Below are 72089 nucleotides of genomic sequence, written 5' to 3'. Positions count from 1 at the left end.
TGGCTTCGTGACTAATATCAGGCAATCAGTGACATGCAGGTTCTCATGGAAATTCAAGATATCCCAAGAGAGTGCTTAATCAGCTTTGCCTCAGGTGGAATGCTCAAAAGTAGTCTCTCTAAATAATCTTCCATCAAAGCAGTTTTCCTGGGGCAGGACTCTGTATTTCAGTGTCAGGAAGACACTTGCTGATAAATAGTGAACAACAGTAGTATAAAGATCTTCTCCTTGGGCATATATTTCTCTATCTAATTCAACTACTCTTAAGGCTTTTAATAAATTAAAATTATTCTTCCTGAGAGAAGTGTCTAAATACATTCACATGATTAAGGACCACATGAGAAACAATAATTACTAAAATAAAAAATTTTCCAATGTTCAGAATGTCTATGCATCACACTGAAGTGATGGAAAATCCAGACAAAGATCCACTTGAGACTAATATGTCTGCATTTTCATGAACTTAAGAATATATTTTTATTGTTATTGCTAATATTATTTTAGATGAACATGTGAATGCACTTCTTTGTGTAAATCACAGGTAATTTACCAGATAGCTTCCTTTTCATTTCAGCCTGTTCCCATCTGCTGGTTGAGAATAATTTCTGCTGTCCACTTCTTTTGTAGAACTCAGTTTTGTGTGCTGAAAATTTTCAGGACTTAGGACATCTTTCTGGCTGTCCTGAGCAGCCAAGACCCCTGCCAGGGGTCTCAGAGACCCTGGCACAGAGCCCAAAATGCCTGTGGTTTTGATTGTGACCTGTGGAGCAGGTTACCAACCTTAGATGAAGATCTGCAAGCCATGACAAATCAAGTAGAATGACAGTGAATTTATCACAAGCTGAAAAAGTAGATTTTGGAGTCTTTAGAATGGGGATTCAGGGTGGCAAGATGGAGGGATCTGGACGTGTCCTTCCTTTCTCCTTCTTCTTCTTAGCTTCCATCTTCTGCTGTGATGTTAGCACTTTTAGATTGGTTTAGAGTATAAGCTCACTGTCTAACATAGGTGATAGGTATTGGAAAGTAATTTTAAACATGCTGTACGTAGTTTTTAGTATATAAAGATAACACCGCCCTGGGGGCAGGCAGAGTGCCTCTGACTGTCTTGCTGAGTGGACCTCAGCAGACAGGAGAAAGAATTTTATACATAGGATACAATAAACAACCTTGAGACCGAGAAATGAAGAGCTCTGACCCCTTCTTCAAGCACCTGGCTGGGAAAAGAGACTTTCCAACTTTTCTCAGGGTCACTCTGACCAGTTAGAGACCCCAACAGATAATCTCTTCTTGAGATGTGGTTGTCTGATCTGCCAGACAACATCTTTCAGTTTAAAACCAATCACAAAATATTGGTAAATAGTTAGACAAGTGATTATTGATCACACATATGTAAAAAGTTAAAAATCAGCCTATCCTAAATTTGGGGAGTGAGTAAAAATATGCCAATTACTTTGAATACACAACATGTAACTGTTCCTATAATATGACAGCTTCTTCTTATAAATTCTTCCTCAGAAGCAGAAGGAAGGATGAGAGAAAAGGAAGACACATGTAGAATTAGGTGAAGGAAGGGTTTCAGTTACTATGGTGATAATGAGCATATCCAGGCAAAATGTCACTGAAGGAGGTGCTGCCAAATGACTGGTTATTGTGCAATTCAGCAAGTATAAATGTCTTTGCATTTTTGCAAAAAAATTTAAAAACCTGCAGAACAGAAAGCATAGTTAAAAAGACCAGCATGCAGATAAAAGGTACTGAAGAAATTTTGAGAGCTTTTTTCTTATTTTAAAGCTTAGCTGAGCCCCATTCACTAATATCTGAGTACTCATGATGTCAAAATGCTGTGACAGCACCATCATTTTGTCTGACCTCTCTTGCTTTTGCTCCCTCTCCTGAATTCTGTACATCTTTCTGTTTAGGCACAGCAAGAGTAAACTTAGAGAAGAGAAAGAAATGTGTATGTCTTAATTTATAACAGATTGGAATGAAGATTAGAGGACAGGGAAATAGAATCATAGAATCATAAAATCCCAGAATACTTTGGGTTGGATGGGATATTTAAAGGTCACATGGTCTAACTCCACTGCAATGAGCAGGACATCTTCAACTACATGAAGCTGCTCAGATTGCTGTCCAATCTGGCCATGAATGCTTCTAGTGATGGGGTATTTACTACTTCTCTGAGCAAGCAGTTTTATCATGATAATGATAAAAAAAAATATTTTAATCAGAATTATTTATTGCACAGTATGAGTGCTATAAAAGCTATTATAATATAGTGCATTACAAAGAAATATTGAAACAATTATATTAAAGCAATGGTATCAAGCCTGGTAAAGCCATTTATTAAGCAGAGATTGATGTTATTCACCCATACCGAAGACCTTGGACATATCTCTTGAGGAATAACCTTGAGGGTTATTATTCCTCCCACTCAAGGGAGGAATCTCTACACATGCAATATAAAAAAGGATACATTAGGAGACTAAAGCACAGGAAGTTCCACCTCAGCATAAGGGAGAGATACTTTACACTGGATATGGCAGGGCACTGAATGTAGCAAAGGAAGAGGCTGCCCAGGGAGGTCATGCAACCCGCATCTCTGGAGACACTCAAAACCCACCTGGACACATTCCTCTATCACCTGCTCTAGGAGATGTTGCCTTGACAGGGGGTTGGACTAAATGAACTCCAGAAGTAGCTTCCATAAAGATGAGAAAATTTAATGCTATCTGGTGCCAGCAGACCTGGTGCCATGAAGACAGCCCTAGCATTGAAAAACCCCTAATTGTGGTGGTAACACCATTCATGGAGTTTTATATTAATACACACGGCCTATCCAAGAATATAAGTTCAAAACTAAAAGGTACAAAAAATCATGCCATAAAGAAAGTAAGAAGAGGACTAAGTTATAGAATTTTAAGACATAGAGTGAAAATGACACAGTAAAATGTACCAAGTAATACCAAGAAGTGATTAGGCAAGAAATGCTGAATCAGGAAAATTTTGTTGAAATAATAAAGAAAAGGTTTAAGCAACAGAAGTCTGACAAAGAGGATAAAAAGATTAACTTTGGAAAATGCTGGAGAGATTTAGAAAATAGTGGGTTGATCCAAAGGGCAGAGAAAACAGATTAAGTTAGTTCTCTTATTTCTTTGCTTATTTCTTGGCAGGGAGAGAAGAAAGATGGTGAGAGGTCAAAGAGGTGTGGGGGCCAAAGCAGATAAAAATGGGGACCACCAAAAGGCAGCAATGCTGTCAGCAGATTTAATGGAAAGGCTGAGATATTGTAAAGAGACAAGTGGCAGGAATTTGTATCAGTGTAGATACTGGTGAAGGAAGAGTGGAAGGAAATAAAAGTTGAAAGTCTGTCAGGTAAACCACAGCTACTGACAGTGGTGAAACCACAGCTACTGCCAGTGGTGAATACGTAACTGAGCAGACAGATTTGAAGCAAAAGTTGGAAAGCTATTTTTTGAAGTTTTCAGTTTATCAGTCCCTTTTTCCTTGTATAAACACAAAATTTCTTGCTTTCTAGGTTTTTCTGGAAGTAGTTGATCTATCTGGCATTATAAGGTAATGTTCACCATTTAGGTAGAAGCAGTTATTTAATTTTAAGTGTCTGGGTTATTAGTATATTCACTAGGAACACACTTATGTTAGGAGTTTTTTGGTTATTTATCTACTTGCCTCAAATTCCTGTAATGTATTATGTTATGTATGTTTAATATTATTAAAGTATAAATGTTCTAATGTATGCCCATAAATAATTACTTTGGGTAAGAAAAAATTATTACAATCTACCTGTTAGATTAATCAATTCCTTCTATTCAAGTTTAGAGGCACTCCTATCATTTTAACAGAATACTAAGGTTGAATAACAAGTCTCCCTTTAATTGGCTCATGAATCATAATTAGTACTATGAACAGCTCATACGTGCTACTTTCTAGTCCTTGTCCAGTGCATGTCATAAGAGTATACTAGACTCTACTATGAAATACTTATAAAACAGCTCAATATCACTTCAATTCTTGCACAGATCTAGCTTTCTCAACAGGCTAGATATTCCAAATCGTATTTCTTTTCAGACAGAACTGAGGGGCAAAAAAATATAAAACAATGCAAAACTAGACTAAATAAGGAATAGGAAACATGAAAGTAAATAAGCCCTTAAAATATTACTTTATTGCTGTGGATGTAAAAAAGGAATATTTATTTATACCAAAATTGAAATTAAATGAAACAAAATATTTTTTCAATTTTAATATAAAACAATCTACCTGCCCATAGTCATCCTGCAATTATAATATACTTAAGGGCCATACATATACTTTCATATGCTTGACCAGTAACTCAACTGATATATTACATTATTGTCAGATTTTTGTTATGTAATTTTTCAATTCTGTGGTCAGAGAGACCCTATTCTGACTTTGGAGGTCTCATTCTTAAAACAAGGAAAGTGAACATAACCTTCAAAACACATTAACAGTCAATGCTCTACTTCAATGCTTAGATATCAAAATCAAAACAAATCAAAATCCATAATAAAAAAAAATAGGCAATCATTTTTTTAGGTTAAAAATAAACTTGCATTTACCAAATAGAAGCAATGAGGAACTGATGAAAAAGATACTGAAGCTTTTATTATTTTGAAAGATTTGTATTTTAAAATAATTTTTTTATCTTATTAATTTTTAATAAGTAGATCATGCTAATAAAAGTTCATCTTGTGTCATTTTTTCTGGCATCTGGGGCTCAATTGAGTGGTGTGCAGGTAAGGACAAACACCAGCTCTCGCGGGCAGGTGAATGAAGCCTAAAGCATGCAATATTTTTAATGTAGCTTATGTAGATATTAACCAGACAGTACTAGACTAGGGATGATGTTTTTCACCTTGTATATAGTCAATTGGAACATCATTCATGCTATGTATGGTCTAAAGTGCTGAACAATGTTCCAAAAATATTTGTACCCTCCTCATTCCTTCTATAAAGAAGTACAGGTAATGATGTTGCAAAGGTATTGCAGTTTAAGAAAAAATAACAGTGCAGAGAGTAGAGGGACTCAGACCAAAAACATTTCAATCACATGTAGATATGAAATTAGATTAATTACATTAATTTTCTATTTTTTTGGAAGAATGGCACAGACCAAGAAAGAAAACTTGTTGAAAGGGTTCCAAACACAAGTTCCTCATCCATCGGGAAGGTTGTTCAGTCCAGGATAAGTCTTGCTTTTACTGCTGATATGCCTGATACAGCAAAAATTACCTGGATCTGCATCTGGCACAGTCCATGAAGATCATAAAGAGCTTCTATAGATAAATCAGCAGCAAAAGGAAGACCTAGAAAATGTGAGTTTGTTAAGTGTTGCAGAGTACATGGCAACAAAGGACATGAAAAAGGCTGAGCTATTCAAAATCTTCTTTATCATGGTCTTTATTGTTAAGACCAGCTTTCAATGATCCCTGCTTCCTGAGACCAGCAGAAAAGTTTGATCTTGGAAAGTTTTGACATTTCAACAAATTGGATGCATACAGATCTATGGGTTTTGGTAGCATGTACCCACAAGCACTGAAGGAGCTGACATCAGCCTGCTATCACTATGAGGACACTTGTGATTGATTTTCCATGAAAAATAATGGCAACATGGTGACTTAATGAGCTGATTTTAGAGGACTAGAAATAAACATATGTACCTCCTGTCTTCCAGAGGGTCAAGAAGGAAGAACCAGGGAAGTACAGGTGAGTCAGCCACATTCCAGAAAATTATTATGGTTAACATGATCTAGCATTTGAAACAAAGAGAGTAGGGGTACAGTTTAGTACAACCTAAACATCCATGTATTAAGGAATGGAATTCAGCTTCAAGATGTGGAGTCCCTAATGTTGATGGTTGGACATAATTGTTTATATATGAATTATGTACATAATCTTTCTTTAAATTCAATGGTGATGTAGCCAACATAGCCAATGAAGACTTAATCTAAGTACCTATGTCATTCCTATATCTGCAAAAATAATTTTAGGGGTCTAAATTTTGCAACTAGATCTGACACAACATGTGATAAGAGAAAAAATTATTTCTAGACTTGTGGTTGTTTACAAAGAAAATTCTTTGTAATGGATTTTTTTTTGTTAAGTAAGTGCTATTTTCTGTCTCTGAAATCAGTGCAAAAATACCGTTTACACTATTAGCATAGTTGAAAAATAGAAATCTCTGAAAGCTCTGTAATGAATTTGTCATATATTAAGAATAATTTGGGGTTTTTTTTACATTATATCTTCATGTCCTTTCCTCTTCTCATATTAACCATAACTCTACCAGTAACTCTGGTTATGAATACATGTGTCGTCTGGAAAACAAGCATATTCAAATAATAACCAGCTCCAAAACCTGATACAAATATTCAACTGAACTGTAACTGTTGGAATGAATATGCATGTGGAAAAAAAATACTAAAAGAAGAAGGTATGTTCAAATTGAAATTGACTGACTTTTTCTTTAAATTTATTAGGAAAACTATGTGCATTTAAAATATCTGAGTGGTCCAAACATTTTGCTCTTTTAATCATACTTATAGTAATGAGAAACTCAAAATCGCCTCTTATCTGTTAACAGTAGCCAGAGTTCTTTTATTGATTCTAGTGCAGCTGTTGAAGTGCATGTAAAGAGCATGAAAAATTTACTAAGAGTATAATGACTATTATTCAGAAGATTAATTTACAAAATATCGATGATCATTCAGCCGCGTTTTTGCTCTTGGAGTCCCTTTAGATTTCAATGATATAACTTGAAATTTGCTTTCCAGTGTAACAGCTACAGTACAATACCAAAAGGATTGAGGGATTGGCTTTTGAATATTAGAATAGGTCAAGCAGTGAGTCACCAACAGATAAATATTAAAAGATAGTAAGAAAAAAAGAAAAAGGAAGTTCAAGTAGTTTATAAAAAATGTTTTCCTCATTTCCCCATTATAAAATAAGTGAAAGTTTACCTAAAAGCATTATAATGGCAGTTTAAAAATATTTATATGATGATTATATCTTCTTTTATATGGAAGATTAAAAATATGGAGCATTAGTGCTACCAAGTCCTATTGTATTTGTAGAAAGTTCAGGTTTGTTTTTTTTTTCTTTCCAGAAGAGAAAAAACTTTTTTCAGTACAGATGCAACAAAATTAGTGCTAGGGAAAAAATTATAAGCTACCTCTATTTTTTAAATCTCTAATGTGAAATAAAGCAATATACAAATTTCAGTTGAATCTGTCAAACTACTTCGGATATACAGAAAGAAAAAAGGTATTAATATATCTATTACTATTTTTTTCTTTAAAAAATATTTTCAAAATATTTAGATCAGCTATTTCGTTAGAGCAAAACCAGGGCTATGGTATGCTCAAGGAAAGTAAGAGCTAAGGAAGAATGTGGAAATATTTGATGTCATTTCTGTTTAGTTCAAAACTTCATGATCCGAGCGATTCTCCAGGGTGTAGGAAACCATTTGGTTTCAGATTCATTTTCCATTCCATCTGAAGTCACTGTTCTTACTAAGCATTGCATATGGCACCAGTTAGCAGAATATTGGGAAGTGCAAGGCTTTCAATCATATTTTGAAAGCTCCTCTTCTTTTGTAAAACTAGTCATTTACTGATTAAAGTAAGGACCAGATTCAAATGATAAGGTTCCTCTCAGACCTCTTCAATGTATGTCTCTACAGGTGAGCTAGTCTTGCTGTGCTCCTTCTCTGCTCAGTGAAGAGAAATAAGCACTTCTAGGGCACGATTCATTTCATCCTAAAGTAGGTGTCAGAAATAGGTCAGGTGGATTTCTCCCTAAATAGTGCCTCCTTTTCTCTATTGGCTATAAAGAGAACCCAGGGTGACTAGCTCAGCTGTATGGTAGACAACTAACACAAGATAAAATTCTTGCTACCTGGGATGTGTCAGCAAGTAATACAGCACAAGTTCAGATATTTAGTAATGGATGACCTAGTTTAGGGATACAATTAGGGACTTCGACTCTGTTTTTCTGCATTGCTACTATCCCATTCTTCCTTTTCAGGAAGAAAGAGAACTAGTTCCTGTCAAGACTCAAGCAATCTTTTATTAGTCTTGAATTATTCAGTATCTTAGATGAGTATCTCTTCATGGAGAATATATGCAGAACTGCTTTTCATATTACTTTCATTATTCTGTCATGATCTGTAACACAGTGAGAAAGAGAATTAAATGCTAATCAGAAAATATATGTCTGATAATGTGAGAGGTTTGTATCTTAAAATGCATGAAAAAGTCTCTTGAATATTAGAAGATTAGTATGGCTGAAGTATAGCAGCACTCTTATAAATAAAATTATTTCAATTAACATTTTGAAAATACTTATAAAAATTACTTCTACATAAAACCTTGATAATAAATTTTCATCCAATGTATGAAGAACAGCTTCAAGTTAGATGTATGCCAGACATTTCACTCTTCACGAATGTGGAATCAATGTGCACATGAGGTAAGTCTAATGTTTGGGATTTTCTGAATATATACAAATTTATATATTCATGTCTGCCAATTGCAGAATCAGTCCAACATATACTGAATCAGACCTTCTATGCATATATACCTGAACTATGCATGTGCAGCAGGATCATTGTAAAGCTGTGTACTAGGATTTCGGGTCAAGGAAATATCAGTTGTCTTTCCTGAAGAGATTTAATCCGGATTGTGTTGGATAAACATGTTATAAACCTTCCAGCACTGGTTTGTCTGACTTAATTTCAGTCCAGCTTAATAAAACCACTGACTCCTATCTTGAAGTTATGATTTTATGAGTTAAAGTTCAAGCTAAAGTAAAATATAACTAGATTAAAAATTCAAATATGTAAATCTCTAAGGGTAATATCAAGCCAAAAACACCCCCAAAAATCTAAAATCCTGTGAGATCAACACAAGCCTTAGGTTAGGCAAACTGAATAATTTATAAATCACCACAATAAAGTCACTATTTTTACATTGTAGCTCACCATTCCTCTGACAAAGAGTCAGAAACTTCGCTCCCTTTCTAATGTAGGGAATTTAGTTAGTGTTCTTGTACACTATTGCCTCAGTATCATTCAGCATTCTGATTATCAACTGGTGATTTGCCCTTGTGCTTAAGCACTTGAGATCCTTTTGCTTTTTTGGATCTCTGCCTATAGCATAAAATAATAAAAAACAGCAAAACCACTTTCTCTGCCTTCCTACGTGATGGTCATGCTGAGCTGTGAAATCATCCAGCAGAGATTTACTCCCTTACCAGCTTTACAAGTGAGCTAAAGAGGAAGCAATAAAAATGTTCCGTAACCTTCTATCTGCCGGTATCCCTCTTCTTTCTGCCAATAAAAGGTAGAGGCAGAGAAAGAAAAATAAAAGCGTCCAATTTGATATTTTTTTTAAAGAATAAAGTGTGAGAAAATCTGTCTCCTGAAATTTTAGTTCCTCTGTAGCTCAGGATTTCTTTTGGTGTAAATTTTAAAGACAGATGCTTATGTTTCCTGTATCTGCATTTCTTACATAGGTTAGCTACAGGAATAAAATAGAATATCTGTTTCCTAGATACATAACACCATCGAATTGCAATGCTTTTATACAGTAGAGACAGATTGGCAATGGGCAGATTACAGCGGGAAGAAAATAAAGCATTGCTTTCCTTTTAGACTAAAAAATATTGACCCTTACAGTAAATGACTTATTAGCCTCAATATAACTGAGTGTTCATACTTGATTGGTTTGAGAGTCTTCCCTTTTTATATTTGGATTTTTTTAAATCAAATTATGATTTTTAAGGTAATGAATTGTAACTGTAGCTGCAAACTCAACAGAATGAGAGAAGAAATTATTAAGCTTTTGATTTACTCACTGTTGCTGACACCATATCCTTACACAGACTTAAACAAAAATTATTACAAATCAAAGACTTGTTAAGAAGGTTTTCATTGCTAAAAAATAAAAGCAGATATTTAAATAGACGATTGAGCCATTTGAAATCTAACTGCTAGGTGTCTTTTGGACTACACAATTTAGGAAGGATTTTTTTTTCTTTCTTTTTTTTTTTTTTTTTTTTTTTAACAATAAATGTTTAAATGCATCATCCACTGTTGAACGTGAGTCAGCAGGTCAGCAGTGTCCTGGCAGCCAGGAGGGCTGATTGTGTCCAGAGGTGTATTAGGCACAGCATTGCCAGCCAGGCAAGGGAGGGGGTTGCCCTGCTCTGCTCTGCACTTGTGCAGAACTCTTGTTGAGTGCCGTGTGTGGTTTTAGGTGCCACAGTATAAAAAAGACACTAAGCTATTAGGGAAGAGTCCAAAGGAGGGCAACAAAAATGGTGAAGAATATGGAGGGGAATCTGCATGAGAAGGGGCTGAGGTTGCTTGGTCTGTTCAGCCCAGAGAAGAGGAGACTGAGGGGAGACTTCATTGCAGTCTGCAAATTTCTTTTGAGGTAATGAGGAGGGGCAGACACTGACCTCATCTGTGGTGACCAATGACAGGACCCAAGGGAATAGCCTGAAGCTGTGTCAGGAGAGGTTTAGGTTGGATATTAGTAAAAGGTTCTTCACCCAGAGGGTGGTTGGACACTGGAACAGGTTCCCCAGGGAAGTGCTCACACCACCAGCCTGACAGAGGTCAAGAAGTGTTTGAACAACGCACTTGGGATCCTTGTGTGGCTCTTGGAAATGGTGTTTTGCAGGGCCAGGAGTTGGACTTGATGCTTCCTGTGGGTGTCTTCCAAATCAGCATATTTTGTGATTCTGTGATTATAAAAAGAAGAATGTTAACTTAAATAAATGAATTATCATATAATTTTACAAAATAAAGGAAAGGAGCTTTTATTATAACATGCTCCTGATAGGATCTTCTATGCAGTACTTTCATATGAAACTTTTTAAATCTTAATGTTTTGAAACAAGCGAGAGGCCAGCGATTTTACCAGCACAACGATCACTGATGTCAAGTTGTTGCAAATGTGAAGTAGACAGAATCCATTAGTAATTTTAATTAAATTTCTTTCTCCTGGAACACAAAGGAATGGTAATAAAAGGTATTCAAAGTCAAAAGTTTTGAATGTTAAGTGGGATGTGTGTGAATTTCTACTTGCACTGGAGCCATGGCTTTGTTACATAGGCATAGAAGAATTTTAAGAGTTATGCAGTTTTTAGAGATATTCATTTGAATGCAGTCAATCTGAAGTGCAGAGAGAAATAAGGTACCTCTGTACCCATCTGCAGACACACTTCAGAAAGGCCAGTATAACCTTGAAAGAGTAATTCAATAGTACATTGATCCACTATATGCACTAATGTACAAGTGGGAACAAGACCAAACTACAAAACACAGGGTACTTCAAAAATGTTTAACTTTTCAGGCTGCTCAAAGCATTTTGCAAAACTTTTACTAAGTACAGTTGGAGTATCAAAAAAATTATGTACTGTCAAAGACAAACACTCTGTCTATACATGACTTCTCAGTCAAAAATAATATCTTCAGAAATATCCAGAAAAAAGGAATAATAGAAAATAGTGTAGTATATACTGTGATGTCCTGTGTTCTCATTATGACAAGCTACTCATAGACAGGGCAGCATATCAAATGCCTGCCATAAATTGATAAATTACTATAAACAGATGTGTCTCTTTGTGTTACCTAGACTAGCAGTTTGGCTAACTTTCTGATTTGCATAAAATTCTTGATTCTTGACTGTACATATTGCATGAAAGCTAATTCATATTAGTATTCTGTCCTTGAGCAATGCCTGTGATTCCTTGAAATAGGAAACTTGTACTTACCTAATGAAAAATTCTTCACCGGAAATATTGGAAAGCACTCTGTCAAGTGTAGCCCCATCTTCCTAGCACAGAAAATAATAAAAAAATCTAGAGAGTCTTGATTCCCTGAATCAAGTATCCTTACTTGTCCTTAGGCCACAATTTGTTATTCAGTATCTGTCTTTAAGGTCACTATTGCAGGTGTTGGCACAATTAAGGGTAGACAAACATTGTGCATTTTTACTTAATTTTGAAATGGGGAAAACATCAGTAGCCAAAGGTAGCTTTATTTTTGAAAGGAACATGTGAACAATGCTACCTTAAAAAATATGCAGCTTTCAAGAATCAAAGGTCTGTTTGGCCACAACTGCATAGCTTGCTATCTGGTATTAGAAGTGAATCTAAATCTCCTGTCATTTCTGACAAAGTAATAAATACAAATTTCTTTCTGGGATATGGTACAAAATCTGTTATTTCTTTTAATTTCTTTACTCTTAAACATATTTCCCTCTTACATAGACTGAATATTAGCCTACTGTTATGTTTTTGGTTTTTTTCTGGAAAGCAAAGTTGAATATAGAGTAAGGAATTTTATTTCATTTCATTGCCATAAGGAAATTCCAAGGACACATTTATTTGGGCCTTGTCAGCTACTGAAGAAATATTAAAGAAAATCCACTTAGTAGTCCTCTATATGCTCCACAAATACATTGGTTAACAAGGCTTTGGCAAGCTGCTGCCTCAAGGTCAGGAAAGAAATTTTTCTTATTTCTACTATTGTAAGGCAAGGCAAAAAGATAAGAGCACTTATTCAGAAGATGGATAATGAATGCAGACATAGATTTCATTCTATCCATGTATCCTGAAGTCTATTTGATGCATAGAAACTTGTATCATATGAACTGCAGCTCAGAAACTTCTTTACACTGGTGATAAACAGAGCTGCTGGACACATGTTCTTGCTATCACAAACAGATTAATCATATTTGTGCTACTCTGAAATCTAGAAATTCCCTTGGATTCATCTGCATGTTTCAAAGACTGTGTACTAGCTTGTAATTTTCTTTTGGAGAAGGCAACCAAGTTCTACCATAAGGGAATAATAAATCATAGAGGAGAGAGAGGGTGTTTGACAAGACAATAAAGGAAGAGAAAATGCAGGACATCAATTAATCCAATTTACCAATTTTGTATCTTTTTTTCTTTGAGATATAAACAAGAGATTAAAACCATTGCCTTCTAACTGTTTTTTTCAGTGTTAATAAGTTGAAAATGCATCTAATTGCAATAATTTTTTCAATTAACATAAGCTAAGGATTCATATGAGCCTCTTTTTAATTCATGCCCCTTTAGAGAACACAACAAACGATATTCTGATTTCTGAACAGTGTGCATGGGTTTCCAACAGTCCTTGTGATTGTGAAGATCTGTAGGATTTTTAAAAGTGGACACTTTTTACAGAGATATTAGTGATATACAGTAACTAATTAGTCAAATTTAGTCAAATTATTAATTAGTAAAATAGTCCTAAATTTTAGTCCCACATTTTGATGCCATCAAAATACACATGGACAGTCTGGTTAAAGAGAGGCCAGAAATATGATTGTGTTTACTTAAGTATGTAATTAATATTTAACCAAGAATTGTTGTCCAGTCCAGAAGTCCACATGCTCAAGATGCTCACAAACTGAAATTATGAAGTGATGGAAAACATGATGCTAAATCATCAGAAAGACCTTCCTAGATTTTTTATATTCAATCTTTCTCTCAGGAACTACTCTTGCCTATTGGGGCTGCAAACTCCAAAAGAGTGTTTTGTTTTCTTACTTTTTAATATTACTTACAGTAAAAATTTCTGGGTTTGGACCTTCTTCCCTTTTCTGACACAGTGAAAAAGTATTCAGTCCATTGTCCTTAAGTTGCTGCTACTAGGCTTTAATTTGAATGTAATTCTGCAAGTGGCCTTAATTTGAATGTATTTCTGTGTCCAGTAAGACATTGTATCAAATTATATGGTTTCTGATAATAATTCTATCAGTATCAATTTTAAAGAGTTAGCCTTTCAGCTTTAGAATCAAGACATCACATAGTAATAAAGCAAAGGGACAAATCAGAAAGCAGACTGGATGTGTTATACACCAGCAGCACACACAGAAAGTATTTTGCTTTGAAAATATATTTTAAAACTGTTCTATGGGAACATCTGAAAAGTGCTTGAAAGTCTCTCTATTTCCTGCATCTGATTTAGACTGAATGCTGAAACTTCTTCTCAGTCAAATTCAGGCAAGAGCCTAGAGAAGCCTGAGTAAGAAAAGAAAAATGACAAAATATAATTTCATCATTTCAGACATAGATATTGTTGATTAAAGACTGATGCCTTAAAGCTGGCCTGGCGTAAAAGCTTACACAAGCCTCATAATTTCTCATGTGTTTACTCACAGAACCATGACGTGCTTGATACGATATAGTTATCAAGAGAAATTTGGACATGAAATCCTGGAATCTTGAGTTTAGTTCAGAAAAATCAATTTTCAAAACAAAAAAAAGGTCAAAGAGCCAAAAGTCTTGGCAAGGAGATCTATTTCTTTACCTCTTGCTCCTTCTCAAAACAATTTAATGATATATGGTTATATGAAAAAAGAGTGGCAATAGGCGGTATTTTGAGACAATGGTAGATGGCTGACAAAAGCAACATTTGTTCTGAGTAGCAGCTGGAAAAAAGACAGGATGTCCTGGTGCATGACAGCTGTCAGTGGACACCCATGTTTTGGTAAGAGAATCAAACAACTTGCTGAGTTTAGATGTTTAGTGGTGTTACCAGTGAGATGCATTTCCTGACTGGATGATTTTGTTAAAATAGCAAAAAGATTTGACTTTATTAGATATTCTCTCTATGTCCAGGTAATTTTGGAGTGCATGACAATGTGGATAAAGGTTGATGGAAAATATCCTGGACCACTGCAATATACAGAGGCATTTATTTCTCACAGATGAAGACTCCTGCTTATGAAAACTTTAAAATCTGTATGAAATTTCAATCTTGCATCAATGGTGTATAATAGGCAAAAAGCTAATTTATTTTATTGGTATAAAAAGTGTCAAATGGGGAAGGAAAATAAATTATGGAGGGGGGATTTTGTGCTTTGTTGTCTCTGATCAGAGAGTCAGATATCAACTAGACACATTGCAGATGGGATGATAAGTAAAGCAACTGCTTGAATTTTGAGGCAGTGAAAGAATGACTTCCTGTAAGTTTTACAGTTAAAAACATTTGTGAGTCAGTTTATGATGATAGATCTGATCCAATGTTGAATGAGTTTAGATAAAAGAATTCAAAAGACCTTAAAAAGCTTTGAAAATTACCTTATATGTACTAGAAAATACCATCCAAATCAAATAGTGTCTCATAAATAGATTTACTGGAAGCAAAACCCAATAAAAAGTATATGGCCTCATACTTAAATGGTACAGTGCACTACTGATATAGGCCTACCTAAGTAGAAAAAGATGTCAAAGAGCCATTCATTGCAAAATGAATTTCAAAGATAATGTATAAGTATACTAAAGGCTTAGATTTATGATAAGTCAAAGGTAAAGTTGACTAGATTTTAAAATCTCTGTCTCTAAATGTCTAGTTACTTGGTCATGGACCTAAATTCCTATTAGCACCATAGCCACTACAAGGCTATACTGCCTTTCTGATTTTACTGAAGTTAATATTGTTTTCTAATATCTTTGTGATTTCAATAAATATAGCTGTCAAGCATCTTCAGAACTCTGTCATTAAAATGTTGTGGCCATATTGCAGTGAGAAGTGCCTCAGAATACCTTTCAGAACTACTTCTGAAATTTCTATTGCATTTTTCAAGGGCAGCATTTTAGCTTACATTCAGCTCACAAGGCACTGTGTCCTCATTTGCAGAGAGTGTGTCTTCCTGAGTCTGAAAATTAACTTGGTATGAAAAACTGCACACATGTTAAGCTCTATAAATGTAGTGGGTGTTTGCTTGCTCTAAACATTTTTGAAAGTTATTTTAATGTTTTATTCTAAATGCTAGAGATGGATATATTTTACATTGCAGGAAGGAAAAATTATTAGGATAGTTATATAGGCACTCATTTTAATTAATGAATGTGGAAGATAAATGCAACTGTTACATAGTGGGATGGCATTCTAGCTGTGTTAAACACATGAATATTTCAGGCAGTCATTCAACTGAATCTTGGCAGTATTTCTTAATATGAGAAGTTTGGCCCAGCCAAGTTACTCATACAAATATTCATACTAGTGTCAGTGAAACCACTTGCTAAATATTCAATTGCATGTGAGATTCTAAAGAGCTTGATCTATTTATTTCATTGCTATGTTGTGAGAACTTTGTGAATATTTAATCATGATTAGCATAAATGAAATCCATTAGTATAAGCTCATGTAAAGATCTGGTTGCCATTTTCAGTCAGGGTTTCATGATCTGTTTCTTTCGTCAGTAGGAGTTTTCTAGAATGACTTTGAAACTGGAAAATATTTGGTTTTATAATTAATTCTTATGGCAATGTTTTACTTACAAAAATTTTGAGAAAAATAAACTTTTATATATTTATAAACTGAAAAGAGAATGGATGTGTGTAAATGATGTTTAATGTGTTCATGTAGCTGTCAACAATATTGAGCCATAGATATGTATAATTTTTTTCATGTCATTCTGTGTGAGAAAGGATGGTATATTCATGGGAATCTACATATGGGAATATGTATGCACATATATATGGATATATTTAAATGTATGTGTATAATTTAGATAATATTTAAATATTTGCTATATATTCCATACATATATGTCTGTTAATTAACATTCATTTTTGTTGGAGGGTGAAACTGAGACATACATCAAAAGAAGGAAAAAAACACCTGCTTTTCAGAGATCTGAGTTCAATCTTTATTTTTGTTAGACTGATGTACTCACTTATTTCAGCTCTAAATGTCTCAATGTGCAACCTCATCAAGTGTACAGGTAAAAAAAAGGAAACACAGCAGATAGAAGCAACTAAATTATTCTCATCTTCTATCCAGATGCAAATAAGAAATATCTTTTGGCTCCAGCTGGTGAATAATATTCCAAAAATATTAGCATGAATGAAAGCTTTCATGCTCTTGATCTTAGAAAAAATGTTTTCTGTGAGCCAAAGTACCTTAAACAGCAGACAATGATGTGCACAGTAGTTTTGAATAAGATATATTCTTTGGATTATTAGGCTTATTCTGGTTATATTCGTGTTAGAGTTCTTTTTTTTTTTTTTTTTTTAATCCCTGGGGATATTTTTAGACTTCCATTTTATTTCTTTACTCTGTGTTCTTCTACTGCCTTGCCTTTCAAACCATCTAACTTGCATCCATTTGTCTGTTATATCTTTGCTGTCTCTTTTGATTATAATACACTCAGGTTAAACCAGGACTTTTGGCCTCCAGCATCTCTGAGCAGGTGTGAGCTTCCAGCTATGCTTGTGGGACATGTGTTATAAGACAGAGAGGTATGTGTTTTCAGATGTGTTTTCTAGTCCTTGGCCAGAAGTTCAATAATGTTTTCACATGTCGGAGCATCCTGATAACTGTTTTAAATCACACATAATGTAGTGGTCCTGAGCTTCTGATATGACAGGAAATTTTGCTGGAATGATGTAGCTAAAGCTCTTTTCATAATCCCTCGACTAGTTACAGAAGAATGATTTCTCCAAATCTTTGCTGAGCTACTGAGACAGCTCCTTGAAAAGCTATTTATAGGCTGGCCTTATACCCTGCCTTTGCAATAGCGAGAAGATTTCAGTGTCAATGCAAAGGTAAGTGATTGACCATTCATCTCTAGCAAGAACTAAAGTAGTGTATGCTTATACATAATACTTCAGAATAAAAAAGAACAAAATGAAAATAAAACTCCTTTGTTTCAGTATATTGTTAGTTCCTTAAAGTAAAAATAATGTTGTTGTAATAGACAAGCCAGAGTTCCATCTCAGATGATCAAAAGTGCTGATTTTTTCACCACCATCATTATGATAAGAATTTAGGGTGAAATTTATGTGGAGCAGAAAACAAAAACAAGAAAAACCAAACCAAAAGTCCAGGCAGAAGTACCTATTCATTTAGACAAAATCTTTCAAATTAAAAAAAAAACCCAAAAAAACCCCTCAATAAAAGTCAAAGAAAGAGCAACCAATCAACCAACAACAACAAAAACCAACAAGTAAACCAACCCTAAAAAAACCCCAACAAAACAAAAACAAAAAACAAAGCCAAAAAACCCCACAAACCAAAAAGCCCAGTCATTTGCAAGTATACTTCATCTCACTAATTTTGTTAAGGAAGAGACTGGATAAAAACTGTTGGTGGATATTCTAAAATTTCTACTTGAAAAGGATTCAGAAGGTTGAGATTTCCAGAAGGACCAGCAGGGTTTCCTAACAATTTACACATCCCTAGTAAGGATTCTAAACAACTTTTGGAGCTTCATGGTCTTGTGACAAAGACACCCAACTCGTGTCTCTTGAAAAGCTTATTCTTTAATCCTGTGTTGACTACCCACAAGGAATCAAATGGTGTTCAATGCATCTACCAGTAAGGTAACAACAGGTTACGCTTTTTGTAGAACCTTGTGGTAAAAGTAGTATTCCCCATAATGAAAGCTTTAGTGCTGGTGCTCTCTACCTTTTTAAGAGATTCTTAGTTCTTTTCATTGATTGCACATTCTATCTTTGCACCTAACTTAGATGGTATGAGTTGCCTCACTAGAATTTAGGAGCTGGGATAAAAGTGCTGCTGTCCTTATTTTTTAATCCTCAGTCCTTCATTTATATTAGTCAAATACACTGCATACAGAAGTGCCTGAGGAACTTGGTGAATACTTGATACTCATCACTGATGTTATTTTCTGGTTTGGTTTTTTCTTAGATTGGGCAATCTAGTTTCTTAATCCTTTTTCAGTAATCATGATTTTCATACCCCTGATTATTCCTATTGTTTTATGTTATTCTTATGCTCATTTTCTCTTCCTTTGACACTTTTTTGGATGCATGGGTAGAACAGCCAGTCTCACAGCATGACAGAGAGCTTTTACTTGGCCTGTGCTTGAAGACACAGACTGAGCAACATTGCATTAATAAATGGATGTCCCACTGCCAGTGCACCATGAGGTCTGAAGGCTCCCTATGGAGAATAATAGAATGGCAATATGGGAGAAAGTAAGCAGTATGTTGGCACAAGCTTTTAGCAAAATTGTGCTGCATATTTTTGTCCTTTGAGGCAACTATGTCTCCATTACAGTGTCTTGTATAACTATTGTTTTTTGATAAAACAAACAAAAAAAATTATTATAGATAAGAATCTAAAACTTCCAGAGTTATCTAGTCCTTAAAAAAAAAAAAAAAAAGTCCCCCTACTGGCTCTGTTTCACAGCTGAAATAGACAACATTTTATTAGGCTCATTTATTTTGTTTGCAAATTGAAGTCAGAATTTTTATTCACCGAGATCTGCATTTCCTTCTGTTGGTGTAAAATAACTGTAATCTTGCATGTTTGTGTCAGAGCCTTTCCCAGCTGCAACTCCCCCCTGACTCTGAACAATTCTGTGTGATATACATGCCATTCAATTTAGGAAAAACAAGGCACTCAGCAGGCATGACACAATCAGTTATTATGTTCTGCCTGCTGAAGACTAAGCAAGTTCATGTTCTGCAAATGTGGTCAGAATGTTGGCAATAGCTCCTTTTAGACACATAAAAAAAAGAACACAGAGAGCCATGTTTTCCTTAAATCAGATTATAATTGGCAATAGCATTAACATGAGTAAAATTACATCTTAGCTAAATCTGCATTTCAAGAAACACAAATGTATAGATTATGAATTCTATCCATCTGTATAGATATAATTATTAGTCAAAAGTGAGAGTTTAGAAATAGTTTGGTTGGTTGATTTTGGCTTCTTTATTTTCCTAAACAGCTATGGATTAAAAAAAAAAACAACTGTAAAGTGATGAAAGATGTGATATGCAAGACCATACTAAAGAAAAGACACCAGTAAATGTCTCTGAAAAGAGGAACAATGAATCTTGAGGAAATTTCTGCCAATCTGACTAAAAAAATTATTTAAAGATAAATCTTTTTTTAAAAACAGAATCAAAACCAAGCACAAGGTAATAAAATTTATAGATGGCACAAAACTGGGAGTTACAATGTCAGAATGCATCAGGAGGGTTGCGTTCAACAGGAATAGATCTCAGGGCCATTGTATGAGAACCTGTTCAAACCGATGTCCTGTGGACAAGGAGAAGGAGGAAGAAGGGGAAGGGCAAGGGGAGGAAGAAGATGAAGAAGATGAAGACGAAGAAGATGAGGAAGAAGAGGAAGAAGAATATGAAGATGACAAAGACAATGAAGAAGAAGAAGAAGATGAATAATAATAAGATGATGAAAAATATGAAGAAAGAAGAAGAGGATGAAGAAGAAGACAAAAAAGAGGAAGAAAAAGAAGAAAGAAGAGGATGAAGAAAGAAGATGAAGAAGAAGAAGAAGATCATGACGACAGTGACGAAGATGACGACAAAGAGGACGACGAAGATGACAACGACGAAGAAGATGAAGAAGAAGAAGAGGAAGACAGAGAACACGAAGACTAAAACAACGACGACAGAGACGACGACAAAGAAGACAACGATGATGAAGACAATGAAGACGATGAAGACAACGAAGATGACAAAGACGATGAAGATGAAGAAAGAAGACAACAAAAAGAAGAAGACGACTAAGAATACGAAGACGAAGACGAAGAAGACGACAAAGAATATGAAGATGAAGAAGATGAAGACGATGAAGAAGACAACGAAGATGACAAAGATGAAGAAGATGACGAAGAAAGAAGACAAAGAGAGATGATGAAGAAAGAAGACGACAAATAAGAAGAAGAAGAGGCAGACGAAGAAGAAAACGATGATGAAGATGATGGCGAAGACGAAGAAAGAAGATGATGAAAAAGAAGACAAAGAAAGAAGATGATGAAGAAAGAAGAAGACGACAAAGAAGAAGGCAAAGAAGAAGAGGAAGAAGAAGAAAATGGAGAACACGAAGATGAAGACAACGACGAAGACAAAGATGAAGGACAAAGAAAGAATACGACGAAGAATACGAAGACAAAGAAGACAACGAAGAAGAAGAAGATGAAGAAGAAGATGAAGAAGAAGACGATGATGAAGACAACGACAATGTAACTAAGAAGACAAAGACAGAAAAGATGAAGATGAAGATGAAGTAGACGTTGACGAAGATGAAGATGAAGACGAAGATGAAGATGAAAATGAACAAGAAGAAGCAGATGATGACGACCACGTCGATGATGAAGACGACAACGATGAAGACGATGACGATGAAGAAGATGATGAAGAAGATGAAAACAGAGAACACGAAAACAAAGATGATGAGTATGAAGATGACGACGACGAAGAAGACAATGAAGAAGACAACGAAGACGACACAGACGAAGAAGACGACGAAGAAAGAAGATGAAGAAGACGACGAAGAACGATGATGTAGAATGAAGAAGAAGAAGAAGAAGAAGAAGAAGAAGAAGAAGAAGACAAAGAAGAAAATGATGACGAAGATGAAGAAAGAAGATGACAAGAAGACGAAGAAAGAAGATGATGAAGAAAGAACAAGATGACAAAGAAGAAGGCGAAGAAGAAGACGAAGAAGAAGAAAACAGAGAACACGAAGACGAAGACAATGATGAAGACAAAGAAAGAATACGATGAAGAATACAAAGAAAAAAAAGAAAACAAAGAAGAAGATGAAGAAGAAGATGACGTAACTAAGAAGACAAAGACAGAGAAGACGAAGACGAAGACAGAGAAGACAAAGACAGAGAAGATGAAGATGAAGAAGAAGATGAACAACAAGAAGACAACGACGACGTCGACGACAAAGACGACGACAAGCAAGATGACGAAGAAGAAGATAATGAAGAAGAAGATGACGACAAAGACGACGAAGATGATGATGAAGACGACAAAGACGACGAAGACGACGATGAAGATGACGAAGACGATGAAGGCGACAATGAAGAAGAAGACGAAAAAGATGACGATGACAAAGATGACGACAACGAAGAAGACGATGAAGAAGAAGAAGATGACGAAGAATAAAAAGAAGAAGATGAAGAAGAAGACGACAAAGACAGCAAGACAATGGCGATGATGAAGATGATGATGAAGACGATGACGACAACAAAGAAGACGATGAAGAAGAAGAAGAAGAAGAAGAAGACGAATAAAACGAAGAAGAAAAAGACCATGACGAAGACGACAAATACCAAGAAGAAGACAAAGACGATGAAGACAATGAAGAAGGCAACAAAAAAGAAGAAGACAATGAAGACGAAGAAGAAGAAGAAGACAAAGAAGAAGAAGACGAAGAAGATGAAGACGAAGACAAAGACATCGAAAATGAAGACGACAACAACGAAGACGAAGAAAGAAGACGATGAAGAATGAAAAAGACGACAAAGAATATGAAGAAAAAGAAGATGAAGAATATGAAGACGAAGACGAGAACAATGATGAAGACGACGACAATGAAGACGAAGACGACGATTACGATGGCGATGACGAATGACAAAGATGAAGAAGATGAAGGCAAAGAAGGTGATGAAGTAGGAGACGAAGACATCAAAGACAAAGACAATGAAGAAGAAGATGATGAAGAAGATGACGATGAAGGAGATGATGAAGAAGAAGACAAAGATGATGACAAAGATGATGACAATGAAGAAGAAGATGATGATGACGACGAAGAAGACGAAGACGATGAAGATGACGAAGACAATGAAGACAAAAAAAGATGATGAAGAAAAAAGAAGACGATTAAGAAGAAGAAGACTATGAAGACGACGACGAAGAAGATGACTATGAAGAAGATGATGAAGAAGCAGTCGAAGACAGAGAACATGAAGATAAAGATGACGATGACGAAGACGATGACGTAGAAGATGATGAAGAAGATGATGAAGAAGACAACGAAGATTACGAAGATGATGAAGATGACAACAAAGACGACAACGAAGACTACGATGACGATGAAGATGAAGACGATGATTACAATGGCAACGACGACAACGATGAAGACAAAGATGATGTAACTAAGAAGACAAAGACGAAGAAGATGAAGATGAAGACAAAGACAGAGAAGACGAAGACGAAGAAGACGAAGATGAACAAGAAGAAGAAGATGACGACGTCGATGACAAAGACGAAGAAGATGAAGAAGACGACGAAGAACAAGAAGCCCACAAAGACAAAGAAGATGACAAAGAAAGAAGAGAAAAAAGAAGATGATGAAAAAAGAAGAAGACAACAGACAACGAAGAAGACGATGACGACAATGACGATGATGAAGATGAAGAAAGAAGATGACGAAAAAAGAAGACAAAGAAAGAAGATGAAGAAAGAAGAAGTTGACAAAGAAGAAGAAGACGAAGAATAAGACGAAGAAGAAGAAGGAGAAAAAGGAGAACATGAAGACGAAGACGACGACAAAGAGAAAGATGAAGAAAACAAAAAAAGAATACGATGAAGAGTACGAAGACGAAGAAGACGATGAAGAAGAAGAAGAAGATGAAGAAGAAGACCACTTAACTAAGAAGACAAAGACAGAGAAGATGAAGAAGATGAACAAGAAGAAGAAGACTTCAAAGACGACGATGAAGACGACGAAGAAGACGAAGACAACAACGACAAAGACGATGATGACAAAGTTGGCGACAAAGAAGAAGACGATGAAGAAGACGAAAAATGTGACAATGAAGAAGATGATCAAGAAGATGAAGACGACAATGAAGATGATGACAACGAAAAACACGATGAAGAAGACAATGAAGAAGACGATGAAGAAGACGAAGAAGACAAAGACGATGAAGACGACGACAATGATGAAGAAGAAGACAACAAAGATGACGATGAAGAAGATGACGAAGAAGATGAAGATGACAATGAAGATCACGACAACGAAAAAGACGATGAAGAAGACAACGAAGAAGACGACGAAGACGAAGACAAAGAACAAGACCAAGAAAGAAGATGACGAAGAAAAAAGATGACAATTAAGAAGAAGAAGACGATGAAGAATACAAAGAAGACCACGAAGAATATAAAGAGGAAGATGAAGAACACGAAGAAGAATAAAAAGATGACGAGTATGACAACGACGAAGAAGACGGTGACGAAGAAGACAATGATGAAGACAAAGAAGACGACGACGAATATGAAGACGACGAAGATGACGACGACAACAAATAGGAAGAAGAAAAAGAAGAAGACAAAGAAAGAAGATGTGGAAGAAAGAAGAAGACAAAGACGAAGACGAAGAAGACAATGAAGAATACAAAGACGAAGAAGATGATGACGATGAAGATGACGACAATGAAGATGAAGATGACAATGAAGATGAAGATGATGTAATTAAGAAGATGAAAACGGAGAAGACGAAGACAAAGACGAAGAAGGTGATGAAGAAGGAGACAAAGACGGATAACAAGAAGACAAAGATGACACCGATGAAGACGACGAAGAAGATGAAGACAAAGACGACAAAGATGACCATGACGAAGATGATGACAACGACAAGGATGACAAAGAAGACGAAGACAACAAAGACGGCAATGAAGAAGATGATGAAGAAGAAGACGAAGATGAAGACGATAACGAAGACGGCGACAAAGAAGACGACAAAGAAGAAGATGAAGACGATGGCGACAAAGAAGATGATAAAGAAGATGATAAAGATGAAGATGATGAAGAAGATGATGAAGAAGACAACACAGAAGACGTTGAGGATGACGACTATGACAACGACGAAGACGAAGAAGACGAAGAAAGAAGATGAAGAAGAAGAAGATGACGAAGTCGAAGAAACAAGAGAATGAAGGAAAAAGAAGACGAAAACAAAGAAGAAGAAGAAAGAAGACAATGAAGATGACGAAGAAGACGAAGACTACCAAGTTGATGATGAAGAAGATGAAGAAGAAGAAGACGAAGACGAAGACAGAGAACACAAAGATGAAGATGATGACGAAGACAACGACGACGAAGATGACAACGAAGAAGACAACGAAGAAGACTAAGACGATGAAGAAGACGAAAAAAGAAGAACACAAAGAAAGAAGAAGAAGACAAAGAGAAGACAACGATGATGAAGAAGAAGACGAAGACAAAGCGAGATGACGGTGATGATGAAGACGACGACGATGATGATGAAGATGACAATGAAGAAGATGATGAAGAAGATGTCGAAGAAGAAGAAGAAGGTGAATACGACGACAAAGAAGAAGACAACAGCCAAGAGGAAGACGACAAAGATGATGATGAAGAGGAAGACGAAGATGAAGAAGACAAAGAAGAAGAAGAAGAAAACAATGAAGACGATGACGAAGAAGAAGACAAAGAAGAAGAAGATGACGATGAAGAAGACAAAGATGAAGACAAAAAAGACGAAGAAGACGAAGAAGACGAAGAAAACAACAACAAAAAAGACAATGAAGAAGAAGAAGACGAAGAAGAAGAACACGAAGACGACAAAGAAGACAATGAAGAAGAAGAAGAAGACGGCAAAAAAAGAAGATGAGAAAGAAGAAGAAGATGAAAAGAAGAAGAAGAAGAAGACAAAGATGAAGAAGATGAAGAAGACAAAGAAGACAAAGAAGACAACGAAGAAACAAAGAAGTCGAAGAAGAAGACGAAGAAGACAAACAAGACAAAGAAGACGAAGATGAAGAAGATGAAGAAAAAGACGATGAAGAAGAAGATGAAGAAGATGATGAAGGAAAAGAAGAAGAAGACCAAATGTTTCTCAAACATTGCAAAGGGGATATAATAGAAAGTCAGGAGTACTCAAAATTACTGAGTAGCACTGATACAGGAACTAATGAGTATAATTTCACTATAAATATGTTTTAAAATATCTTGAAAGAAAGTTGATAAGCCTAAAATAATAATTTCCATAAGAAAAAAAGTAGAAGAAAACTGACAGATTTCAAATGAGGGTGCAATAAATTAACAACGAAGGTTTCATAAGATGATTACAAAGTAATATATTCTGTATTTCTGTGGTCAAGAACAACACCATAAAGGGTATTTCAATTTGGCAACACTTAACAAAGGCAAGGAACCCCTATTAATATGCTTTGAATCTGAGAAATGCTACTGAAATGCTGTGGCAGTAAAATGATATTTCTTTCAGTACTCTAAACTGGAGTTCAGCATACACGTAAACCAGAAACAACAAAGTTCCCAGCCCTCTTTTCATTTTGGTGACTCAGTTTTATCATTTAATTTTTTACACCGTTAGACCAGCACAAGTGCTTTCAAGGCTGCATGCTGAATCAGAGCAGAAAAGAGCTGCAAAATAAACAAAAAAATAGAATAAATTACTCTTTTATGCTCAAGCCAAAACTTGGTTCACTGTACCGTCTACAAGAAGTAGTTCTAATCTAAGAGAAGAATGAAGGCAAGAGCAGCACAGGAAAATGACAGAAAAGGCTTCTTGTACAATAATGTTTTAATCATAGAAAATATAGAGTCATAGAATAGTTTGGAAGCAGTACAACTCTTCTAGAAATATTTTGTTCTAAATTGCTTTTCGTTGCCTTTCTAAATCTTGAAAAGCCCCAGAACAGTTTAATCTGGTCAATAGAGTGAGCACTGGGCTAGAAAGAGATTTCAGATCAGCTTTCCGTCTAAAGCACAAACCTTCTGGTTATAGGACAGGGCAATGTCATTATGTGCATGTATTTTCCACAATACATTTGAAATTGTTCCCATTTTTTCTGGGGCTTAAAGACTTTAAAAATACCATTAAGTTTTGCTAACCAATTAAGAAAAGCATTTTGTTTTTAGATTCAAATCTCTTCATTAACCATACAAGATTAATTAATGCTTCTTTGCATTTTTCATATGTATAAAACCACAAGAAATGCTGAGAATGACAAATTATTAAGGAGTTACTTCTATTTTGAATATTCTTTTGTAAATAAATGATCTCGCCAGCTGTACATGACAATGGAGACATAAAGTAGGACATATTAAATAAAATTGCAAGTCAGGGAAATACAGGAGCAGAGATGCAATAAGTGCTGACTCTTTCATTTGAAGAAATATTTTAGTCTATCTAGATAAAACTTGGATTTACATCAACTGAAACATACGTGAAGAGAATATATGAAACATAATGACCAAATAAGAGGAATTCAAGAGCAGTGTTTTCAAAAAACTCAGCTAGTGTTTCAGTTGATTTGTGTCACTGAACATTACATATTCCATACATTTTAAATGAAAAACCTCATCTCCTTTAATTGCTATGCAAAAAGAAGAGCTGAAGAATTTATTAGATGATGACTCTTTACCTTAGGACCCTATGAATAAATAATCACATAAACTGATTGAACACAGACTATTAAGAAAATGGCACTGAGAAAAGTTAGATTGCATAGGGCAATCTGATTTTCACTCAAAGAGTAGAAACAGAAACAACATGAGAGACCTATTGGCTATACAAAAGAGGGATTCTACCTTTTAAGCACTGAAAATCGTAATGCTTAAATGGAATTTTAGCAGGTATGAAGTGAAGAAGAAATCAGAAAAAAACATCCTGTCCTAAAAGTGCATAGCTCTGATCTAGTTTTTTTTTTTCTTTTTCTCAGGGAGACAGGATCTATAATCATTGCCATGAGCCCAATTCCAGTGACTCAGAGAAACAAACAAATAAACAATTCGCACCCCATCATTGTATAAATGTTTTTTCAGTTTGATTGAGTGTAAGAATGTGCCCGGTCTAACAGATGTGAGCTTTACTGCTTTACAAAGTACACAATGTACTTTCACAGTCAAGTGATGAAGGTGGTCTATGCCTCCCATACTATGTAATTCTAATTAAATGGAATAATCATGAATTATCTTTGAATAGTATTTTCAGTTCAGATACTGAAAAATGAAGTAACAAACATAAAAGTTATTAAGAATCACTGACTTTATTATAACAAAATCATATAATCAGAAAATGGTTAGGGTTGGAAAAGACCTCTGGAGATTATCTGGTCCCAAACATGAATGTGTGCCTCAGGGCATTGGAACAGATCCGCGATTTAAATAAAACATAGTCTAGAATTAAGACAACAGAATTTAACCTAGGTCTTTTAATTTTAAGTTAGGCAAATCATGTAAATTTAAAATTAATATTGAATTTAAATATAATGTATTACCTTAATTTTAGGTTATTAGTTAAGTGCAGAAATTAAGAAATTATGGTAATTAGAATGAATACTGTGCTACAGAATGACAAGTAAAAATTATACTTTAGGTACACATGATTAGACCACTATATATTTTTGCTTGTTCACCATTAAAATATTAATATATTCCATATTGGTTTTTAGTCAGGAAGCTGACAGATCAATATAATCCTCAAAAAAGTTGTGAGTCAAGAAAAAAAAAAATTTTCCAAAATTATTGGTCTAGAAGAGGAGATTGAGGCCCCTTCCTGAACTATCTGGTGATTTTGAATCTTCATATACTTATGAAAAATATCTCACTGTATTACAATATAACTATGTAGTCAAATATAGAAACACAGCAAGGATAAGGAAAAATGAGTCCTAGTGAAGGTAATATGAGAGGGAACCAAAAAAGGGCAGGAGAATTTTTAACATTAATAGCATGTTGTTACTGACTAAACCCCTAGGGTTGGAACGGGATTCACTGAGGAAAACCCAACAGAGGAAGAAGGTTCATATGGGCAAAGGTGTTGATATGCTTGTTCATCTTACACTGCAGTGCAAAGAAGATGACTTAATCTCAGCACAAAGAGGACCTGAGGGTCACTTCTGCTGTAGGTAAACCACTATCAACACCTGAGTGGATCAGCTGATGGGGTAAATGTTTTCCTGAGTCAGCCAGCTTTAAAATAGGAGGAGTAAAGTTTCAGACTCGGGCACGGGCTCTGAGTAAACTCATCAGGACTTTCCTTTTGTCCTTAAAAGAAGCTGCAGTTCAGGAGAAGTTTATCCTCTGAGACTGCATTTGAGCTTAGTGTAAAACAGGTGGACAGAGAGAGGATGTTATAAGGACAGAGTGTTCTAAAAATGTCCCAACACAGATTTGAATCACACTATGGTCAGACGGCCATGCTTAGCCTAATTTAAAATGCTCCTACTCCTTAGATTGGGTTAATATTGAAAACATAATCTAGAAAGTAATTTCAGAGAGTTGTTTATGTGTTAAGGCAACCACAAACATGATGTGACAGTATATAAAAAGGTTTTAAAAGGGGTAAAAATCAAAAAGTTTTGTTTTTGTTCTAGAGAAAGAACAAAGTAATTTTGTAAAGCTTTCAAAAGCTATTAACTAACAGGTATGTAACTTCATTGTTTTGATAATGAAAGTCTCTTTAATTTGTTCTTTGAGGTACAATCAACAATGCCTTTGCAATCACACAAGGAAAGAAAACCTAAGGAAAAAAGAAAATGCAAAAGAAAAGAAAATAAAGCTTTTATTAACACCTCTCTACCCTCAGATAATTAGGGAATAATATATTCTGGACAGATAATTTGATTGAATTAATTTTTAAACACAGGAAAAAAAGTCTTAATTACAGTTAATGGCTTTCTATTTACACTATAATATGATGAAAAAAAAGAGGTTTTTTTTTTTTTTTTTTTTTTTGCAAATCTCCTTCAAAATAATGCACCTCTACAGGGCCTTAAAACTAACAAAGATGAAACATTGCAATGGTTTAACAATACACTTTAGGAAGACCCAAGGATGCAGTATATATAAATTATATGAATATTTGTCGATACTTAATTAAATATTTCTGGTCTGTAAGCCTAACCAGATTCATTTCAAGAGTAAAATTTTTAAATTGTGATATAATTACAAAGTTTGAATTATCCCTCATGCTAAAAAGAACAATTAAAAATGCTAAAAAAAAACAATAAAAGAGCTGCAATTATATGTAATTTTCTTAATGACACCAATTTTAACCTTTTCAGCTAGAAAATATGAGACTGAAAATCGTCTTTTTTTCAGCCACACTCAGAGGACAAACAATAATAATTCACATGTTATGATAATGGACCTAGTTATAGCCTCCCTTATAAAGCAGGACTTGCTTTCCTTCAGAAATTCTCCATTAGGATTTGTCATATCCATAACTCAGTACTCAGGTGTGAGAGACAAGTTTGGCCTGTTCATCCTGGCTGAATCTCTTCCTAGGCTGAGAATACATCAAAATTACAACAACGACTAATTCTTTCCAATTTTCTGATTCGAATGAACAGAATTTACCTTGGCTCTTGAACTAATTGAGCCCTCGAGTTCCTCTCTTTGTAAAAAAGGAACTTAATAAGTTTTCTTATTCCCTTATGAGGTGAAATGCAGCATGTTAAGACAATATTTGCTGCTGGCATGGCAAGAGTACAAATACACATAAATCTTGTGGTATGGTGCTGAAGAAATGGGAATTCAAAGATTACTTTGTGCAGACTGAGGAGCCAGTTGCTAAGATATACCTTAGAGCCATCCTCACAGATAAGACTAGATAAAATCTGAGTTCAGTCTCATGTTCTATTAGAACTTCTGAGGACATAACCAATGGTTTTTAATGCTAATTGATAAATTATGGAGAAAGTGCATCTTTTCTGAACATATGGAGAATTTTGAGTGAGATACAGATTGTCAGTCTTCTTTGGAGCTGCTATGATAAGTGATCTCCCTGTCTTTATGTCAACCCAGGGGCTTTAAAAACCTATTTTCCCCCCTGCCCTGTGGGTCTGACAGCTGGCCCAGGTCAACCCACCACATCCCATAAGAAGAAAGTAAATAAATATCATGAGTACATCTATGTTGCTAAAAAAACAGCCAGCAAGGAAACAGTATAAGGGTTTGGATCTCCCTTTGCTGACCTAATTCAGCACTTAATCCCAGTGAAAGTCCTGCCAAGGAAATATTCTATTTCATTCTAAAGACAGTTATCTCAAAGGAGTACTCATAAAGGGCAGCAAAACCGTGAGACTGCCCGAAGTTTTGCTCCCCCTGCTCCACCTTGCTACAAATCCAGACCAAATCTCTGCCTCTCAAAATCGGGTAAAAAACTGCACTTTGGTAGTGTGCAGCACAGTCTTTTCATTGCATCCCATTTATTGCGAAAAGAAAGACACAAACCAGCCTTGCAGAGGCATCACAGGGGACCCATTGCAGGATCCAAATCATGAATATACTGTTTTCATCCTAATGCAACTGCTACTAAGCAGTCTGGATGCAAGCCAGCCCACAGTCCTTGGTTTCATGTCCAAGGATTGATCCTGATTCTCTGTTGTTAAGGGGAACAGCTGAAGTCATTAAACTTGCTGCACTTGCTTTCTTCACATCTCCCGTGGCAGCTGATTTTGGTCATTGTCAGACTTACATTAAAATTTTAAAGAGTTATTTTCATTATGAACATCCTTATTACTTCACTATTTCATTCTATTCATCTGCTAAAATTTGTCCTTTGTTTCGCTAGTAATCGGTTTGGGGTATCTTAAAAACTATAGAAAACCAAAGCTGCTGTGGAATTCTTAACAACACCTGAGCACAAATCAGACATCATTTTTTTTTATTGAAATGTATCTATGACAGATGAAGAGAACCAAACCAGAACACATGCAGAAGGGAAATAAATAAAAATAACATAAATAAAATACTGCTCTGATTCCCAGTTCTCTCAAGTAAGACAATAGCATGATTGGCTTTTTTTTCTTTTTTCTTACATTTTGCTAAAAACATTGCCACTGAAACACAATTTAAAGCTTCACACTCCTCATTTTAGATCTGTGATACTGTACCTTCAATTGTCTATATATCTTGTACAAAGACTTATTTATTGATCTGTTTTGGTTCAGGCTTTTTATTTGTGTTGCTTTGGGGTTTTTTAATATCTGACATCATTCCCTCCTGCTAAATATATTAAGATAATCTTTTCTATCATGTCTTTCAGTAATTTTCCTGGGTTATTCATATGAAGACTCAATTCTTACCTTCTGAAACACTGCATGCAAGACAACATACCTGAATTTCCCATTATGCCTTCATATAATCACAAAAAATGAAGTAGGCACTAAAGGGTAGTGCACCAACACTACTAAATAAAGGTAAATGTGCTGCTTTACACAAAATTCTTTCCAGTCTGACAGCATCACAGTGCAGTAAAAACCACAACATGATAACATTTGTTATCAAAGTCAGAGCTGAGAGCATAATTGATCAAAGAAATTATAAGAAAATATATTACAGGAATGGCATTTTTTTTGCAATAGAAGGAAGAAATTGAGAGAAATAGCGATTTAAGTGCATCAAGCACATTATTGACATGCCTGATATTTACAATATACATGGGAAAGAAAATTTCTAAACTCAGGTTGTGAACTCAAACTCTCTATGTACTGAGTGGAGAAAACTAGTTGGGTTTCTTTTTAAGCATTAATTATTATAACCATTTTCGAATAATTCAGTGCTTTAGCAAGCCGAGAGGAAAAGCCAAATAATGAAAGTTCTTACACAACTCTGCTCTTCTCATCTGTACTAAGGAAAGACTAATATTCACAAACTGAAGCTGCATTTGAAGGTGGAGGCCTGCAGCTTTTCTTTATTTATGAAGGGTCAGTTCACCTCAGAACCCAATGCCAAAAAGACAAATTGCGCAAATTCGCCTTGACAACACAACCTGTGTTTTCCCTGGGCTTTGATCCACAGATCCCTCCTCTCAGCATATTTTACAATGATTACTGCAATCTAATTTAGTTGTGCACTTACATCTTCTGGTGAAGCTACACAAATGTGGGTAAGCAGTGCAGTTTATTCGTGAAAGTGGTAGTGTGACAGTGTTGTCCCTGTGTTGAGGCTTAATTTTCAACATTGCCTTTAGGTCTAACATGATGAGGCAGTGAGTTGTTGTGAGATACCTGGTCTTGAGTAACTCCTTGACAGTAGGTGAAGTCATATGACATATTCCTTTGTGTAGCTTAGAGGGAAAAAATGAAGTTTTTAATATCTTCAGAGTTGCACTTAGAGATCAGATCTTTCTCTTCCTGTGCAAATATCATCTCAGTATTCAAATCAATATTTTGTCTATGCTAAGTAAGATATCAGCTAATTTGATTACTTTGTCTTTCAGTAAGTTGGGATAAAGTTGACACCTGCTATGCCATGTACAACTTCAACGGTTTGGTGGTGAAGTACTGCCTGAAATGTCCATCTTAGCTTAAAAGGGGAAATTGCTGTCATGAAGAAAAGCAGAGGTTTACCAGCTTAGAGGTAGTACAGCCCTAAGTACTCTGATTGCATACATGCACAGTCTAAAGTCTGTTAAACACATAAAGAATTATATTGCAAAACTATAACAGTGTTCTCTGTTTTGGAGAACTTTTTATGGAATCTCTTCATGTTCATTTACCTTATTACCACATAGGAAGAAAAGCAAATTTTTTTTGTATGGTCTACCCCAAACATATGTAGTTCTAGGTATGATTTGTATGATTATTTCCAGCCATCTATGTTTGCAGAGAGAATAAACAAATGGATTTATGACTGGAAGAAAAAGAAGAAAACTGTTAAAAAGCAAACATCTAAAAGACTGCATTTCAGATCAGCAGCCAATAATTATCAGTATATTAAATGCTGTGCTAATACTAATACACTAATAATAATTTGAATTTTGAAACTAGAACACAATGGTAAGAATACCTGTGCCTTTTAATGAAACTTGACTATAAGAAAATGTTTGGAAAGCTCATCAAAGTTAACCTACAATTGATACAAACTATGATATGTCAACACAGCTTGATACACAGAAACTCACTCTGATTGTGGTTTATGTAATACCTTCATCCTTGAATTTCTTTTCAAACCTTAATCCATATAATAGTGTCTATTTCAGGAAACAAAGAGATAATCAAATGTGGTATAGAGATTGATTTTTTTTTTTTTTTTACCAAAAAGAATACATTTCCTAAACAGAATGGATTTCATCTGATCTCCCACTGTAATTCTGTTCTGGATGTGTTATTCTAATACCATAAATATTTTACTGATATTCCTGCATTTTCTTATATGATGTTATTCACTTAGAGAATAAAAATATAAAATTGAAATACATGAAAGAATAAATATTATATAAATATAAATAAATATTAAATTTAAAGAAAAATCTTGGTGAGATAAAAAAAAGATATTGGGAGAAAAAATGAAGTTCCTTGATCACTTGGAATTTCATCATTGACATTGGCCTCTATGTTTTCTGAATTACAATATTGAGATGGATAGCAATATAGACTCACAGAACAAAGTCAATAAAAGATTAAGTATCAGAGATTTAAAATGTGTGTGTCACTCTCTTCTTTTCCTGAAAAATCCCAGTCAAATTCTTGTGTTATGTTTCACTGCAATTAGAAACCATCATCATGCTAAGAGTTGAAAGAAACTCTGGATTTCAGTTTCTTTCCCTGATAGACTCATACAAGCATAAATGTCTGGTGCAGCTGTTATGTTAATTTTTCTCTTCTTCCAAAGCTGATTACAAAATAAAACCTTAGAGAAAGATAGAAATGTAATTAATTATCAAAGGAACTATGCAGATATAGTGAGGTATAAGAGGGAAAGTTATGAAGACCCAGGAGAGACACAGAACTTAAAATTGCACAAAAACATCGCAGATAAGCAAGAAAATAAAGAAGTCCTTACAAATATAACCCCTTCCATAATGCATGCAAAATTATTAGGAATGTTTAAGACATGATTAAAATTATTTTATATGTGGAGGAAAATGTAATAAGAACTAACACTAAACTAACATTAATTAACACTTTCAGAGATCGCTATTTGGCATAACACAAGAAGCGTAACACACTGGAGGGTTTGGAGCAGTTAAGCATACAGCTACCTTCCACCAGGTTCCTACAGTATGCTTGTACTTACAGAAAATATCTTTTCCTGAAGTTTGTAGAAACTAATTTACTATGAAGTTTTAGTTAAGTAAGGATTATTATTTACAACAGGATGCCACCAGTTACTTCATTCCATAAGATTGTGTTGATGCTTATACTGTGCCCTGTGTTTTCAAACTACTGTGAAAATGAGTTAAATAGATGAAAACATTTCAAGAGAATAAATATATTTATCTAGCCAGATATGGAGACCTGCTTTACCCATGAAAGATGAAGCTGAGTGAGCAGATTTTATATTCAGCTTATTTTATACCAAAATATTGACAACCATTGCATAATTGGAGACATTTTCTATATCCAGCACCCCAAAAACTTAATACTATCACTACTACTGACAGCCCACATGCCTTGTAGTACCCATGTCTGACAATGCAAGGCCCAGCCATGACTTTTGTTACCAGTTTGTTATGGGAACTGGCTGTGTGAACTTGGCAGCAAGTAGCTCATTACCCTGGGTGATTTTCTTATGGTCTTGCCAGTGTGAGCAGAGGCTGACAGCAGCGGGGCTCTGGGAACCCAAACAACTCCATGCTGGTCAAGAGTTTTTCCAGTTTTTCCCTTTGATTGAGCAGTGGTACAGATTACCCAGGGATGTTGTGCTGCATTATAGGTTTGCAACAACATTCTGGTGCAAACTCAGTCTGACCCTTCTTTCAGAAGGAGGTTGGACTAAAGACCTCTTGAGGTTTTGTGTGCACGATGTAGAGCTGGATAAAGACTGGTTTTGCTTGAAAAAACTAGAAGTAGCCAAGCACCAGTAGGTAGAAGAATTATGGTATGGGGAGGTGTAAGTGTGGAGCATATATTGAGTCAGTGAATATGCACATCACAGTCTGCAGCCATTAGTGCTGACTGCACAGCATTGTCTTTGTGATTTTGCATATTCACATCAGGTGCGGTATGATTGTTAAGGGACAATTGCTTTCAGTATGCAGTGAAAATGATTAACAATGTGCAATAACTAATTATTATCAACATGTGATGTTAATTAATGTCAATCTAGTGAAGTGTTCTTTTAACAGTTTGAGACCGACCTGATTTTTCAGACTTCTAAGCACACCAATCACAACTCTTGGCACACACAGGTTGTAAGAGCTGGCAGTGAATTGCTGCAGGATGCCTTAAAAATTCTGAGTGTTCTTGACTGTTGATTAAAAACATGCTGAAAAACGAATGCATGTAATCTTAATAAAATTAAATGAGCAATTATTTCTTAAAAAAAGGATATTTTAATGAAAAACTGAGCTTGATTACTTTTTGCTGCTCTCTTCTTTTTGATTAATTTTTACTGTAGAAATGCATGAAAGAGCTCCATCTCAAGTATAGTATGCAGCACATGTTCTGAAAAAGTTTTATAAAATCAAAAATTGAAAAGAGGGCAAACACCTTAATGTTCCACTGCATGAAGTCAGGGGAAAAAAAAAAAACCTATGAAAGCAGGTGAAATTATTATAATAAAAAAAGTAAATACATTATTTTACAATGAAACCTGCCTTTTTGTGAAATGGTGGAGGTACAAAGTGTAAAGATCCCAAGTCCTTGGCCATTAGAAGACATGAATATCCCAAAATGAAATAACACATATTCCACTTAGGAAAACCTGTGGCCTTAGCAAACTGGACATTACAAGAGTGTATCTGAAGCATATAAAAATACACTTATCCCTCATCACCCACTTCATAATGTCTTATGACTAAAAGAGACTGAACATATTCAGAATCTAGAAAATATCATTTATAACTAACAATTTTACTGCAGACACTCCACCAAGTGAATGTCTTTAGACATTTAGATAGTGGAGGGAATAAATTCTTGAGGGGAGTGTTAACTTGGTTAGTAAGTGTGGTTTCACACTGTACATACTGATTTGTTTGTAATGAAGATCTTTGCATCTGAGCTAAACTTCGTAGATTTCTTTTTCAGTTAGAGGGGAAAAAAAAAAGGTACTTGTAAAGAAAGATTTATCAGTTCTATGTTAATGTCCACATTGGTATGCATACACAAATGTAAAATAGTATTAGCAACTAGAGAAAAAAAAGGCTGCATTGGCTGGAGCTCCAAGGAATACGAAGATTCAAATGGTGAATTTCAATGCATTTCAATGCAGATGTTCAAGTATATAAATCCTCCCAGTACAGGATCCAGGGACCATCAAGTGAAACCAATAAGAGTCAAGCTCAAACAAACAACAAAATAATTGGCAAATAGCAGGTTGGAGGAGAATTACTGATTCTTCTGTTCTCTCAGCTCATTTACACACCTAAGAAAGGAGCTGCTGCTTGTGTTTCTAACCCTTACAAAGTATGAGTATCACAAAGAGGGCACAATAGACAAAAACATCTATTCTGGGCTGTTATTTTCTGAGAGGTACTGAATCTTTCAAGTATGTTCTGCCCTCAGTATGATATAGTTTGGTGTAACCAGGTAATGTTTCAAAGGGGTGAGGCAAATATTTTTTTAAATTTCCATTTTATCTGGTGTATATATAGTAAGAAGGATATTAGAACATACCCCTGAGAAGAGTAGCAGATATTTTGTTGGATAAAATCCTAGTCAATTCTTCTCTTCACCGACCAAGCTGAGACATACTTTGTGTCCTAGAGATTATTTCTCAAGTGTTGCAACCACTGTGAAAGCAGATATACAAAAGCACATGTATAAAAACTCTCACTGAGACATTCCCTGGTCTGAGTTGCACAGCCTGTTTTCCTAAAGCACTGACATTTTTTTCCTGTTAGGTGTAAACATAGTTCTTGAATTAGGAACAGTTGTTCACAAAACATGCAAGATAATATGCTTTAAAATATGAAAATGGCTTTCTACAAACACTTTGAATAAGTGGTTTGAAATCTTTTAACCTTGCTTCATAAATTATAAAGGGAGAACTGCAGAGAGTTGTAATAGTTATATTTTCTAGTTAAGTTATTACATTGTTAACAATTGTATCAAGAGAAATGGAGTGATCAGTATTTTTAAGATACATCTCTTTAAAACTCAACCAACTTCGAACCAAATAAAAGGCTGATTTAACACCACAAGTCCAAATTCAGTTAGTTGCACACAGCCGTGATCATGGAAAAGGGTGTAAGAGCATCTTGAGCACAACAGACTGGAAAAAATGGTCAAGACACAAAACCCTGAATAAAAACCCCACAGTTTTACTTCTGCTAAAAGCAAGAACAACAATTTCTATTTTAATTCAAGTTAAACTTGGTTGAAGTGAAAAATTACAGCAATTCTAAATAACTAAAACACAGCAAAATAAAATAATCAAGTTCTGATTTTAATTGCTGGGAGCAGAAAAAAAGAGGCATTCAAATGTTCTGTGATTCTTCAAGCCACTCAAACACAATTTCATTGCATGCTCTAAGAAAAAGGACAGACAGTACATCATAAGAGTTTTTCTATAATTTTGTTCAAGAGAACCTCTGCACAACATAAAAAACCTGAATCTTTTCTTGCTTCTGAAAATAGATAATAAGTTGTTTTCAATCAAAAACAGAAGAAGCAGCAGCTGGAAGAAAAAAATGTTATTCCCTTCTGAGAAACAGAGGTTCGCTGTGCTACTCCCAAAGAATACAATTCTGACAGAAACAAAATTCCTCTCTCCTGTTTATGCTCAAGGCTGTACAACTATCAGTTCAACTTATGCATGTTCAGTGTCTCTCATGGCCTCAGAGTCTCTGACTGAATATCCTACTGATTTTCCTGTGTAGAACAGCAGACTCATCTGTCTCTACCGCTATTGGAATGCTTGGTCAGGTTTTTAGCTGTCCACACAGCTTGAGTGGTATCATTCTGAAGCTCTTTTTTCTCAGCTTTCGACAGGTGTTCACAAAAAACCAGAGAGATGGTTCTCTGGCTGCCAACCTGGGCTTGAGGGAACAACCTAGGACTTTGGTTCCTTGGAGGAGGGCAGTCAGAGTCCTGAACTACTGCAAAATACGAACATATTGTCTACCTTGACCAGATTTCTCATGTGAAGCACTTTTTTTACAAAATGTGAAAAGGAACAGTTGAACAACTGACTTTGATTTAAACCACATGACCCAGTTAGAGTCTTTCCTGCCCCATGTGCTCACTAACATATTTTCCTGCTTTTTTTTTGTTGTTGTTGTTGTTGTTGGCTAATCGCAACTAGCTTTTCTAAATTATTAGAAGTAGATTTCAGAATTATTAGCTACTAGAAGGTATGAAAGCTGTTAATTTTGCTTTACAAGTGCTGAGCTGGTATATTTGTATTACTCCAGGTTTTGTTTGGTGTGAACAAGTTAGTCTTAGAAGTCAAACACAGCCAGGAATGTCAATGTTTCCACTGGAATGAAATTGCTGATACTGTAACTCTTACTGGGGGCCTAAAATACAACCTACAGCAAAACAGCAGAATTTTGACAAATTGTTTGTATTCCATAAATACTCTGAACCCCAAAGGCACTGTTACTTGTTGGCAATTCTCACTGAAAGATCTGAGACTTTTAAAAAATCTTTTTGGAACTCAATGCCCAGAAAGACTTCATTATAGTAATTGCAACAATTTTACCAAAAAAAAAAAAAAATCAGTCTAATACTATAAACTATTGACTGTATTGAGCCTGTCAGTCTAATTTGGCTGCTGTCATATATCTTCAATGGAAAAAAGCTAAGGGGTAAGCACTGCTCTATTTCTGTGACCTTTTAGGGTTTATGGGCAAGAGAATCCTAATATTAAGATTGTGTAATCCTACCTCACATGTAAACTCCAATCTTTTACACAAATCACAGAAAACTTTTTACTAAGATATCTAGTGGAGCAGTTTCTTCTCAAATATCATGTATGTCTTAGTGAGTTTCCAGAAGGATCCAGAGGAATAACATCTCTATCTATTGCCTTTTCACTAATAGTGGAATGGTCAAATAATTCAGATATATTTCAGATGTTTGTATCACCTACATTTAATCCAGGCAACATTATTTGCAGATACAAAGGTTAAACGATGAGGAAATGCCTTACTACCAAGGAAAAGCAGCAGAAATTGCAGAAGCTCTTCAACTTTCTCGAGTTCTGCTCAGTACCTGGTTGTGAAGCTGTTGCAAAGCAATAAAGATTTTCCTGATTGCTTCTTTAAAAGAATAATCAACTCCATAGGGTGGAACATTACAGGTGGTAAAAAGAGAAAACATATATGCTTTGATGACTTAAAGATATTAAGGGTCTTTTTCAGGGTAAATTATTCCATGACTCTGTGATTCTTTGCAATAACTATCACTAAAGATTTCACACTGTCTGCCTCTATCTAGTGGAGAAACAACGGCCAGTTTTGTGTAATATACACTTTACACTCAGGTTAGGATTGGAGCTCCTTTAAGGAAACACTGTACTTCATAAAAACGGAATAAAGATAATTTGGGGGGGCAAGTTGGGGGGTGTTATTTGGGGGTTTGTTTTGGTTCTGTTTAATAAATCTGAAGAGTTGTTACTGATCTGCCAAGATCAACACTGCAAATCAGACAACATTGTAGTAGTTTCTGTGGGTTCATACTCTTCTCCAAAGAACATCATCAGAAGAAGTTTCTGTAAGTTACAGACTCATGCCATATTAAATAATGCAGCTATGTTTTTCAATTCTATTTCATTTTTGCTTGGAATTTCAAGCTCCACGCACAATTAACTTGGGAAGTTGTCTTACTGAAGAGAAGTCAACCTTTCTTTTAGATCTGGATAGGAATTTTTTTTTTTTTCAATCATCATGGCTAATGTTTACTCTGTATAATTCAGGGTTTAAAAGTTAACTTTTAAATTTAAGCAGTTAAGGTATTCCATATAAGAAATTTAAAAGGAGATGAAAACCAATAGGAAATCATCTCATCATGAAATAGATACACCAAATTCCTTCCATTAGCTATAAAGTGAACCTAGATCTACTAGCTTGTATTTAATTAGCTTAAATTGCTGTGTGAGATAAGGCTGACCTTTCATTTAACAGGGCATCTTTCTACTTTGAACTTTTTGGCTATTAGTCTAGGTTTCATTAAGGCTTTGACAGATACAGGCTTACACATCCAGCTGTTACAAATGAGCAAGTTGCACTTCCTTCTATTTTTCTGGCTAACTGCTTCTGGTCTCCATCCCTCTCTCTCTGCTGTCAAATGCCTTCAACAGACTGGATTCAGTGCAATGTCTGTCAGCTTTAACTACACTGGCTAGGTTTCAAAATAAATTCCAAGAATTTTTACTGAAGTGGCTCATCTCCTGTCCTCCTCCTTAATAGAGGTAGATGTTTCCAGAATGGAACCACTGAAAAGTTGAGGAAGATAGAAAAGAGCAGGCAGTGGAAATTTATGTGCTATGGCTAGCTAGCTAATTCAAAAGATGGTATAATCTACTTGCATTTGAATTCTCCTAACAGCCCTTCTTGCATTATACTAAAACAACTAAACAAGGGAAAATTATATGTTTTCATGATGATAGACAATGTTGATTCTGTTAAGCTGACTAGGAAATAAGGGATTGCACATAGAGTGCTTTCATTCATCATAGTTTAAGACAAATCCTGAGTCTATAGGAAAAACTGAAGGTGTCTTTTTAGAGTAAAAGGTATCTCTTTGAGTTGAGCTGTTCTTAGAATTTTAGAGAGGTTCTGACTCTCTTAGTCATGACAAGGAAAAACATTTAATCACTTTTTTTTCCTGTAAAAGACATGCCAATAGTACCCTCCAAAATTGTTATCAAAATACTGTTTCCCATTTCTGAAAATAAAATTTGAATCTAAATATGTGCATTTCCTAAAAGGAAATATTGTTTGAAATTGTTCAACTGTCAAATTATTGTTTGTGGGAAAATAAAAGGCTTAATGAGAAAATAGGACTGACTAAAACCATTTATTACTTTAAAAAATATTAAATACACCAAAAAAAAATAGAAATGCAGGAAAAATAATATAGCGTCTATTTTTTTCTGTGGTATGTTACACTGTGTTGAATCCAATACAGGGTGGGGGGGAAAGGAAACAGGAAATATCCTTGTTGTTAATGTGAGAAACAGGTAACTTTGGGAAGCTGACACAATTTGCAACTTCTCTCTTAGTTTGGGTTTCATTTAAAACAACTTGCTACTTTGCTAAGCCATTTCTCAAAGGATATTTTTACTGAAAATGCTCTGATTAGGTGTACATGTTGTCTCTATTCCACTGTGGACCTACAAGTTACAAATTAACCAATTTGAATGCCCCACATTTGTGCTTTGTTTAATACAACAGAGGGAAGAAATTGTATTATGTATGCTATCTATATTTATTGTAATATTGTTGCATACCCGGTGTTTGAATATTTCTTTAAAATGAGGAAGGAATTTGCAGGACTCATGAACCTCTCTGGACAAAAATTAATAAAATAAAAACAGACTTGTAGGCCACTTACCAAGGAATTAGAAACTGAATAATTACTGAGTTACTGTCTCTTAATCAAGGAGGGGCAGAGCAAAACCGATTCTGTATTTCCTTCATTGTCACTGTGGTCAGAAGACACATCATATTAAGAAGAAATGAGCTGAAAAGTTCTACCCAAAGACTACTTGGCAGACCTGAAATAAAGGAGTGTGTCACAGTAGTAAAAAACTTCTTTTGTTAACTGAGAAGTAGACATTTCTATACAGTAATTTCTTTATTGTCTTCTGTGGTCCATAGAATGCAAATAAACTCATTTTATTTATTCTATTTACATAGGAGAAAAGCAGATTTGTGTTCTAATCTGGTCTCATCCAGTTGCTCTGAAATATTTTCCCAACTTAATTTTGGTCCTCAGATTTTAAGTATTAGCAGTGTAATACTAAGCATTTGAATTACAATGAATGATGACTTTCCAAAATTGAATAAAATTCACACCCCACATCATGAGCTCACTTATTCCATAGGCACTTGATTCTGCTAAGTATTCTGGCAACAGCTAGATAGAGTAAATCTGTTTTACCACTGAATAATCTATATATACTCATGTAGTCCAAGGATTTAAAGAGGGGCAACTTTAGCATAGTTGACACAGTGGAAATAACTGCTGAAAAAAAATAAGGTGATTTTAAAAGTGCCATGTGTCTGGCATAATGCCAAGATATTTACATTTTAGTGGCATAAAAGTCAAGAATATTTTATGCTATAGATCTTTGTATACCAAAGAGTTAAATAGCTATCTGTGATTTAGTGGGTTTTTATATTTTTATTGCAATAAATTTTAGGTATGACTGAAAGCTTACAGATTTCACTTTTTACAAGTGAGATTATGCTTAATAGGAAAATAATTGACAACAGAAAATATAATTTTATTTAAAAACATAACTTTGCAAAACATATACACAAATATTTTAACTTGAGTTTTTAAAAATGTTTATTTTAAACTCATTTTTATTGGACATTAAGTGAATTGGTAGGAAAAAAGTGAATTTTGTGAGAAGTTCTCATTTTTTCTGATTAGCATACTATATGTGAATTAAGTAAGAAATGTAGTGAGACATCTCATAATTTAGATTTGCTTAGCATTAACATCATCTAATTTCAGGAACAATTTCCCATTGCCAAAAAGCTCTAGCATGTTTTATATATTTAGTCTTATTTCTCTCATGTACTTAGCAATCCTTTGGCATGTGTTAAAAAAACACTTTTTTTTTCTCAATGATGTTCAAAAATAGTTGTATTTCCTATATTTTCTTTTTACAGATTCATTATTTTCTCAAATCTCTAAATCATTCATGTCTTTTGATTTTTCTGTAAGTATTCAGTTGTTGGTCTTTGATATGCATTTAAAATGGTCTCTGAGATTTTTAGAAAGGAAGAAGGTTACATTTGAGGTCAAATTGATGAGACTTCTCTTTTCATCATACAGGCTGTTGTATAATTGAAAATTTTGTTTCCTCTTAAGCACAAAAATTAATTTAGCACTCCTTCAATTTTCATTTTGTGTGCTTTGGGCTCATTGATCCTTGGCAACACAAAGAAGAGTGGATGTTCTGCTGTTTGCCATTTCTGGGAGTATCATAGTATAATTTCATGATTTAATAATAGCAAACCACTGATCAGCCAGAGTTTTTGGAAATCTTTGTTTAATGCCTTTCAATGCATGTTTTCAAAGATATGACTTTAGCATCTAAAATTATTTGACAGTTTTTGACAGTTTTAAGTTGCAACTGCAAATATAGAGTCTATGTTTACATCTAGAGGCATTTGCATGTGCCATAGCCAACATTTATATGAAATAGCTTTAATATTTATAAATCTTGTGCAAATCACAAGGAAACTGCTGTGATCTTGACGGGTGTCATGTTTGCATCATGGGCTGCTAATCTCACCATATTTAAGCAACTAAATATAACTCTATGAAAATTATCTTTCTGCAAAAAATACCACATGCAAAGAAAAATTGGAAGAGGTAAATATTTAAGAAGAATATATTGTCTTTTAGTAATCATAATGAGAGTCTTCTGGGAATGATCTGCTGCTTGGATTGTCTGGTACCAGACTTGGAAGAATTATTCTCTCTGTTTGCTGCTGTTCTTGTTTATAGTTCCAGCAAGCGTTCCAGAGATGCCAATACACTCACACACATGCATGCACACAAAAAAAGTGAACACAGGTAGCCACATATATTCTTGTCTATTATTTATTTATTATTAAATGCTGAATCCTTGTTGACATTCTTGTTGACATTTCTCACAAATCAGAGGTCTTTGCCCCCTTACAGGTGACGATGTACCCTTTAATTCCACATATCATTCCAATTTCACATAAATTTCCAGCCCCATCTTGTAAAAACGTGGACTTCATTTGTTCAGTACATAATAGAATATTATGATTAAAACAGTGCCATGGACTAACTCTATGTAAATTCAACATGAAAAAGTTAGCCAAATTAAAAAAATTTCCTTTTCTTTCAGTTAGAAATGAGGAGAGACAGCAAACTTAATGCTTAAGAATTTAAGAACAGAATGACAATAACCTATTAATGTGATGCAGGCATGAAAAAATAAAACCAATTTTTAGAATATATGAGGTGAGCTATTTCAGGCATAGATGGGAATATATATAACTGTCTAACTTTGCTTCAATATATCTCACCTGGTGGGATGACACTTAAATTGATATGGACAATTCAGGTCACCTACATTCCAAAAACAGAATATATAAGAAAAGGGATCTCAATCTTGCAGGATGAGACAATAAAATGCTAGTAGAATAGGAAAACTTAATACTACAGGACTGAGATTGATAATTCTGTTCACTTCTTAAAAAAGGTATGCAAGCAAATGAGCAATGTAAGCACTGAAATAAATGAACACAAAGTAAACATTAATAAGTCTGGTGTTTAACCACCCCTCATAAAGCAGTTATTTTAGAAACTTACTTCCACATCAGAATAGCCAAACAAAAATCTAAACAATTTTAAGAAGACTGATTGATGTCAGACAGCACTGGATTCCCCAACAGAAGAGAACCCTTTTAATCCTATATTTTCCTCATTACAAAATGACTGTAAACAATGGTCTGGGTCTTGGAGAATGTAATTACATTCTTCTAAGAGTGGGAGAGGATAGAGTGATCTGTGGATAAGCATCTACCCTATTGAGAATGTTTTAAGCTGTGTCTCTGCGGTAAAGGAGATTGATTCTATGGTGTTCCTTGTGCTCCTGATCCCTACAAAGTTTGGATACAGGATCTGATGAGATGCAATTCTTCATTTCACTCAAAGTCCAGATGGAAAGAAAGGAAAAGGACATTAATTTAGGAAACAATCAGGACATCTACTGCAAAGTGCTATGCATTTTATGAATCTATGTGGTTCTTTTTATATTTACTGAAAAACTGGAGAAGAAGCAGTTTGTGTGTGTGTGTGTGTGTGTGTGGTACAGGTTTAAGAAAGGGATGAAAAGTATTTGCTTGCAGAAAAGAAAAATAGATGCTTCAGATGGGACTTTTAAAATAACAGTAATAAAACCATAGTATATTTGATTGAATTCTTTGTCCTTCTTTGCTGAAAACTTTATTGATAATATGTCCTGGATTTTCAGTTTCTCTATATCTTCAGACCCATATTTTCCTAGACAGCTCTCATTTTACTTAGATATTCAGATAAAAGTAGGAAGCTGCAAGACCTACCAACTTTTTAGAAACTCTGATTCTGGCATGTTGGAAATAGAAGTACAACTGACTAAGAGAACTTTTGTATCTCCTCTCCTAATGAGGCAATAATGTTGCAAAAAACAACCAGTTGATTTCCAGTAAACCAAGAATATGACAAGGAAAAATTAAAAAAAAAATACTATAATGGCTATGAATTACTAATATCATAATGAATTTGAAAGTCTAGGAATGCCAAAGTAAACTTGGAAACCAGCTAGGTGTTTGCAACAGGGACTGTAATGATCTGTCATTACTTTAAAATACTTCCAGCTGAGATTTAAATGTTTCTGATCTGAGTTGCAAACTGATTTAATTTGTGGAGTTACAGTATCTTTTTGCTAATGAAATTCTTCTGCTACTTTCTTTTTAATGATGTGAACCTCTGAAAATAGTGAATTAGGGAGAACCTTACTAAAGCTATAGAATATATTTAAACACAAGGGTCAGCAAGGCATAAAATATACTTCCTCAAAACCATCCTGAAAGAAACCAGAAATCTCACAGAAGACACAACTCTGAGAAACAGGGCAATCCATCCCTAATATGGAGAATATTTTAGGGTAATGCAAAATGAAAAACAGTCATTCATGTAGTCAGAAAAAAAGCAATAGGTACTGGTTACAAGGGACTGGATGAAAAAGACAAATAAGGCATTGTAATCCTAAGCATCTCACAATGCAACTTTTACAGGTGTAAGTCCCAATGCAAAATGCAGTTAGTGCAGAGAGCCTGAGCTTGTAGTTTAATGCACTCTAGAATTAAGTCACTCAGAATGACAGAATTTATAACAGTGGCTCTATATTTGCCTGAAGCAACTAGGAGGAAACTCTGTGAAAAAGAGCTATGACTCCATATCAGCCCTTCACAAATGCCTGAAGAAGTGGGCTGCAGGCAAAAGCTTTGCAGCATAGAAATTACAGCCCACAGGCTCCTCCTCACTTAGTGAGTTTGAAGGAGGACAGTAAAGAATGTTTTCTTCTTTCGTTCATAAGACAATAGAGAGTATTCTTTTGGAAAAAGGCTGTAACAGACATCACATTCATGTTATGAGATTCTTGTTGCAGTGTTGTCATAGAAAATTTTAAATTCTACACTTTTAAGAGAGTGTTACAGACTAAGCTAGATGCTGCTCTACTGTGAACAACAAAAACTCTTTTCCTGTTTATGCTGTCTACATTTGCAAAATAGTTACACTGAATAAAAAAAAAATAGATTGATAATAGAGGAGATGCAAGAATCATTGTCAACAAAGTAATCCCATAAAAAGTGTACTAATTTGAGAGACTAGAGGCTATGTTTGGTACATGTTTAGGTGGAATTTATTTAATTTATGCAATGACTGCCATGACCTGAATCAAATCATAAGCTATTGCTGCTGGATAAAGCACTTCTACTTTTATTTTTCAGTCATGTCAGTCTGCCTACAGTCTTAGTAGGAAAAATGATCATTTGAGCATGACTTCTTTCAGGGGCACAGACTGAAAGATGTAAACATGAAATATAAGTTACTGCTATTAATTATTTTTTCTCCTTTCTTTGAGGGTTAATCAAAGGATACACAGAGAAAACTGAAAACTCTTAGCCAATATAAAAGTCTGCTCCATTCATGGGAGACAGAAGCCACAGCTGTTCACAACAGAAGCATCTAGGAGGAAAATTTCTTTGTCATAATGACCAGGATAACCATAATGACCATCTCTCATTTGAGGAAGGCTGGAATTTACCACAGAGGAGAAAATACTCACTTTTTACCAATTTACAGAGAAAATTATCAGGTAAGACTTCTAACAATTTTCTTTTTACTCATTTCCCACCTTTCCCTTTTTCACGAGGTATAAAAAGAAAAGAGAAAAAAAGAGGACAAACTAAAAAAGGTAAAAGATATTATGAAACAGGAAATATATTTTAATTTTATAATAAAGCAATAATTTTTTTAATTGTTAAATCCTATACTTTTAAGAATTCTAGCATTCTGAGACAAATATTGTCTTTATCATTATAATATTTTCTGCTCACATTTTTTTCCCTAACTACCATTGATAGAAACTATTCTGCATTACAATGTAGTCATCCATTATTTTTTTGAAAATTATTTTAAGAAATGGGAAAGGTTGAAAACAAGATGTATTTTGAAAACCATATGAGGTATTGGCTTCTGTTAGTAAGAGAAATGTGTTTCAGCTTGACTGAACAAAAAGAGTTTGAAGCAAGGCCCTGTAGTATTTTCCTAGTAATTATTTGGAATTATTTGAAAAGTAAAGGAGCCAGCGATACAGTTTTTCCTCAGAAACAGTTAAAGTATTCCCTCTATGGAAAAAGTACCAGAAATCCCTTCCAGGCAGAGCCTGGAATCTTATCAAACTGAAAATAAATCTGAAACTCTCTTCCTGTTCAGAATAGTCTGCTGTTATAGTAAAGATGGGCCTCTGGCATCTCAAAACAACAGCAACAACATTGCAGACACATTAATATTCTGTTGGGTCTATCCCATTTTGCCTCATTTCAGCTTTTATTTAATACTCTTAGTGTGCTAGGAGGTCTTAGGGATTTACTTTCAATACATTAATAATTTAAAGATAATCAACACTTCATGTAACATCTGTCTTTCTTCTATCACTTGAGCTGACTTTAATTCCTCAGGCAGTTGAGTAGAACTGGCTTTGAGGTTCACAGTATAACTAACTTGAAAGTTTGTGTGGAATGAAGCTGCAAAGTTCAACAAACTATCACAGAGGATTTATTCAAGTATATGAATATGAGTCAACAGTATAGGAAACAGTAGAGAGGAGAAACACTTTTTTCTCTTTGAAGTCCTTAGCTGTTTTCCTTCGACCATGCGATAATTAGATCATGAGCTAATTGAAACATACAAATTAATTGCACTGATTGCTATTTATATGAGATGATAGTCTTTTCCTGACAAATTTGCTTTGATGAGGCAAAGGAAGCACTTGACATTTTGCCATTGAAAGTCAATTGCTCTCCTGCACCAATTAAAATGACACAGTATTTGAACTCAATTGCTCGATGTGCTGTTCTAAACAAAAAAAAGAAGACAATGCAGAACCTAAGATGTCCATGCTTTTAAAGCACAGTCTGTCAGTGTAACCAAAATTTTAATAAGCCTAGAAATCCTTTAGTTGTCAGTGGGTTTTGACAGACAGTTCTTATTTTATTAGGAAAAGAAATTATGGTCTTTCAGGAAACTGATAGCAGGCTGTTGATTTCTCCATGTTGGCAACAGCTTTAAAGGAAATTTCCTGTGACTCCCTAGACCTAGAGAAAGGAAAACAAGTAATGCACATAACAAACACTAAACTTAAGCAAGAGCCATGGAACAAAGTGACAAGTGGAACAAGTGAGCTTTATTGTGACTATAAGCTGTTATGAACTTCTCTTGCTGTTCATCTTTCTTACAAAAGCAAGGGCAGTAGTACATAAAAAAAAAAAAAAAAAAAAAAAAAAAAAAAAAAAAAAAAAAAAAAAAAAAAAAAAAAAAAGAAAACCAAAAGAAGGATGTTATGATTCTGCATATGAACATGGATCATGATGTTCTGATTTTCTTTCACATCAGTTCCCCTTATGTAATGAAATTCATAGCCAATCATTTGTGACTCTTCCACCACAGGTTACTTCCAGAGAAAATGCAAACAAGCTCTCTTAGCCAAATTGTTCCTTCAAGTTCAACAATCAATGTAGAATTTAAAGTAAGAAATATTCACTAGACCACATAAAGCATTTTATCCAACAACTGTTTATTATAAAATGTACAACCAGCTCTGTAAGACAAGTCTAGAATCCAGATTTCTATTTTGTACTGTGACCGTTGATCTAGTCAGCTTTTCTTAGCAATTACTTTTCATTCGCTATGTATTGTTCATTATTAACACAGGAAGGTAACGTCCTCTTTCTAATTAAACTGCCTTCCACCTTCACATTCATTTCTATCTGTAGCTGGATGGTTACACTGTTTTTGAAATAGATGTCAGAGGACAGCACTTTGGATGAGAATCATTGGTAGGCACATGAACAAAAATGGAACCACTTATGGTGTGAGGAATGTTTCAGCTCTTCCTGCAGTCAATGTCAACATTCCCAACCACAGAGCAGAGACACTACCACCAAACCACTGCCCTCTTCCTATCATCACTGTGGATATATATTTCTTTGAGCTGATGGCCTGAAGTCATAAACAGATGTTCACAGAACATCACGGGAACTGCTTACTTGAATGTTTACAGCACCTTTTTTTATCTTGGTCTGTTGGGATACTATTACATGGTGAGAATTTTTTACAGTGTTTGAATCTCCTATAGGGTTTGTTGGCAATTCACCATTTTAAATAAATTTTGAATGCAACTCAAATGCAGGTCTAATAATTATCTACAAGCAAATACAAAACATCAGTGTTATTATTCTTAATCTTTGTCAATATGTTACTGTTTATTTTGAAAGTCACCCATGTTGAACATCTTGGGTGATATCTTTTTTTTCAGAAATAAATGACAAAACTTCAGTAGAATTCAGTAATATAGTGGTTGCACAGCTTGTATTTTTACTTATATTCAAGCTCTCATATATCACATTAGTCAACCAATAAAACATATTTAATCTTAGTAGTATTAGAGTGCCCAATTATTAGGACTTTAAAAATGCTGGTAGCACCAGATCTCAAATTATTTTAAAATAACGTGTGTTTTCAGCAATTATTCAGTTAAAACTATTACAAAAATTATAAAGATCTAAAGATAAAATAATTTATTAGAAAACTTGTTCTGATTTGTATTCTTACAGTACATTTACTCTGTTTCTGCTGCAGTTGAAAAGCTACCAAAATAATAATTCTAGACATGCTAAATCGTTTTTTGACATAGTCTTCATTATCACATTAGTCAAGCCAATACATGCAGTAAAACTCTCCTTCTGATAACATACTTGCTAATGCAACTAATACCTTGCAAAATAGTAAAAGGAACTATGGAAATTCAGGGTAAAGAGCTGCAAATATAAAATGTCTCTAGATTGCAAACTACTAAAGGATATATTTTGACATTAAGTCTATTGAACTTTTTTTTTTTTTTTTTTAAATTGCTTGAGTTAGCCAACACAGAAATGCTGAATCAGATTTTTTTCATTCAGGTACACTAGAGAAAGATGAACTCGGGGTGGGTGAAACCAGAAATTGATTAAATAAAGCCCTGGCACCCTGCTCTGTTTTAATAAAGCTTTATTAAGTCAACTCAGGAAAACAGATGACTCTTCAGAATCTTTGCTGAAAAAACCCAGTGCACCTCTAGAAACATCTACTGAACTTGGCAAAACAACAAAAGCATCTTAATTGGAACTATTCAACTTACCTCACTCTCCTGCAGTAATGTGAAACTTACTGTAAAAGGAAATAAAATATCACTAAAAACCTGTTAGAGATGAAATTGTGATTTCTCAGAGTCTTATGAAAGCAGGACTCTGAGATCTAGGAAATGAACAAGAAGCTGCTAGACAAAACATACTCCCCAGCAGAAACCTGATGAAAAGGTGAAGCTAAAGAAAGCCATGACAGCTGCTTCTACTCAGGCCACGCATGTTGGATAAAAAGACAGTTATAACAGAAGTGAGTCTAAGTGAGATTGCCATGAAATGATTTTATCAAACTTTTACACCTCACTATTTTCATAGTTTTATTTTATCTTGATCTTATGATCCAATTATAAGAGATGCCTCTTTCTGAGTTTAAGATGCCAACCAGACCATATGCCAAAGTCAGTAGGATAGATTTTATTTAGCAGTAAATGAGAGGTAGAGAGATAGAAATAGGAAGAGAGAAGGAAGGGAGCAGGGCAAGGAAGAGATAGGTGGGGAGGAGAGAGAGAGAACACCATAGGTCCCTGTGGTTGTGACATCCTTCTGCTCCTTTCTCAGTGGTGAGAGTCCCCAGTTCTTCTGGAGGTACCATTTTTATATGCTCCAAGTCTCAGGTATCCATGAGGTGTAGATGTTATAGATTAATGACCTTACCGTCTAGTCTCAGACCCTTATATGCTCTAAAAAATTACTGATGAATGTAGTACTGAATGAATACTGGGTGGTATTGGGATAAAGATGGGTAATTGCACCCACCTTTATTCTATTCCACTAAAATAACTTTCTAATTAAAAAAGATAAAATTTCATGTCAAGTAAATTTTAACTCTATTAGAAAGAAAGAACCAAGCTGATTTTTCACTTTCCTGTGGTTTTGCTGCATAGTCATGAAACCTCCTCTATTTTGATCAGTTCCTTTTCAGTACATTTAAGATGTACAGAGAGCTGCTAAGGAATTTTTAACTTCAGATACTGCTTGGAGCCATGAATCTCTTTTTGCAGTGGAGCTTATTATGCCTCTCTGTAGAAGGAGGAGGATGCTCACTCTTCTTAACCCAACTGTGGCTTTCAAATGCCTATCAGGCTAAGCAGCACTTGATTAAGAAATTAAAAATACAGAATTTTGATGTAGGGATATGATAGAACAATTAAAGCACAAAGTACTGAGAGGAAGAGCAGTCAATCCCTTTTTGTTGCTATTATTCTATAAACCTTTCCTCACTAATTTTCTTTGTACATTAATGTCACCATGAATATATCCATATGTTCAGTATTTATACACTGAGTTCTACAGTTGCTAGATAACTATTTTTTTCCTAGGTGGATCCAGAATTCATAACATGGGGCTTTAATATACATGAGTGGGCCAGTAATGGTTCACATGAGCAGCGGGTTCAGTTCTCTTAAACACCCTGAGTCTCCCTTTTCTGGGGTAAACCTTCCACTCTCAGCCCTTACTCAAAAGAGGAGAGCTATATCACTTCATTGGTTTAGTCACCCTTTGTTGAACTTTCTCCAGTTCATCTATGCCACTCCAGTACTGAGGAGCCCATAACAGGACACAGATGTGGTCTCACCAGTGCTGAATAGAGGGGAATGTTCATCTCCCTTCATCTACTAACAATACTTTGGCTTACACAGCCCAGGACACCGTTATCTTTCCCCTTGTTGAATTTCATGTGGTTTCTACTAGAAAAATACTTCTCCAGATGTGTGATTAAAAAATAAAAATAAATATTCAATCTCAGACATACTAACTCAAAATTTCAAGGTTATGTCATCAATAATATAGTTATCATATGTTTGGTAAGGTGAATGAGAAGAGTTTGATGCCTTTACAGAGTGGTTTACCCAAATCACATACCTCAGGATGAACAGCATAAGGATGAGCATATTCTAATAGTGGTTTTACAGGATAACTAGGAAAGGGCATTCAGGGGAATTCTTTACCCAAAGTTTCCTGAATTTCAAAGATTCCTGAATTATCTTCTGTGGAGTGGTAAATCTTCCACAAGTTGGGAAAATAAGGGACTATGGGCTAGATTTCTATTTTGTGGTTAGACTACTCTCCAGAATTACAAAATTTAAAGTTAATAATGCAGGAAATTATCTTGGATATCATATGATACATCCTAGACTATATCAGGATGTGGATCACTATCACAAGTCAGAAGATATTGATTTCTATAATTTTTATGTGGAACATGATCTTAGAGATGTGTGTGGAGTGCTCCAAGGTTGGACACTTTGCTACAATTCTCCAGGATCTTGATTGAGAAATGTTCCATTCCATCATCTTAATCCAATTTCTGTTGCAATTCAGTCCTTCACAGAAAGAAAGAAACCTTACTTTAGACTCCTACAGATATATCTCAAAAAAAGAAAAAAAAAAGTGAGATGTTGATAGAGATTAGACATTTATGGGTTCAGATGACAGTTTAGCTTTAAATCCCATCCCTAATTTCTACCAATATGGTTCATAAGGCACTAAACTGCTTTCTGGCACCTGGCCTTCATTACCCAAGCAGATCCATTTACCCCCTTCAGACGTTACTGGAATTATTTTTAAAATGAATCATTACTCATAGTCTCTGTCTACAGTGGTGACTGTATCACTGCATCCATCTTAGGAGAGATGTTATCCCACTGTGTGGTGCAGTGATTCTTGTATATTTAGCTCAGGACTAGCTATCTCCAGAGCAGATTGGTGGTATCTGCACTACAGGCCAAGTAACCGGGGTAACCAGGGCCACATGTAGCCCTAGAGAATCAAAGTATTTCTCTTTGCCTGTTAAAAGTGTCTGACATACTGTGCAGATTATGCTGTAGAAGAGGTATTTCTATGTTTTTCTTCATTTAGGATGTATTAGGTAATATAATAATGACTTAATGCCTGAAAGAGTTTAGGCGTATTTCTTAATGTAGAAAGTACTAAGTCTGGTGCTATGCTGGATTTGGAGAGCAGCACTGAAATCATCTTCTAAAACCATGCAAGAATATGTCTTGGAGGAATATGTTGATTCACATTCACAAAGATCCTGGAAGGAAATTAATAATTACACAGTGTAGATGTGTAGAGATGGAAACAAAATGGTGATGTGAGCACCCATAATTAGTAGCCTGATTAGAAGGAGAATGTTACAGAAGGAAATGTCTGTTGAAAAATACTGACAGACAAATTACCTGCCAGACTAAAAGCCTGGTGACTAGGCCTTGGCAGCTGAAATACCCTTGAAAAGTGAAGCTGGCATCTTTGAAATACAGCTGTGTACATAGAAACAGGAGGTATCCTGAGATGCCATCAGTAAGTTCAAAACCTAAGAAACTGCAAGGGCAACTTATCATCTCAAAACCTGGAAACAATCCGAGATAATGGAATTGGTCTGAAAAAAACACTAAACTTCATCACATATTGGCTCTTACAAATGAAAAATAAAGATTCAGAACATCTATTGGCTGTTCAGAATGCAGGTGATCGATGTGGTCATATTTCTAGGAAATAAAAAGGACTTGATTTTCCTTTCCTAGACAGGAAAAATTCTCCAAAAGAAATTCCTATGGGATCTTGGACCCAGCCTGGGGATGCCTGGATGACTTCAGAATCTGTGGTGTAGGTTATCTTTGAAAAGACACTCAGGCTATTACTGCATTGGTCCCACTTCTGGGGTTAGTTTGGTTTGTCCTCTACCTCTGAAATGGTTTGATTCCTTTCTTGTATCAATATCTTTTCTTGTCCTCCTCTTTGGGTTTATTTCACCCCCTCTGAAATCTGTCTAATACACTCGATACTGGTATTGCATATCCATGTAACTCCTCTATAATAGCTACCAACTATTATGTTGCTGATAAGTTTGTTTCACTAATTATAAGTTTCTGGTAGCTGAGAATAGAACACAAATGTGTTGCTGTTTTAAAATTGATTGCTGTTGTTATATGATTGATTACTTCCATACCATTGATCTATATTATATTATTGATTGGTGATAGTAATCTTTGATAGTTTGATATATATATATATTTATATTTATATTTATATTTATATTTATATATTTTCACTTTATTAATCATAGCTTTACTTGCTAGTGGTGATTTTGTGGTAGTATACCCGCTAGTGGTGATATGGGGGAAATAAATTTATGTGGTGATCTGCAATAAAGAGACTTTTAGAGGATTGTACCCTTGTGTGTTATGGAATCCTAAGAACCCACAGTCACGATTTTTATACACCCACAGAGAAGGTTATTTTTTTGCCTGTGACAAATAGTGAGATAAGCTACTTGACAGATTTAGCCATTTTAAATATGTCAGAGTGCAGTACACTTTCACTGGGTCCTTTGAGATTGTGGAGGTTGTAGTATTTAATATCAGTTTTACTTATTCTAAATATATCTGATGTTGAAAAAGATTTCTGATTTATCAGAGTTATTCAAAATAAACTGAATAACAGAACCAAATATAAGACACAGTTAGCAAAACATTGCAAATGCAGTGCACCGTTCAATCACAATATCATTGTGATTCCCATTCCCAGTGTCTGTGATATACTCACTATCACCATCCTGGGTGTCATCAGTCAGCAGAAAGTAATATATGGGTAGAAGCCAGCTCAAGCCATTTGCTTTCTTAGAATTTCTTTTACCAGTTTCTTTGTTTTTCTACTCTGCGTTGGGCTGAGCCACATAGTCACTCTGCTTCTTGTTGGTCTGACTGACTCAGGGAAATATTTACACTTTTAAGGAAGACAGGGAAAAACATTTACACCACCAGTTATCCAACTCAGACTCAACTGTTGGTAGTGGTTCATCTGAAACAAAGGCCACCCTCTGGTCCTTTGTGTGTTGAGATTAGATAAGTTTCTTTGCATTACTCCCTGATCTTCTCGGACACATCAACTTGATCCATTTCTACTGAGATTTCTTTCATTGGAGGAGTTTCTTGATCAGTCATAAAGTGGCATATCAGGTCTCCCAATAGGATAAAAAAATTAAAAATGTAGGGAAGTTATTAGACACTCATTAGTGATAAAATATGTGTTTGTCTACTCTGCTAATGTTGTTTCCTAAATAGAAAATTTTCTGCAGTAAAATTAAGATTTATCTTACTTTAGATGATTAAGAATCATGAGACTGTCTGTAAAGTTAACAGGGTGGCTGTATGACTAGGCTTTTGCTCTAGATGATTGATTTGGGATGATAGTGAGTGTACAATTATGTTGATGTACTGAGCAATCCCAGTCTTATGGTAATCTCTAAATATTTTATATCAGCCTATTGTGTCATTATACTACTGTTTCTATTTAGTATGCTCTAGTAAATGGCTAGTTATTTATTGGAGCAACTTAACAAGTTTTCTAGTTTTCTTGTGACACCAACAACCTCTGCTTCAGCTGTGGACAAATGTGGATCTGCCATTCTGTTGGGAAAAGCCATTTTCTTTCCCCCATCCTCCCTGGCAAGAGAGGGACAAAGACAGAGACTACGGGTTGAGATAACAATTTACTGAATTTTTTGACAGTAAGTGCAATGAAAGAAACAAGAAATAGGTAATAATAGTAGTAATATTAATAACAAAATTATACCAAAAAAAAAAAAAAGAAGGTGCTTTGTGCTCAAAAGGCTTTCACCCCTCAGCTTGACTCTGTGTGGCAACTGGAAAAAAGATGGGATGGTGAATGCTCCTCACAATGCTCTACTTGTCCCCAAGCCTGAGACAATGGAAAACAATTATGGACAAACCCCTGAAAGCTAGATCATCTACCTTTGCTAAGTATTAAACAAATTTCTCACCTCACGTTAGTTCAATTCTGATAATTTCTAAATTATATAGAAATTCTAAATTTCTGTGTATTTATCCAGTGTCTGATGGTGTTTGAATGCAAGAAAATATAGATCCAGAGTATAGAGTCAAGTGACTGTTATAGTTTTTTTGAGTTATCAGAAAATTGTTCTTAGCTGTTTGTATTTATTCATTGCATACAAATACACTAAAAAATCCCCAAACACTTTGGGTAAGCTTACACATCTCCTTAATGTTAAGCTTTCATATCAATTTTTGCAAGGTTGGGAAACTGAACCTAAATATGCCAAATCATAACAACACTAACAATATATATCAACACAACAACTTACACAGATCATGCATCATTTTCTCAAAGAGAATGATCCATAGCTATAAGCATAAGGTTGGTAGGAGTGAAAGGGGAGGCTGCTGTACTTCAGGTAGTCTGCTAATTTTAAAATAATTTTCCTTTAGTCAGTAAGATCCATAATAAATATAGACTTTTTAAGGTGATTTATCAAAAAATCATTATGAGGTAAGAAATGTAACCACAGTGAATGTTACAGGAAATTACTTTCATTGTCGTATAGAAACAAGCTATTTCAATGTCTGTAAGAGAAAACTATTGTCAGTTAGACAATAGATGACCCAAAATTTAACCTACCAACAAATGCACTGCACTTTAACTGAGAGCAAGTGCTGCTAAAATCAATTATCCTGACCTTCAATAGAATGCTCATTTTTAATCTTTACACTCTTCCTGCATTATTCTACATGTGTACTCCTTCCTGGAATGCAACTCTGAATATGCCTCTTAGGAAATGTTACTGCCTACCCACAATTTTGATGAAAGATTAGTCCAAAGTATTCACCTTTGCTTGTGTCTGAGTAGCTGTATATCCCGCTGGATGACTCATCTGGTCTTTTTCATCTCCTTACACTTCCTTCTGAGCACCTTCTTTCCAAAGGTGAGTTTCATCATTGATTTACATAAACGTCTTCCGCTAGCAGCTAAAAATGAGAGTGTTTATTTTCTACAGTCCTACCCTAAGATGACTGATAATGAATTACATGTTTATTGTGTTCTTATTTTCTTTAGATAGGAAAGGAAGCTGAAGCATGGACAAAAAAATCCTGCTAAGTTTTAACCTCATCAAAAGTATACCCTGGAGAACAAAATTACAAAAATGCATACAATTAATAATGGATGACTAAAATTCAAAATTATTTGTAGCCAAAAAAAAAAAAAAGAAAAGGAATTGTTTTTTACTGCTTCATATGAAAATTGTCTAGGAAAACTTATTGGACTAGGAATAATACATAGCATCGCCTGAACTGATTTATTCTTTTTTTTTATGCCCTGAACCTGTGTACTAAGCAAGGCACAGCAATGACACTCTAGAAGGAGTGAAATCTTTCATTGTTTCAATGTGCAACTTGTCTATTCCATATCTTGGGGCTGAAAGGGAAAACTAGTCTACAGCAAAACTGGAGAAATATATTAAACTTCTACTGCTCATTGTACTTGTTGTGAAGGAGCACTCCCAGTACACATCTGAGTACAGATGACTTGCATCTCTGGCCCAATGCATACTGTGAAGCATAAAAACTATGTATAGAATCTAAAAGTATAGGATACAATTGTCACACATTTTTAACTCGTTGTTCAATAATAAAACGCCCAGGTAAGTTTGCAGTGAGCAAAGAGGGGTTCCCAGTAAGGAAAAATGTACCAAAAATAAATCAAGTTTCCAAGCTGAAATTGGAAAAGGCAAACAAGCAGACAAGCAACACAGATTCTAGAGCAAGCATATAAGTAAGAATGACTTCAATTATCACCCCATTCTTCTTCTGGAAGTGTGCATTATTATGAAGAAACAAAATATTCCCCAGTGGCTGTGGATGTTCTTTCTCTTCCTTATGTTCTGCTGGCAAGTATATTGATAAATATTTTAAATGTTAGTACTATTTTTAGAAGTCCTAACCCCCAAAACATGGGAATAAGTATGATATACTGTGAGACTCTTAGTTGTATATTCTCAGCAGATTCTTACTCACTCTATGTAAATTCATTCTTTTTCTTTTCTTGTCTCACCATCCTATATTCATTCTTTGAAGCCTCACATGATTTCACTTAGAATTTCTTTTGACAGCATGATTTCTTTGATCTCCACTTTTGTGAACATTTTAATGACCAGCAGGTATGTCTTACCAACGCTCACTGCCCAAAAAATTGTTTTACTTATAATTAGATCCCTGGATTCCATAGAGTTAGCATTTAATTTTGTGTACACTAGTGTAAATCAACAGCAAATTACAAAAGCAAACTGGAGGTAAATCTGAGTAAAACAATAGCAGAATTTGACTCCACTATGTATCAGTTTTGTATCTTCTTTATTTTTTTTAAGTTAGGGACACTCTTGAATTTTATTCTATTTAAATATTCTATTTTCTTGCTTGACAGTAAACCAAAGTAAAACAAAATACACTACATGAAACCACAAGGAGAGCTTAAATCTAAATTTCATACTATTATCATGCTGAGATAGCCCCTCATCTTTGATTTGTGAAATTAATAGTATTTTTTGCATTTTATATAGATTTTAAATTAGACAGAAGCTGTCTCTTATCACATATTCTAGACTGAAGGATAAATGCAAAAAATGGGACTGAAAGAGAAATAATTTTTTATCAATCGCATAATAGCTTGAATAAAACTAAAAGAAATGATGGACAGAAAGATGGCACCTCTTTATTCTTGTCAGCTTGGAAGATATGTCTATTTTGATCTAGAAAAAATACAATATCTGTTAATATCTGTGCTACTTCCCAACTCATTAAAAAAAAATTGCTACAAGGACTTCATATAAAAGAAACATTTTTCCTCTGCTTCCATCAAACATGTCTGTCACAATGCATTTGCTGTCATGTTAAAAAAGTAGTATTTCTGGAAAGTAGTACTTGTGGGAATTACATTACTCTTAACATGGTAGCTGGCTAGTATAGGGACTACCTGAGGGCATTGCTTCCAGGCAGTTGTTTGAAATATTTAATGCCACATAAATCAGTTCTGGTATGGTTCTGCAAATGTGCATAGCATATTAATATTGCAATTCTAAATGAAAAGTAAAAATCAAAACCTTTTATTTCCTTACACCTGTGACTTGACACTGAAGAAGACAACAACTTATATAATTTATTTTAACATATGAGAGTCCATGGTTTAAAAAAAAAAAAATTGTTCATTGAGTAAAAGTCACAAAAATGTCTTTCTTGAAAGAAATAATAACTTGATCTTTTAATTTTCCTTTCCTAAAGATATCTACACTTTCCCAAAGACAGTGAAGAATATTAGAATTCAAATCTTCTTGGACCATGCCAAAATTTGTGGAGCCATAATATTAATTTATTAATCTTTTTGTTACTGTCAAAGGAACATTGATTCAAGCCTAAAGTGAAAAAACAAACAAACAAAATAGAAAACCTTATCCAACATGCTAGATAGTGGTTTAAAAATTTTGTAGTTTATTTGAAGTTAGTGCTTCAGCACTGAAGGAGGAAAGATGTTCGGAAGCAACCAAAGCATGTTCATTATCCCTGTGCTCAGTAACGGGCAATGTAATTTCAGCTTTCCTAAGTGGTGCTTCTACCAGCATACTGCTAGCAGAATACTGTGAAAGCATGTACATGTACATGTTCTAGATAATAAAAAAGTATTTTCTATGAACAGTGTTTTGTTGTGAATACAAATAGGTAGTGTTATAAAGATATTTATTGTCTTAGTTGATATATTTCTACAGCAGAGAGGAATTAGCATGAGATCCATAATTTGCAATATTAAATAGCATTTTTAATGAAATTTTTAGGAATTAATATTTTAATAATTATCTTAGAAAAAATCAAAAATATTTCCTTGTATTATTTTCTCGTGTAAAGTACCAAACCAACCAAAAACCAACACCACCTCTGCAAAAAAATCCAAAAAAATCCAAATCAACCAAACAAAAACTAACAAAAGAAAGATATTTTGTGTCCATTATGTCTGTCATATGTCCATTGACTGTGTTAGCCATCCCTTTTTTATAAAATTGCAAAACAAGTTCCAGTTATTGTTTGGTGCATATAGACATGGATGTCCCATAAGACCAGAAAGATTTTTCCTAGCTACAGGAATGTTAACTTTCTGATCTTGTTCTTTCAAAAAATGGTGGACAACACCCTGTTCCTAATACTAAATCCTGCCAAATGTTGAAAATCTGAAGTTGAAGAGAACATGGAAGGAAAAGGAAAATCTTGTCCCTAAGCAGCAACCACGATTCACAATACAAGGCTTTTAAGGAACCTTTTTTTCTTATGTAACTTCACGTGCTTCTCTTTCTGTCCTCTTTTTACTCTGTTGTTTCATTGCACAGGTTCTTCTCTGCACAGTTTATACCCATACTACTGGGCAGATTTGTTCCTATCTTTAAAGATAGATCTAACCCAAGTATCATGTACTTGGGTCACAGGTTGATGATATCTCTTTGAAATGAACAAAAATGGTGTTCATACCTTTCAAAGTGTACCCCTACACTTGATACAGTGTGCCAAATGTGGATATGCCAGGTTTACTCATGGAACTGGAAGTAAATCTCAGAAGATCTTCTATAACATTCATTATAATATTATGTTATATCCTGCATCAGAATTTCTCTAGTCTGGTTGCCTGTTACAAAACTGAGTCATTCTGGGCTTTAAAATGGCCCTTTCAGTTCCATTATTTTCTCTGCTACTGTCACAGTCTTTTAGAGAGGAATGCTGTGGAGCACTGAAGTCAGCGGTGTTCTTCAAAATTGATGCAAGAAATGTGCTGATTCTTTATGCTGAAAAAGGAATGTTTCCTTTTTTCACACAACAGTGTTAGTCAAAGTTTAAAAGGAAAATTAGGATGGCTTGCTTACACATAGGCCCAGATTAGACTTCGGAAGCAGATTTTTATATATACCTCTAGTACAAAAAATTCAATGTGAATTCTAGTCTTAGACATCAAGGTCAGCACTCCATAATTCAAAGTCAAAGCAAAATACTGGGGTCATAGCCTGTGAGGAAATAGTTTCTGCATGTCTTGATGTGATACTCGTGTTTCTGGGAGCAAAAACATGTATCAATGGATAGGGCATACATTCTGATATTGAATAGTTACTGTTGAGGCATTTCTTACCAGTTTAGGTAATTTAATGCCATTTCAAAATCAGTAGAAAATCTTATATCTCATATTGATTAAGTAGTATACTAACGTCATAATATATTTAATTTGAAATGGACCAAGTCTTATGAAATATTCTAGAAGAAAAAAAGATTTTTTTAGTGACCAGTTACCACGTTCAAGATAATTTTTTTCTCATGAGACTTTATTCATATCAAATTACTAACCTGATACTTTGTTATGTTGTGTTTTGAAAAGATGAGGGAAGTGTCCCTAGTTATGATGGCAGCTGAAGTGCATGCTCTCAAGTCATTAATAAATCATGTGGTTCTGTTAGTTCCTCTGTATTTCATTTTCATAGAAAAAAAAATGTGTTCATGGCTTACTTCTAATATAAAAGGAATATCTGCAAGGCATACATAGATCATGAATGTAATGCCTCAATTTTGTAATTCATAAATTCAAAATAACAGATTGCTGCATTATTTTCCACTGCTGTGCTGTTTTGTCTGAATCATTTTCTCTCTTAAAATTCCCAAAATGGGAAGAAAGCATAAAGATTGCTTTCAAACAAAAATTCTTTCAGCATGTTTAATTTATGTGGTTTCAAGGCAGGAGTTCATCACTTGCCCATGAAAATCATCCTTGAAATTGTCCATAGTGCTTTATAGGAAAAAAAAAGAAAAAAATGTTCCAGGTTGCATTTTTACTGTCCCTATTTCTTCAAGGGAGACCCAAAAAACATTTCTATAATTAGAATATTATGGCAGGGCATAGAATAACTGAGTATATTTACAGGAGATGTGGGATATTTTGCCTTTGCGCCCAGATGATTAAAATGTTGCTTATTTAATTTCAAAAGTGGAACAAGTTTGATTTGATGAATTTACCTTACAATTTTTACTCAGGGTGTTGTGGGTTTTTTGTATTTTTTACTGATTATTAAATTATTACTTACTGGGGAATTTATTAATAATAAAGAAGATAATCTTTTACTTGTAGGGTTTGATTTCCACTCAACTCAGCAGGAATTAAAAGTTGTTCTTATCTAATTAATTTCAGTGGTTTATACATCAGAGATTTTCAGTTTGAGCTCCAGTGTTACAAACTCACCACCACACTTTCCCTAATTGCCAGGCTCAAACAGCAAGAGCTTTAAAAACTCACTTAAATTGAAGTCTCTACTATCTAGTTCCTATATAAGGGTCAAGCCTGGCTAAGAAGGCACACATGGGGAGCAATTTTTGTTACAGATCTGTGAGCATGCAAAGAAATGAATTTTCTGAATCTGTCAGGATGAAACCTCTCAGCCTGACCGGCTCTACGTCATACTTTGAAGTTAATACAATAGGTAAGTTGTAAGTAACTTAGCTGAGGAGAATTTTCCTAAGCATATAGAGAAAAATAGTCATTTAAAACTCAGTATTTCTATGTCCATTCCCAGCATGGAGAACAGCAAAAGCCTTGATCCTCTGCACCCCCTGAAGCTCTTCTTCTTGAGTCTTTTTTCTTCGTGTACCTTTATCACACACAGAGACACTCTCAAACAGACAACTTAAGAATTATTTATTAACACAGCAATTATTTATTGGCAAGTATATACACTAGGTAGCTAGGAATAGTGTGATAGAAAGCTAAGATTATATTAATATGCTCAGCACTCTGGATAAGACAGGTCTGCTTGCCAGGCATGTGCCAGCTGGGTGAGCTATGGTTGCTCCCTTAGAACAAGCTGATCCTTGATGTTGCCTTGTTGTTATTTAATTTTTTCTAGGTTGTATAACCTCTCATGTCAGCAACTCTTCTTGTTCAACTTTGAAGCTATTATTTATATCTGCCTAATAACATTTTGAGCAAAATAGAGATTTCAAAGCAAGACTGGACCAAACTGGACTTCAGGTCTCAGGAGTATACCTTGTCCATTCTCTCACACTCTGCTATTATCCAAACTCTATAGCTAAATTCTCAGTGGATAAGATATCCTGACCACTAAAATTCTGAACAATTAATGAGGAGTTTGGAATAATGATGGGTGGCCCAGGCTTAGGTAATGTTGGGAATGACTCTATTCTTTTAGCCATATAAACAGTTGAGTACCTGTGGCTCTTACTGTTCCATTTGTACCACAGTCATGACAATAAGGTTCTTGTTGCAGATGGAAACGTCCAAGATCTAATGCATTGCAAATAATAGAAATATTGAATAAATATGTAAATTAACTGAATAGCACATTATTTTCAAAATCCTTCTATGGGCAAAGAGGAAGAGCAACAACCATTTATGTAAGTAAAGCCGAGACTTTACTGATTAGTATAAATGACTTCATAATAGTCTAACTCAAAAATCATCATTAGTCTATATGAAATTAGCGAAACTAAGAGTTAATAATGCTGATAGAATAGTTATATGCAGAAAGGATCTCAATAACAGCAATAACACATCTAAAATTGTAATTTACACTCTTACTTTCTGCTCCTTTTCCTGCTGTTACACTCACCCTTTTACTGCTTCTCTGGGCCAACAATTTCTTTATGGGTTTAGTGGTGATGGTCTGTTCCAGCCAGTTGTTAGCATCTGGAATCCTTTTCAGGGAGGAATAGTATCATGTCAATGGTTTATTTTTTCTCTTTCCCATTTCCTCTCTTATATTCTCTTTTCCTTCTCCTCTGTGCTGCATTTTGTCCGCTCATGTCAAGGCCTTTATCATACTAAACCTGTATTTCTCTACACTATATCACTGTGTTAGGCTTGTAAATATTTCCTTCTGCCTAAAACAACTTTTTGTGACCATTATCTTTAAGAAACTACAGTTTTACTGTGTAAAGATTAGCAAAAGTAAATGCAAAAAATGAAATTTAGATATAGACACCTGATAAATTAGAAAAAAATGCTTTCAAAACTAGGCCAAGGAATAAAAAAGTTACGACTCAAAATAAGCTCAGAAAAACCTCAAGACTGTAAAATCTCACTCTTCAGACCTCATAAGTTCAGTACAATATGCAACAAAATGAGAAAAAAAAGGTGATTTCTAATACTTTTAGGATTATTTTGAAAGACTTTATTATTTCAACATTTTCTCACTATTGCTTTGCAGGAGTTAAAGTTGAATAGCAGGAAGTAAGGACATACATAATCTTGGTGGACTTTCTGAGAATAGGTGTTTTTTCTGTTTTCCACACAAATTCTTTCAAATTACTTTTATCAGAATGGGATGAGAGGGTTCTATTACTTGCCCTAAGTTTAACCAAATACCTGCCAGTTCATTATCAATAATTCTCATTATGAGTTAACAAAGGGGCTGGGATTGTCATTTAAGCTGTAGGTTTAAGGGCCAAATTCTGTTCTTCACTGCACATCAGAAAAGTGGAGGAAGTACTTTTCTTAAGGCAGTTATTATAGCTTTACACTGAGTAAAATCTAGAACTATTCTTTTGAAAAAGTCAGGTCTCATACAAAACAAGGAGTATCATTATCTGTGCTTATGCAGTATATATTTAATGATCATCAGTAATCATTTTGTTGAATCTAACTTACTATCTTTACTACAAATAAAAGCTGCAGAAAATTACAACTGGGTTGTAAGGTGCCAAGAGGCATTATCTCATGAGCAGTAGCACACATTACTGTCATTCTACTTTAAACAAAGACTCAAAGCCTGAAAAAACTAAAAAAGACTTTTCAAAGCTTGGTGGATTCAGCCACCTCTTTTTCAGAAAAGGAAAAAGAGAAAAAAATAACAAAGGATAAAAGAGCAAAAATATTCCCAAAGCTAGAAGATTTTTATCAAGCAATTAAAATTGATTTTAGTCCCACATTACTTCTAAGCGAGAGGTCCTCTGCACTTGACAGTCTGCCCTTGAAGGCTACAATTTTGACTGTAAACTTTGCTATCTTGCATAATGTAATGATAACTTGCATGTACTCTTCTAGCCTGTGCTATGTTAGTTTATTGGTGGAATTCAATTAGCCTTTTGCCACCAAGTGATTAAGATGCACCCTATTTTGTCCAAAAGTCACGTCCCGCTTTTAGCAAATTATCTGTCTATTCACTTTCTCATACCTGGTTTTTATACTCTTTGTAAAACTGTCCTTTATAAAGTTTAAAAATCAGGACTATTCTGTTGTACAGAAAAAAAAAAAAAACCAAAACCAAAACCCAAAATAACCCCCCCCCCCAAAAAAAAAAAAAAAAAACAAGAAAACAAGCCAGTTGTAAACCAGCACATTTTATAGAGTAGCTTAACAGCAACAATGAAAGAAAATGAAGTTGTACATCTGTCAATGCATTAAGGCAGACTGTGAGCTATGGGACTGATGTAGCTTTGCATTTTGCTTAAAGAGAGGGATGGACAATATTTTCTCTTGCCTTTCTCAAAAATCAGATTATATCTGCATTCACTCTGCTTTTGCACATGACAAAAGTCCAGTAATAGACTAAGTATATTGATCATTGTGGTTCAAAGCACTCTTTTATTATATGTTAGAGTGGCTGATCAGGCATAAAACCATTTAGACCTCTTCAAATGAAAACTCAATTTTTTTTTTATTTTCAAGGCAGTAATTTGCATTTACTGGTCTCCTACTTGAAGCCATGTCTATGAATTTCTTATCCTAGGGTAAGTCAGTTCTTCAAGGTGGGTGAAACACTGCTCTCCAGACCTTTAAGTGGAATAATCTTAATCCCTGTCTGATGTACTATGTTTCTTGATGTTTAAAGCTGCTATCTTGATATAGTAACATTACATGTACATTGATAAGCAAACCCAACTTAAGTTACATCTTACATGTTCTGCAAGTTACAAAGCATACCTGCAGGAATCAGTGCTTCCATGTTGCACAATTAGGTCTTTGCAGTAAATGAGTAAAGCATATATTTTATACTGAGAATGTGTGTATAGTTTTAGAACTAGAAATTGTTTGCTTTTGCTAAAGGTTTTTATTCATTTGAAATGGTGTAGCTGTCAGAACTCTTGATGCCTTCCATTTTGAGATTAGCTGAGTTGGTTAAAGCATGATGCTGGTAATATCAATGTCACAATGTTACACTTATGAATATTCACTTAAGAGTTGTACTTCATAATAATTACGGGTCCCTCCCAGCTCAGAATATTCTGTGATCCTACTGGATTCCTGTTCCACCCCTCTGTTATCTTCTTATAGATGTTCTGATGTTGTGGTATCAGAAATAAATAGTCATTACCATGGTGAATAATACTCACAAAATAATAAAATACAAAGAATTGAGATGAATAAATACGTCTTTGATTATTTAATGAGGATGATAATGCAGAAAATTTGTTTCCTTAATTTAATGCTTTGCAAAGAGTTGCCATGCATTATTGTCCAGAAACCACAGAAGAGGTACACAGGTACATGGCTAATAAGAGATGTGCAGGCCTTTTCCTAGTTCTCTCTGTAACATGAAAATTGACTTAAATCTGAACTTTCTGTTTCTGTGTTCTGTTTCCCTGTTCTGTTTCTGTGTTCTAATATTCTATGACTATTAGGAAAAGAAAAAAAGGTCTAAACTGGTTCACCTGTTCATCATCAAAACAAGATGACAAAACCTTTCAGCAGCTTGCTAACAAGCCAGGAAAATGGCTAACCTATACATATGTGTAGTCTTGTACACTGAAGTTCCCCAGATAAACTAACCTCATGGTCAGAACCTCCTTCATTTTTCCATGTCTTAGCAGACAGTGACACTACAAGCATTCATAAAGTAGTTTTTAATGCCTTTCCTATGTAGAAAGAGTGAAATTTGCAATAAGAATGACACATTCTATTTTCTATTGAACAGTCTTGGGTGACTGTTCAATAGAAAATAGAATGTGTCATACCCATATGCCAGTGATTCTGGAACAATGAACATCTATCTTACCCTTGGATCCAAAGATCCAAGGGAAGTTAACAGTGACCCATGGTGACTAGCAGGGAGAACAGCAGTACCTCAGACAGTCAGGAGCTGCTAGATTTTCACACTGCATTTCCTTTCACATACCCCTGGGGAGTTCTTTGGAAAGACAAGATATGAAATCTGTGTGGTAAACAGATTCATTCAAACCTTGTACCTCATGCTACATAAAGACAGTATCTACTGTCATTTAAAAAAAAACCTCAAACCTTCAGGAATCAGTGCTTCCTGGTTTCACAATATCTCATCAGAAGCACTTACTAAAGCTTATCCAATTTCAACTCCTGATACAGTCACAGAGGACTTAGTTCAAGAAAATCGTACCCTAAGAAGTGTGCTCTTTCCCAAGTTAAAACTTTGAGGTGACTAGTAAGAGAAGTTATTGAGACCAGTCCATTTCATTTTGGAAAATCCACATACACCAAAAGGCAAACCACATAATTTGCAGGAAGGCAACTCTATTAGCAGAAAAGATGGATGGAATTCAGCTGCTGTTCCAGAGATATTTTCTACATTTTATGCTGGAGTAATCTGATAAAACAGTAAGTAACAAGATTCTGAAGTTGAAAAATCTCTGATTCTCCTATCCTATATATCTGTCCTAATAATTAATCTTAAAAAACACATTTATTCTTTCTATATCTCTATCTAGCACACAGTTTTTGTTTGTGCATTTGTTTTAACACAAAGGAGCAAAATCCTTTAAAAATACCTCACTATATAATCACTTTCTATATGAGCTACCCTATGCAGTTAGATAATTCTCTTGAAAGTTTAATGGTGCAATTTGAACCTGATTAGATAAATTAAAAAATCTGATGCAGTTTTTCCATTATTTGGGTGAGAGTTTTGAAGATTTAATTGTTTAATAAAAGATAAGGTTATGATGCTGTTTACTTATGTGCTTTAAATAGGAATTAGAAAAGCTTATTCCTCTTAGAAAAAAAATTGTTGGCATTTAAAACTTCAAAATAAGACATTTCTCCTAATAGTAGTGAGTGAAATTACTAAATCCCTCATGATAATTAATTTTGGTAGTTTTACCTCAGTAAATTGTCATTCAGGGCTCTGGATTTCAAGATAATCAGGGCCAATGAAACCAAACCAAATTTTCTGGGGAAAAATGTATAACTTCTCCTTATGCTTAACAAAATAGGGTTAAGTCACAATCCAGTCATTCAATCAGCTTTCAGGATGAAAGGGAGCAGAAATTCAGTTATTCATACAACTTCATGTTGATACATATTAAATCACTGTAAATGCATATTAAATCAGCAAGACCTTGGAGGCAGATGGACCCATTTTGATTTCATCAGGAAGCTGCCTGAGATTGTGGAAGAAATGGAGATCGCTCAGATTATCTAATAAATTGAGAAAGCTTTAAGTAAGGAGGTAAGGTAGGAATACAATTTTTAAAAAATATAGGAATTTTTTTCTTCTTTTTGTGTTGGGACTTTGTAGAATGGGTCTCAGTTTTCAGGCCAGTTTTTAATTAACTCAAGATATTTATGAGCTGACATCCGTTAAGGTGCTTACCAAGTCTCCTTTTTCAGTCTCTGCTTGAGCTGCTATTTCCTAGTTCCTTCCCGTGATTTTTCTATTTGCTGCTACAGTCACACACTGTGCTCTGGAGTCTCCTTTTTTCTAGGTACACTTAGTTTCTTTTCAAGGAAGGAATAATCTTCCTTTCTTCCTGAGCATGTGACATGTCTATGATGTATTTTAAAGGGAAATAAATGCGCAAGATCAAATAAAATGCTCTGATATTGAAAGGAAGCATAGCATCTATTTGGAGATGGATTTCCCCTACACAAGGTAAAATGCAGGTAAAATAATGTTAGGTAGTTTGGGGCTTCTTTTTTCTCAGGATTTGGCCCTTACATAGGTTACTTTTTGTTTTAAAACATTTATCTACAATTGTCTTTCAAAAAACAAATTACTATTATACACTGGAGGAAAATATATTTAATATCATACAGAACAAGAAAAATTACAAGAATTCAATATGCTCAGCAAAGAAATTGAAGGAAATCTTGTGTTAGAGAAACCTTTGCCAGCTTATTTTTACTGGAACTTATTGTAGTTAAAAAAAAATTATTTTACAAAACCAGTTCTTCTAACACTAATATTTTAATGTATATTCTTCATTGAATGTTTAATTATATGCTAACTACCTTGAGAGCAGAAGCAGATTCTTACTAAAAAAAAAAAAAAAAAAATCACAGACAAAATTTTTATGCAGAAATATGGTTTTTGGCTAAAAACATTAAATATTTTTATGTGACAATTGAGTCACCTCTATTTACAGTTTAACTTCAAAGTGCCTAAGCGTAAAAGTCTTTATTTTAGCTGAAGATTCCAATTTGATCCCTAACCATTTCTTCAAAGCTCTTTCCTTCACTCCTTGTAAGATTATTCTGGGGTGAAAAGAAGCCTGTCATAGTTATGCTGATACAGACTATCACAAAAGGGATTCTGTTGATAGATTTTGATTAGCTTCATATTGTCTAAAGGTAAATTTAATCAAGCCTAGACAAATACAAAAGTATTAGTCGCAGTAGTAGTAGATCGACCTGCTGGATCTTTTGCCTCAGATAGAATGTACTTTATACAATTACAGAGATTTGACTATCAATGTTATAATCATATGTGGCTACAACATGGAGCATTTATATTCATCGAACCTTAGAACTTTTCCAATAACTAAGATAGATAATTATTGAGCATATTGAACTTGGAAAATGGCTTTAGAAGAAAGCCAGTACAAATGAAGCATATTTGCTTGTATAGCCCCTCAAGATATATTCTTCCTGCTGTAAAATGTCACAGCAAAACACTGTAATTAAGCTGCATATGGTCGCAACACAGCTCTTCTGCCATTTTTATTGCACACATTCCAGGCCTCTACTCTGTCATTTCAAATCTCCAAATGTTCTTACAACTCACAAGGGGTCCAAGACTCTCTGATAGTGACACATTTCTTATAGCTAAGGATAGCAGTGGAAAGCCAATTATAATAGCTTCCCTACTAGGTCCTGTGGTGTTTGAATCTTTGTAACCCTTGTGGGTTAGTTTTCTCTGAACTGGACTGTTAAATTTCTAAAGAGACCGCCCTTAGAGGCAGTCACCATTTTCTGAAACAGAACTGATGAAGAACACTGTGGAGACATGCTGTGCTCCTACAGAAGGATTTTATTATAGTTACTTATGCTTTGTTAAGTTTTAACTTTCAAAATGAAGTTGAGGTGAAGGCAGTTATGCTACACCATCACTTCTCATTGCTACTCACTTCATAAAAGAGAAGGTATTTTTATAAGGTTGTATATATACCTGAAGTCCATCCTTGCCTCTACCTTGCTACAAACTCAACTGTTAAAATACTGTACTCTCAAGTCCAAGCATTTAAGGTTTTGCACTGGGTGGAACATGATATGTGCCCTGTAAATAATTAATTAGGAATCTTCTTGAAGTTTAATGACATGATTCAGGATAAAAGTCAATTAAATAAAATTTCTTCTGACTGGCAGAAAAATTAATATTTCTCACACACAGTTGGCTTCTACATCAAATGGGGAGCAGCTTAAAAATTAAACACCAACTAAATTTAATGAGACTGACCTTGAAAGGACAAAACATAGGATCAAGAGGAAAAGATAGTCAGTAGCCTTAGGGAGAGAATAAAAATTACTTTAGAGGTTTATATTCTGTAATTTTCTTTATTGTTTGCTAGTGTAAAATCAGATCAAAAAGATCTAAAAGATTAATTTTACAAGAAGATTAAGTTTTGAGTGACTGCAACTCTTTGTGAAATCAATTAATAGTTTCACACTGTCTCTCCATCTTGCT

The sequence above is a fragment of the Haemorhous mexicanus genome, chromosome 2 (genome assembly GCF_027477595.1).
Source record: "Haemorhous mexicanus isolate bHaeMex1 chromosome 2, bHaeMex1.pri, whole genome shotgun sequence".
Lineage (NCBI taxonomy): Eukaryota > Metazoa > Chordata > Aves > Passeriformes > Fringillidae > Haemorhous > Haemorhous mexicanus.
This window is presented reverse-complemented; position numbering follows the sequence as displayed.